This window comes from Coregonus lavaretus (genome assembly GCF_964263955.1).
Source record: "Coregonus lavaretus genome assembly, chromosome: 10".
Taxonomy (NCBI): domain Eukaryota; kingdom Metazoa; phylum Chordata; class Actinopteri; order Salmoniformes; family Salmonidae; genus Coregonus; species Coregonus lavaretus.
This window is the reverse complement of record NC_139997.1, coordinates 9573257-9643924: the sequence shown is the minus strand read 5'-3', so window position 1 is coordinate 9643924 and position 70668 is coordinate 9573257. Positions and strand designations below refer to the sequence as shown.

The 70668-nt window shown below is 42.7% G+C and overlaps 6 protein-coding genes across 13 annotated transcripts in view; 4 read left to right on the top strand and 2 right to left on the bottom strand.

Annotated features, from left to right (window-relative positions):
- LOC311136628 (ras-GEF domain-containing family member 1B-B-like) overlaps positions 1 to 3715 on the top strand; it is a 12703-nt gene extending 8988 nt beyond the window's left edge. For 4 of the 5 annotated variants that reach the window (XM_084170824.1, XM_084170822.1, XM_084170821.1 and 1 more), the window contains exons 5-11: positions 380 to 595; positions 804 to 878; positions 1196 to 1288; positions 1758 to 1860; positions 1998 to 2269; positions 2424 to 2620; positions 2744 to 3715. In XM_084170824.1, the coding sequence (XP_084026950.1) occupies positions 380 to 595; positions 804 to 878; positions 1196 to 1288; positions 1758 to 1860; positions 1998 to 2269; positions 2424 to 2620; positions 2744 to 2774 (987 nt within the window). In that variant the 3' untranslated portion in view covers positions 2775 to 3715. The remainder of the gene's footprint in view (positions 1 to 379; positions 596 to 803; positions 879 to 1195; positions 1289 to 1757; positions 1861 to 1997; positions 2270 to 2423; positions 2621 to 2743) is intronic. The other variant, XM_084170825.1, reaches the window with a different exon arrangement.
- Positions 3716 to 4112: 397 nt separating this feature from the next.
- On the bottom strand, positions 4113 to 6464 carry LOC311135816 (PR domain zinc finger protein 8-like; the record flags this gene model as incomplete). The annotated part of the gene is made up of 4 exons (XM_084169854.1): positions 4113 to 5227; positions 5460 to 5685; positions 5842 to 6066; positions 6420 to 6464. The coding sequence occupies 4 exons, from the start codon at positions 6462 to 6464 to the stop codon at positions 4113 to 4115; spliced, it is 1611 nt and encodes a 536-aa protein (XP_084025980.1).
- Positions 6465 to 7049: 585 nt separating this feature from the next.
- LOC311136449 (anthrax toxin receptor 2-like) lies at positions 7050 to 16145 on the top strand. The gene is made up of 17 exons (XM_084170577.1): positions 7050 to 7400; positions 7692 to 7763; positions 8671 to 8742; positions 8860 to 8941; positions 9032 to 9136; positions 9257 to 9325; positions 9802 to 9882; positions 9978 to 10038; positions 10156 to 10251; positions 10748 to 10817; positions 11714 to 11792; positions 12150 to 12245; positions 12366 to 12419; positions 12549 to 12644; positions 12844 to 13023; positions 13150 to 13230; positions 15979 to 16145. The coding sequence occupies exons 1-17, from the start codon at positions 7282 to 7284 to the stop codon at positions 16015 to 16017; spliced, it is 1452 nt and encodes a 483-aa protein (XP_084026703.1). The 5' UTR covers positions 7050 to 7281; the 3' UTR covers positions 16018 to 16145.
- A 4838-nt stretch (positions 16146 to 20983) lies between these two features.
- On the top strand, positions 20984 to 25667 carry LOC311136450 (progestin and adipoQ receptor family member 3-like). Of its 4 annotated transcripts, none has more exons than XM_084170578.1 (7): positions 20984 to 21155; positions 21785 to 22016; positions 22239 to 22401; positions 22550 to 22705; positions 22896 to 23093; positions 23243 to 23333; positions 24103 to 25667. In XM_084170578.1, the coding sequence occupies exons 2-7, from the start codon at positions 21826 to 21828 to the stop codon at positions 24246 to 24248; spliced, it is 945 nt and encodes a 314-aa protein (XP_084026704.1). In that variant the 5' UTR covers positions 20984 to 21155; positions 21785 to 21825; the 3' UTR covers positions 24249 to 25667. The 4 variants fall into 4 exon arrangements, with proteins under 4 accessions (XP_084026704.1, XP_084026706.1, XP_084026705.1 ...); XM_084170580.1 differs by having other exon boundaries at positions 23743 to 25667; XM_084170579.1 differs by having other exon boundaries at positions 20984 to 21443.
- A 16293-nt stretch (positions 25668 to 41960) lies between these two features.
- LOC311136635 (progestin and adipoQ receptor family member 3-like) lies at positions 41961 to 49985 on the top strand. Its single transcript, XM_084170831.1, has 7 exons — positions 41961 to 42135; positions 45826 to 46051; positions 46280 to 46442; positions 46635 to 46790; positions 46956 to 47153; positions 47297 to 47387; positions 47563 to 49985. Exons 2-7 carry the CDS (start codon positions 45867 to 45869, stop codon positions 47715 to 47717), a joined length of 948 nt encoding a protein of 315 aa, XP_084026957.1. The 5' UTR covers positions 41961 to 42135; positions 45826 to 45866; the 3' UTR covers positions 47718 to 49985.
- A 1112-nt stretch (positions 49986 to 51097) lies between these two features.
- On the bottom strand, positions 51098 to 60623 carry anxa3b (annexin A3b). The gene is made up of 14 exons (XM_084170702.1): positions 60546 to 60623; positions 59378 to 59411; positions 58701 to 58748; positions 58502 to 58589; positions 55943 to 56037; positions 55674 to 55787; positions 55479 to 55569; positions 54968 to 55047; positions 54759 to 54815; positions 54421 to 54514; positions 54215 to 54310; positions 54054 to 54112; positions 53536 to 53658; positions 51098 to 51573 (listed from the first exon to the last, which is right to left on the bottom strand). Exons 2-14 carry the CDS (start codon positions 59390 to 59392, stop codon positions 51514 to 51516), a joined length of 1020 nt encoding a protein of 339 aa, XP_084026828.1. The 5' UTR covers positions 59393 to 59411; positions 60546 to 60623; the 3' UTR covers positions 51098 to 51513.
- Between the last annotated feature and the right edge of the window lie 10045 nt (positions 60624 to 70668).

Genomic DNA, 70668 nt, shown 5'->3' with positions numbered 1-70668 from the left:
ATATCTCTTGATGTTGTGTTGTATCAGTACTCATATCTCTTGATGTTGTGTTGTATCAGTACTCATATCTCTCGATGTTGTGTTGTATCAGTACTCATATCTCTTGATGTTGTGTTGTATCAGTACTCATATCTCTCGATGTTGTTTTATATCAGTACTCATATCTCTTGATGTTGTTTTATATCAGTACTCATATCTCTTGATGTTGTTTTATATCAGTACTCATATCTCTTGATGTTGTGTTGTATCAGTACTCATATCTCTTGATGTTGTGTTGTATCAGTACTCATATCTCTTGATGTTGTGTTGTATCAGTACTCATATCTCTTGATGTTGTGTTGTATCAGTACTCATATCTCTCGATGTTGTTTTATATCAGTACTCGTGGCGGGCCATGCAGCAGATGACTCAGCGGTTGATCCGGAGGTTGGCGGCTCTGGGTCAGTATGAGGAGGCTATCGCCACGCTCAACGCCTCCGCAGCCGAAAGACCCACCGCTCTGAAGGCCAAGCAGCAGAACGGACAGAGGAATGATGTCCTCAGTGTCTGTGATGATTCCTTTATACTAGCCCAGCAACTCACACACATTGAACTGGTGAGGAGAGATTATATTGTATATGTGCCTTCTAGACATGTGGTGTTCAGAGAAGTTGAAACTGAATGGCATTTCTGTTTGAATTAGAAGTTATTGTTAACTAGAAGTTTATCCTATACATACACTTGATCCATCAAGTAACGTTTATGTAAGAATATTGAGTTTAGAAATATTTGCTTATTATACCTTATGATTTTTCCAATTCCAGGACAGACTGAGTTTTATCGGACCAGAGGAATTCATCCAAGCCTTTGGGGTGAAAGATTCCCTGGACAACCATAAGGTAGGCCTGGTCCACTACCGTGTACATAACATTGTCCACTACCTTCCACTGGATACATAAGAGACCATATGTCAGTCATTATGGTTAGGCTACTGAATGGGTTGTGGCTGACTATCATTGTGTTGGCCTGTTAACAATTATCAACAGAGTACATCACAATAAGTAGCCAAGAACTGAGTGAGAGAAACAACTCTAGACCACATTCATTTTACATGAAAATAAACCGAATTTACTGGATTGCTCCAACAGCAGTTCCATGTTGTAATTCAGCTAGATAATAAGTTGAATAGTAACCATGAACTTTTTTTCCCCCTCAGAGTTTCTTCCGAAAACGCAAGACTACTAACCTGGAGGCCTATGTAGCTTGGTTTAACAGACTCAGCTACCTAGTGGCTACTGAAATATGCATGGTGAATGCTCTCTTTCTTTCTTACTTACTTTCTGTCTCTCTCTCACTCTTCAGCTCTCTCTATCTCCTGAGTGGCGCAGTGGTCTAAGGCACTGCTTCGCAGTGCTAACTGTGCCACTAGAGATCCTGGTTCGAATCCAGGCTCTGTCGCAGCCGGCCGCGACCGGGAGACTCATGGGCGGCGCACAATTGGCCCAGGGTAGGGGAGGGAATGGCTGGCAGGGATGTAGCTCAGTTGATAGAGCATGGCGTTTGCAACGCCAGGGTTGTGGGTTCGATTCCCACGGGGGGCCAGTATAAAAAAAAAAAAAGTATTCACTAACTGTAAGTCGCTCTGGATAAGGGCGTCTGCTAAATGACTAAAATGTAAATGTAATGTAAAATGTCTCTCTCCCCACAATCATTCTCTTTCTGTCATCCTTTCTTTCTCACACTCTGTTGCAATGGTTTTGTGTTTTCCTTCCTTCCAGCCAGTAAAGAAGAAACATAGAGCCCGGGCCTTGGATTTCTTCATAGATGTGGCTAGAGAATGCTACAACATTGGCAACTTCAACTCACTCATGGCCATCATCAGTAAGTTACAATACAGGGCTCTAGAATGATTTCTATATTCTACAATAGAATGCTTAGAATTGGAATTTCAGTTTACTTCCTGAATTCACTGAATTGAAATGGAATTGATCCCCAACCCTGCTCTCCTCTCCCCACAGCCGGAATGAACATGAGTCCTGTGTCTCGACTGAAGAAGACCTGGAGCAAAGTCAACACAGACAAGTTTGACATACTGGAGCACCAAATGGACCCCTCCAGTAACTTCAGTAACTACCGTACTGCCCTGCGAGGAGCCACCCAGAGGTCTATTACAGCACACAGCAACCAGGAGAAGATAGTCATTCCATTCTTCAGCCTTCTCATCAAGGACATCTACTTCCTCAATGAGGGATGTGCCAGCCGACTACCCAACGGTCATGTCAACTTTGAGGTGAGTCTTACTGTAATGTACAGAAACGCATTATTGTTAGGATAACTGATTAGGACAATACTCTTCTTCTATTACGCGTTTAGTAGTGAGCAAAAAGGGCATTGTTGTCAATATTGTTCATTTCAATGAATGTTAATTTCCTGTTTCTCTATAGAAACTGTGGGACCTGGCGAAGCAGGTCAGTGAGTTCCTGGTGTGGCGTCAGGTGACGTGTCCCTTTGAGAGAGACAGGAAGATCCTCCAGTACCTGGTCACCACACCGGTCTTCACCGAGGATGAGCTGCACTTGGCCTCCTATGAGACCGAAGGTCCAGAGAACCACCTGGAGAAGGACAGTCGGAGGTCTCTCAGGTGTGTAACTTTACTTTTTTTCTCTTTGCTAACTTAATGTTAACTTTAATCAAGGGTTTGCACTCACACACTGCACAGTTTTTATTTAAATAATAACATTGTGTTATGTGTCTTGTGTTTCAGGTCATCCCTACTGCATAGAGAGCATCGGTGAGTGACGGTCATGAGTGGGACACTGGGCGATCCTCTTTCGCAACAAGAGGCTCACAGTCGACAGGGTCTGGAAGATTACGATTTTCACAAAGGATGGGGAAAATAACTGTTTCAAGCACTCAGATAAAGGATGCCTCCTTCTACATTTTACATTTTAGCAGACGCTCTTATCCAGAGCGACTTACAGTTAGTGAGTGCATACATTTTTTGTTTTTCATACTGGCCCCCCGTGGGAATCGAACCCACAACCCTGGTGTTGCAAGCGCCATGCTCTACCAACTGAGCTACACGGGGCCCTGGAAACTGAAAATCTTGCCTCTCGCACTGTACATTGACAGATGATTCATTTGTAACATGTCTACCCACACAGTATTACAGTTATTTTACAGATGATTCATTTGTATCATGTCTACCCACACATTATGACAGTTCTTTTTTATACCAATGGGTCGAAATGGTTACTGATGATTTTCAAAGCTTTTCTGAAGTAGTCTTTCTGAAGTGTCATGAGCTTGTTGCTGGTTGGCTTGCTCAGTGTTCTTAAAATGTCATCTATTATTATTTTATGTTTTTGTTCTTAGTAAATTGTGTTTTGTATATATGTCAGACATTACTGAAATATTTGTGCTGAACCTAAAAAAAATATAATCTCATCTTTGGTGAAAGGAATATGAATATGACTGAATAGCCTGTGAATAGTTAACTCTGTTTTTTACATTTTTTGCCTCATCATATGTGTTTGTTTACCTTACAGATATGACTTTTTATAAATGTTTTATGTTGACGTATTCTCATCTTTTTTTACTATTTGGTTTTGTATCATGTATGTTTTTATTGTTTGGCCACCCCAATGTGTTACTTATCAATGTACTCTACATGGCGTTCTTATGAAATAATAGGTATATACTTCTTTCAAAAGAAAATAAAAAACATTGAAGCTGAGTTTTTTTCTATCCCTGTAAATAGCTCTCTAGTACCATCTAGTGTTCACAACTAACCTTACAATCAAGTCATATCAACACCGAAATTATCGTCATTTGTGTGAAAAACAAGCATTTGATGTAAAAGAATAGAAAAATATATGGCATTCAAAAAATGTCACATTTTACAGAATTGTGAGAAATTGTTTAACTATTTCTAAGGAGAAAAAAGTATCCCTTATATGTAAGCAGACTCATACATGTTTAAAAAAAATGTAATTGCATTGTTAATGTACATTACAGTAATTAACATAATAGTTTTATTAGTTATCCAATTAGTATCTTCATCAATATGATGACACATCAAACATATTAAAATATCAAGATCTTACCAATGATAAGAACTCATTGAATTGAACTCATGTGTGAGAAGTCATGTGTCGCGCAAGGTGATGGCGTTGTCTGAAGACCTCGCTGCAGACGGAACACTTGAGCCTCTCCTCTATCGCCCTGCGCTGCTGTTGTTTCACCCCAGACCCTGACTCTGTAGTATCCAGCGCCCTCTTGTGGTAGGACCTCATATGCTGCACCAGATCCGAGATCAGGCGGAAGGAGATGTTGCATTTGGCACACAAGTTCTGAGCCATCAGGCTGAGGGGTGAGAGCCGTGAGACGGAGGGGGGCAGGGAAATCTGGACCTGGAGTGGGGATCTGCCTGGGGTCCTGGGCCAGAGAGCTGCTTGGCTGTAGAGAGGGTGCCTCTGTTTCAAAACACCCTGGACCAGCACCGGTCGGTGGAGATCAGTAGTGAGGGGAGTGATTGAGGTTTTAGCCCTCCCAAGCAGGGGGGTAGTCTGGGGAAGGGAAACAGAGCGTGGGGGCTGGGAGAAGGCACTCCTCCTGTTCTCTGAGACAGAGACCTGGATGAAGGCCGAGGTGACAGTAGGAGAGTCAGTGAAAGAAGACCAGATGAGAGATGGAGATGAAGACCGTAGGCTGGATGAAGATCTGAGATCTTCAGGCCCAGAGCCTTGCTGTATGTGTAGTTGGGTTGCTCTGTCTTTGGTGATGTTGTTCTTGTTGATGTTACTGGGCAGGTGACAGGAGACTGAGCTGGGTTGTATTTTCATGTTCAAAGTACAGCATCCTCTGTCCAGTGGTTCCTGCTTTATCACTAGAGGCTGTGGCTCACTCCACCTGTCCTCCTCCACCTTTGTGTGTTTCCTTTTGAGGGAACCAATAGTCTCAGTGTCCCTGGTGCTGGAAGACCCCGTCTTAATATTCTCCATATCCCTGGCTAAGTTATGGAAGTCTGTTGCAGGTTTGTTATCCTGTGGACTTGTTTCTGGACGGCTCCGTTTGAAGGCAGAAACAGGAAGGGAGTCAGGTTTCACATGGTCAGTGTTGCCTTGACCAGGTTTGGTGGTGTGGCTGTTTGGTTGTCTCTGTGTGCAGAGGAATCTCCGATGTGCCAGAAAGGGGAACTCAGTCTCAAAGCCCTGGTTACAGTTGGCACAAGTGTACAGACCAGCACCTGGTTATAGAGATGGATTAATATTACTTTATTCTGCCAATATTGCATAACATAAACCTTTGTCAATACTGTTTAAATTCTACAAATGTATTGAATAAATATAGTTGTAATGTTTTTATTTATGGATAATTGCAGTCAGTATTAAAATTGCTATGAACAATATATATATATATTGTAATATATCATATTTTATTAGTATGTAATAACACATTCATAGAGTGTGTAGACAAACCTTTGCTTTGTATCTGTAGTGGGTTTAGGAGAAGAAGCTTGGCCAGGTCTTTCCCGTACCACACCAACAGCTCCTCTTCCTTCAGGATCGTCCTGAGGGCTCTAAAGAATAGTTGTCCGTTCTTCACATAGGCCTCCAGGTTCTGTTCCTCAGCGCTCCGGGCTGACTGGACCAGCCGCAGCCACATCGGACCATCAGTGCGCATGTTGGGCGCTGAGGTGTCCACCTGTGTAGCCAAATAGAAACGGGTCGTTGTCATACAAAAACAAGAAAAATACACAATTTGACTACCTGAAAGGTTCAATGCATTTCAAACAATTATGTGGGCAATTAGTTTGGAACACATTATTTTAGGACGCACGGAATTGGTAAGTGTTCTCACCCTCAAAATGTATGGTGCCGTTCTTCTGTCCATAGACTTCAGAGCAATGAAGGCGACGCTGTCATAAACTGAGGTATGTTTCAGCTCATACGGTCCAAAAACGGCGTTCTCGGGAACGTCGCAGGTCGTGTGGACGCGCGTAAAAATGTCCGTTATCCATCGTTGCCGAGCTTCCGCCTCTGTGTTCCAAAAGAGTTTCGCCAGAATATCTGCCTCCAGGGTCTCCTGAGAAACATAGAATTTATATCATTCGGCTAACAATTGAGAATAAATCATTTGAAACTGAGTTTGGCAAACGCCAAAGAAACTATGCATAAAACCGCTCTAAATCCAAAACAATACTTACCATCGCAAACAGCTGAGTGGTGGACAAAAATTCTGCGATTAGGTTTGCGCTTCTCCTATTTGCTCTGTCCCTGCTTGTATTATACAGCGCGCGGTGTCTTGTAGATTGCCCACCAACTGGTCTACTTGAGGAGCTGGTTTTATAGTCTAGTTTAATCTGCACTTTGAGATTTGACCTTTCTCCGCTCCTCCTTTATCCTCTTGTTAGCTGGGTGACATTAATGATCTCTGACAACCAGAGAGTGTCGGTGCATGGATGGACGGTCTAAAGAGGTCATGGGTGTCAAGGGCCAGTGTAGAAGAAGCCAATTTCGATTAGATATTGAATTCATGACATTTGGTAAATATGGACAAAATAGAGTGTATTTAGGTGACTGCAGGCGATGTTCTGGTGTGCATGCCCCGAGGCCACGACGACAAACGCGGGTGTGAGTGTCATAAATACGATTTTCTGCGTCCTCAGGCGATAGAGAAACCCTGGTTTATTGACGGATCACGGCAATGTTGGAATTCACTCTACACAGTATCATAATGAGCGATTTCCACATTTCTACTTCCACAATGGCGTGGACATCAGAATCTGTCGAAATGAAGTTTTCAAACGAAACAATCTTTTTTATTTCAGTCTGTGAAATTAAAAGTAATATCCACGTTTTCCTGTGGTCTTGGCTATAATTCATTGCGTATCAAGCTCCAATTAAGTTTGTTTGTTGAACAGAAATAGTTCCATAAATTGTTAATTTAACAAAACATGTTGTCACCTGCTGTCTCCCGGACACTGGTGAGGGAGCGATAGGGTTTAAAGTGTCCGGATCTCTTGCGCATGCCCAGTTCAGGTGGGATTGGGACAGTATCAGCCGTGATGCGACGCCCCAAACCATTTTATTCTCTCTATTCAGAAAAGATGTAGTTACCAACAAGTGGCAAGGACGATCATCGGTATTTACGAAGACATATGGTAGTAACATGTTGCGTAACAGTCATGTTTGTTTTTTCAGTCAGTCTTGATTTATCTCGAGTCTTGTTTTACATAGAAGGAAGCGCATGTAAAGGTACACAGTGGTACAGTGCAATGTGCAAAATACCATCGAGGCAATGATCCTCAACGGACAATGGATTGTATTTCTTATTATCTTTCTAATAAACACATTATTTTGTCAAAGCGAAGAGGCATCTTGCCATGGAGCTTTTGATATTTATTTCGTTTTAGATAGGTAAGTATCCTAGCCTATACACTAAATGCAAGATGTAGTTGATATGAACGTGACTTGTTATGTTTTTATTTATGGTGATGTATCTTGAATCAACATGATTCAATAGCATGTATCAGGTGTCAGATTGCATTTATCAAGCATTTTATTATCAAGTTGTTGTGTGTGAAAAAAACACAAATGTGTAACAAGTAGTAAAAATTCTAATGTAAATAGAATTACAATTATATTTCAGTTTGTATAGTCCTTGTATGGGTTTGTTTGGTTTAGAGAGTTTCAATGTGTGCTCTACAGGTCTGGTAGTGTGTATGATAACTGGGGAGAGATCTATGAGTTTGTGGAGCAGCTCACCAACCGCTTTGTGAGGTAAACTGTCTATGCTCTCAGGTCAAGCTCTCTATGAAGTTAAACTTGCCTTGAAAATGTCACTATCCATCAGGGCAAAGCCCACATAACTCTCTCCCTCTCTCCCTGTTTCTCCTCTCTCCCTGTTTCTTCTCACTCACTCTCTCTGTCTCTCTCTCCCTTTGTTCTTCTCTCCCTTTCTCTCATAAAACTACATTTACATACTAGTGTTCAGTATATTGACTGAATGAGCCCCTTTTATCAAAGAACAATTTATCAAGGACATGTTTACACAGCAGGAATCAATAGATAAACTATAGCAAACACGGTCCTGTGAAAGTGGGGCATATCTTTATTGAGCAGAAGCCTAGGCATTTAACAAAATGTAGGTCCACCAAACACTAGGATACTGCATGCGTGGGATTATTTTTAAACTTAATAATGGTGTACTAAATTTAACTCCAGAAACATTTGGTACAGCTGGCTGTGGTGGCAACTGGTGTGTAATTGTAGGCTAATGTAGAAAAAAATGGTTAGCCGCAAAGGGTTTGGGGAATATATAGCCTCGCTATTGTTAATTTACTGCTGCTCTTTAATTATTTGTTACTTTTATTTCTTCTTATTTTTTTATTTAATGTTTTTGTGGTATTTTGTTTGTGGTATTCTTTCTTAAAATTGCATTGTTGGTTAAGGGCTTTGTTGTAAGTAAGCATTTCACTGTAAGGTCTACACCTGTTGTATCCAGCGCATGTGACAAATACAATTAGATTAGATTAGATTTTGATTTTGAATATGGCTAAGTAGATCTACTGTTAGTGTAGTCTTTTAAATATTAAATGACCAGTCATTGCTTGAGTTAATCTGCTTCTGTGTCTTCTTGGGTGTTTAATCCCGTTCATCCCCTGGTGTATCTCTGTGTTTGTTCTAGTCCAAAGATGAGAGTTTCCTACATAGTTTTCTCATCTAGAGCCGAGATGATTCTACCACTAACTGGAGACAGGTACTACTACAGGAAACATCTTTCACCTAGCACAGACAGCACACGCGCTCTCTCGCGGTACACATCATCTCTCAGATAATACAGGACCTAAAATGCATATTTCTTGTTCCTTTGTAGGTATGAAATAGAGGAAGGCTTGAAAAAGTTACGTAAAATCAGACCGGCTGGTGAAACATACATGCACGAAGGAATGAAAGTGGTATGAAGTTTTGATTCATAGCATTTATATATATATTTTTGTAGTTGTACTGTATGTGTTGTCCATTAAATCATGGCTTCCTCCATGTAGGCTTCAGAGCAGATGAAGGCCCAGGTCACACGGTCATCCAGCATCATCATCGCTCTGACTGATGGGAAACTGGAGGTCTATCCCTATGAACTGACAGTAGAGGAGGTAATGCCATTATAATAGACTGTGATGAGCAATAATATAGTACTTACTTTGCTTTGAGCTCTTACTGGTACACAGCTATTTTCCATAAATGAATCTATCGGTCCTCTCTTTTTGCTTCAGGCTAACGCTGCCAGGGAGTTTGGTGCTAGGGTATACTGTGTCGGTGTGAAGGACTTTGATGAGAGACAGGTAGGATTTTGGAGTCTCACTTGACCAATTGTAGGCTGGAGAAGCACTCACAAACTGCACACAGCCACACACAAACAGTATCCCTGCTGAAATATTTGTTCACATTGAAATCTGTTGGATAAGCATGCACAATGCTGTAACAGCTGATTGATATTGATAACATAGTGAATGGAAAATGAGAGTACCAGGTTAATGATTTGATCGTCTGTCCCTCTCAGCGAGTGTTAGCTGTCTGGACAGGAAGTGATCTGTACTGTAATCATCTAATAAGATCAAGATTGTGCCAGTCCTGCTTCCTGTTATAGTTTCATTACATTAGATGAAAGCCTTGGAAACCAGGCAGGAAAACATCAACAGAGAGACAGATTAATGTACAGACAATGAGGGAGAGTGCTATGTTGTACGTTAGATGTGGAAAGGCAATCTCTTAGATGTTGTGTAGTATCATACAGTATGCTTCCTTCTTATCCCTACAGCTTGTTGACATTGCAGACAGCAAAGACCAAGTATTCCCAGTTCTGGCTGGATTTCATGCACTCAAAACCATTGTGAATTCGGTGAGGTCAGAATAATTACATAGAGCAATATGTCAAAATAAACTTTAAGACACATACCATGTAATTTACATCATCTGTATTTATATTTTTCACAGATTTTGAAGAAATCCTGCACAGAAATATTCAGTATAGAGCCCACTAATGTTTGTGTGAATGGTATGTTGCAAAGATTTAGTTTGTTGTTATACTGATGAAATTTGATCAATATTGGTTAACAATATTATTAATTTGTGCCCAAAAATCCTAACATTGTGACCCTCCATAACATTCTAGAATCCTTTAACATTGTACTGAGAGGATATGACTTCACCCGTGGGAGGAGCCAGGAGGGAGTGATCTGTGTTCTCACAGTCAACCAGAAGACCTACAGTTAGTATACCGTACCCCAAGCTCCATAAAGCATCACATTCTGCATTCCAATATTTACACACCTACCTACTGTAAGAGTGCAAATTGACAACAACCCCCTAACTGCGTTACACCACATTCATTCATGTATATTACCAGATGCCACTGTCCTTTGTAGTTGTATACCAAACAATGCACTTCAATGCCATTCCTCAGGATTCAATCAATTTCATAATGGAAAGAGGTTGGTCACCCTGTTCATTCTATAGCCATAGTAATAAAGTAATGAGACCATGTGGGTGAATGTTGGGGCTCACTATTTTCCCAAACCAGAGAGAACAGAACAGTGTCTTATTTAGTAGCTAGAGAACAGATATGTCATTCTGCAGCTAGCTGAGTGCATGGAGCTGGTCTCATTGCTTAATATAGAACACAACACACAATGTCTCTTCACTGAGAGGGCGTAGAGCTCACACATCCCTCCCTCTTGCTCTCTCTTTCTCTCCCTCTCTCCCAGATGAGAGGCCTAATGTGGTGCAGGATGGCTATCTGTTGTGTCCAGCACCAGTGCTGCATGAAGCCGGACAGTAAGTGCTGCACTTGATTCTCTCCTCGTAGAACTTCCTGTAGCCATAAATGGCCAGTGAGCTACTGAGCGCGTTCAGTTGGCCAGATCAAAGGAATGGCATGTTGTCTGTTGGTTGCCGTTAGAGCTGAACCACGCAGAAACCCAAGCTCCACTGTCGGAGACTACACACACTTCCATTCAGGGTGGGCAGTGGGTTCGACGGGTAACGGATCCATCACTTTATAAAAGCAAAAAAATTAAATAATTAAAGAATAAAAATAGAATAAAAGTCTGGTGGAGATTGGAGAATGGCCGCTGTTCAGCCCTTTTCCATTACAGTACCCTGCCTGGTTTCTTTATAAAATGTGAACGAATAGGCTGAACCGATGTGTAGTGGTGAGACACATCAAAATGGTTTGGCATACTGTCATTAAAACAGTTTAGTACAGGAGGATATTTTTGTGAGACTTTGTGACACTGTTAGTGTTTACCCACTGGGCAAAAGCTGGTCGAGTCAACGTTGTTTCCACGTAATTTCAGCCCCAAAAATCTATGTGATAACTTTGAATCAACCTGGCAAACTGATTGGAAAGGGACAGAAATTCATATTTCTTTCACCCAACCTAAATCCAATGGCATTTGTTGTTGATTTCATATTAGTTGACAACTCAACCAAATGTTAATCAAAACTAGACGTTGAACTGACGTCTGTGCCCAGCGGTTACCCACTGTTGACCATGTGACAGTGTTTACCATGCCCACCAGCCTGTTTGCTATAGCACAGTGCTCTGGCATTTCAATGTATGGTCTGCCAGGCCGATACTTAAATTAAGTTTGACCTGACCTACTTTGTTAGTCTCGCTCTCTCTCAGCAATAACATAGAAATGGGCTGGATTTTCTTTCTCTCTCAATAGATCGATAGATGTTCTGATCAGCTTGAACAAGGGTCAGTCCTACATCTCAAGTCCATTCACTATCTACGCTACAAGATGTGTGAGTATCAGTATCACAGATAACACCAACACTCAAAACAAAACAGCCTCACTCCACTGACATTCAGTTTGGTCAGTCTTAGTCCACCAAAGTCTAGTCTGATAAAGTCCATGATATACAGTATTATATATGATATTTATGTTTGATATAAAGTCATCTGTTCAAGTCTGTGTTGTGTACCAGGCTGCTTTGTTTACCATTCAGATTCAGATCAACTTTATTATCCCACCAGGGGGAAATTCATTTGGTCATGTGCTTAAAAAGACAGTACATAAAACATAGAAACTACACAATATAATTAATTCAGAGTGCTATAGCTACACATTTAAAGTGAAAGTGCAATGTCTCCTGATGCAGTCTGATGGGACAGTGGTACTGGTGCTGGTCTTGGTTCTCCTCCTGCTACTGGCTCTGGTTCTGCTGTGGTGGTTCTGGCCGCTCTGCTGCACTATTGTGAGTGGTTCAACACAGCACTTCTCCCCTTGAAAAATAGAAACAGTATGAGTGAATCAGTTAAAAGGGTTGTTGGTTGATGTTAGTATATAGTACTGGAAGAAGGCTTCTATTTTACAGGTGATCAAGGATCCCCCTCCCCGTCGACCCCCTCCTCCCCCTCCTCCAGCACCTGTGAGTGGATTGTCGCTTAGATCCTTTGAACTGTTGTTTAAATCAACATGAAAGTGACATTTGAAAGTCCGTTCATTCAGCTCTTCACAGGGTTAATGCAGTGTGGTTTCACTGTGTCTCCTCCATTAGGAGCCTGAGGAGGACCCTCTGCCCAAGAGGAAATGGCCCATGGTGGATGCATCCTATTATGGGGGAAGAGGTATCGGAGGAATGAAACGCATGGAGGTATGTCGGAATGAGTATTACCCCATTCAACCCTATCTATTTGGGCTGCATTATATCTTGACAGTGAGTTGTGTCACTTTATTTTGAGTGATGTTAGTTACTCTAAGGGTCTGAATATATTATTTTAGCACAAAATAACCAAACAGTATAAAATGAAAGACGAACTGTATAAAATAACCTAATGTAAACTGTGTATTAGGTTCGTTGGGGAGAGAAGGGTTCCACGGAGGAAGGTGCGCGGCTAGAGAAAGCTAAGAACGCAGTGGTCACAATGGTGGAAGAGGAGGTGGAAGAACACATTATAAGAAAACCAATGCCTCAGAGCCCACCCCTTATCTATCACATCCCAGAACAGTCCAGATGGTACACACCAATCAAGGTTAGTTTGGATGCTTTCAAACCCAATTGACAATGGCAGTCAGCAACGGATTTGATATCTTGCATATTTTTAGCTGGTTTCATCATATCTTTGTTTAAACTGGTTTTCATTATTTCATCCTCAAAGGGGCGTTTTGATGCGCTAGTGGCATTACTCAGGCGACAGTATGATCGAGTTGCTGTCATGAGACCAACAGCACAGGACAGGGTAAGGCACCCCCTTGTATAAATGTTTTCAGTTTACTTCCTGAATTGCTTTCCTGAATTAACTGAATTTAAATGGAATTGACCCCAACCCTGATTGCAACAAACTCGTGAAAAAAAAAGAAAGAATGACGGGAAAGATGTAAACGAGGATGGGGGATGTCAGTGTTCGTGTAGAACGTGTTGAGACGCTGGTCATTCATACTACTGTCCTGTCATCATAGACCAGACACTCTAGGTCAGTGGAGGACGCTGGTCATTCATACTACTGTCCTGTCATCATAGACCAGACACTCTAGGTCAGTGGAGGACGCTGGTCATTCATACTACTGTCCTGTCATCATAGACCAGACACTCTAGGTCAGTGGAGGACGCTGGTCATTCATACTACTGTCCTGTCATCATAGACCAGACACTCTAGGTCAGTGGAGGACGCTGGTCATTCATACTACTGTCCTGTCATCATAGACCAGACACTCTAGGTCAGTGGAGGACGCTGGTCATTCATACTACTGTCCTGTCATCATAGACCAGACACTCTAGGTCAGTGGAGGACGCTGGTCATTCATACTACTGTCCTGTCATCATAGACCAGACACTCTAGGTCAGTGGAGGACGCTGGTCATTCATACTACTGTCCTGTCATCATAGACCAGACACTCTAGGTCAGTGGAGGACGCTGGTCATTCATACTACTGTCCTGTCATCATAGACCAGACACTCTAGGTCAGTGGAGGACGCTGGTCATTCATACTACTGTCCTGTCATCATAGACCAGACACTCTAGGTCAGTGGAGGACGCTGGTCATTCATACTACTGTCCTGTCATCATAGACCAGACACTCTAGGTCAGTGGAGGACGCTGGTCATTCATACTACTGTCCTGTCATCATAGACCAGACACTCTAGGTCAGTGGAGGACGCTGGTCATTCATACTACTGTCCTGTCATCATAGACCAGACACTCTAGGTCAGTGGAGGACGCTGGTCATTCATACTACTGTCCTGTCATCATAGACCAGACACTCTAGGTCAGTGGAGGACGCTGGTCATTCATACTACTGTCCTGTCATCATAGACCAGACACTCTAGGTCAGTGGAGGACGCTGGTCATTCATACTACTGTCCTGTCATCATAGACCAGACACTCTAGGTCAGTGGAGGACGCTGGTCATTCATACTACTGTCCTGTCATCATAGACCAGACACTCTAGGTCAGTGGAGGACGCTGGTCATTCATACTACTGTCCTGTCATCATAGACCAGACACTCTAGGTCAGTGGAGGACGCTGGTCATTCATACTACTGTCCTGTCATCATAGACCAGACACTCTAGGTCAGTGGAGGACGCTGGTCATTCATACTACTGTCCTGTCATCATAGACCAGACACTCTAGGTCAGTGGAGGACGCTGGTCATTCATACTACTGTCCTGTCATCATAGACCAGACACTCTAGGTCAGTGGAGGACGCTGGTCATTCATACTACTGTCCTGTCATCATAGACCAGACACTCTAGGTCAGTGGAGGACGCTGGTCATTCATACTACTGTCCTGTCATCATAGACCAGACACTCTAGGTCAGTGGAGGACGCTGGTCATTCATACTACTGTCCTGTCATCATAGACCAGACACTCTAGGTCAGTGGAGGATGCTGGTCATTGTCTTCCCATTAATAAGGGAGGTGGGGTCTGTCTGTGGTGCCCGTTCATGTGATAATACTGTACTGAATTTGTTCTGAATTACTACACTACATTTGTTATAACAACCTTTTGTTGTAAATTTTGTATTTCTTGGTTATGAAGTTATAGGTCAGTTGAGGTCAAATGAAACATATTATTATGTTGGCAGATTTTGGTTTCAACTTAAAATTGCAACCAAAATTTACTATTTCAAGCAAAACTCTGTAAAACATCTCGACTTCAATAAGTAATCGATAAATGTGAACAGTGAATAGCCATACTAGCTGTAAGCATGCGTTTAACCATGCACCAATTCCTCTTCCTGGTGTGTGCTTATAAGAGGGCTGGTACCTACCTGCTCTATACTCGCCTGGGATAATGATGGGGGCTCCCTTCTTGACAGAATGGGAGTGGCTGTCTGTCCAGCCAGTTATGCTCTCGCACTTGATTAGCTTGATTGGTTAATAGTGATGTTGTGACAATGACCGGCCCATTCGCCATCCCCTCCTTACCCATTACAGGCTTCCTCAATTGAGTTTAATTAGAATAAATTGTAAATGTCAACTCTGCATTGTCAAAAAAATTCCATGATACGTCACGTATATTGCGACTCCATTAGGAGCTCATTTTGTAACTGATGTACCTCATTTATCTGAGGTAAACAAGTCCATATCTGGTGGGGAGTAATGGGTAGCTACAGTAGCAGTAGAACGTTGAGGAGAGCTGCTTTGACGTGATTGGTTGTTGTAATATTTACACCAGTGGAGAGCAGGTCTGAGCAGTCTGCACTGTCAATGGAAGGGGAAAGCGGCCAGGTATGAACAATATCATGCCATGCACCATTGTTCATGAGAATTAAGCTGATATTGAGGTAGGGAGGTGTTACTACTGTAATGAAATATAGTGTATGTTAAGGAAGTACTGCTGTACATTTTCTGATAAGTGTACAATACAGTAGGTACATTTAAGCCTAACTGCTCACTATTGTAAAAAAGTATGTGTTCTCAAATTACCTGGTAAAGTAAAAGGTTGAAATGGAATAAATAATCTGCATTTTGTTTTGTTTCAGGGGCGCTGTATGAATTTCACCAGAGTTCCCAATCATTAGGTCAAACACACCATCATCTTTGGACTATGAGGCTATGGAGAGAACAGGAGCCCATAGCCGCAGGAAGTAGGGGTGCTGAGGATGCTGCAACACCCCATGAAAAATCTGAATACAATAAATATATATATATATATATATATATATATATATATATATATATATATATATATGGTGGGGATATATATATATATATATATATATATATATACACACACACACACACACATTACAAATGTATTAATACATGTTATTATTGATATATACAGTACCAGTCAAAAGCTTGGACACACCTACTGATTCCAGGGTTTTTCTTCACTATTATTCTACAATGCAAAAAATAGTAAAGACATCAAAACTATGAAATAACACATATGGAATCATGTAGTAACCAAAAAAGTGTTAAACAAATCAAAATATATTTTATATTTGAGATTCTTCAAAGTAGCCACCCTTTGCCTTGATGACAGCTTTGCACACTATTGGCATTCTCTCAACCAGATTCATGAGGTAGTCACCTGGAATGCATTTCAATTAACAGGTGTGCCTTGTTAAAAGTACAATTTGTGGAATTTCTTTCCTTAATGTGTTTGAGCCAATAAGTTGTGTTGTGACAAGGTAGGGGGAGATTTTTGGTTCCAACCGCTGTGTCTTTTTGAGACGCAGTGTAGGTGAACGGATGATCTCCGCATGTGTAGTTCCCACCATGAAGCATGGAGGAGGTATGATGGTGTGGGGGTGCTTTGCTGGTGACACTGTCTGTGATTTATTTAGAATTCAAGGCACACTTAACCAGCATGGCTACCACAGCATTCTGCAGCAATACGCCATCCCATCTGGTTTGCGCTTAGTGGGATATCATTTGTTTTTCAACAGGACAATGACCCAAAACACACCTCCAGGCTGTGTAAGGGCTATTTGACCAAGGAGAGTGATGGAGTGCTGCATCAGATGACCTTGCCTCCACAATCACCCGACCTCAACCCAATTGAGATGGTTTGGGATGAGTTGGACCGCAGAGTGAAGGAAAAGCAGCCAACAAGTGCTCAGCATATGTGGGAACTCGTTCAAGACTGTTGGAAAAGCATTCCAGATGAAGCTGGTTAAGAGAATGCCAAGAGTGTGCAAAGCTGTCATCAAGGCAAAGGGTGGCTACTTTGAAGAATCTCAAATATAAAATATATTTCTATTTGTTTAACACTTTTTTGGCTACTACATGATTCCAAATGTGTTATTTCATAGTTTTGATGTCTTCACTATTATTCTACAATGTAGAAAATAGTTAAAATAAAGAATAACCCTTGAATGAGTTGGTGTGTCCAAAGTTTTGACTGGTACTATATATATATATATATATATATATATATATATATATATATATATATATATATATATATATATATATATATATATATATATATACAGTGGGGGAAAAAAGTATTTAGTCAGCCACCAATTGTGCAAGTTCTCCCACTTAAAAAGATGAGAGAGGCCTGTCATTTTCATCATAGGTACACGTCCACTATGACAAACAAATTGAGAAAAAAAAATCCAGAAAATCACATTGTAGGATTTTTAATGAATTTATTTGCAAATTATGGTGGAAAATAAGTATTTGGTCACCTACAAACAAGCAAGATTTCTGGCTCTCACAGACCTGTAACTTCTTCTTTAAGAGGCTCCTCTGTCCTCCACTCGTTACCTGTATTAATGGCACCTGTTTGAACTTGTTATCAGTATAAAAGACACCTGTCCACAACCTCAAACAGTCACACTCCAAACTCCACTATGGTCAAGACCAAAGAGCTGTCAAAGGACACCAGAAACAAAATTGTAGACCTGCACCAGGCTGGGAAGACTGAATCTGCAATAGGTAAGCAGCTTGGTTTGAAGAAATCAACTGTGGGAGCAATTATTAGGAAATGGAAGACATACAAGACCACTGATAATCTCCCTCGATCTGGGGCTCCACGCAAGATCTCACCCCGTGGGGTCAAAATGATCACAAGAACGGTGAGCAAAAATCCCAGAACCACACGGGGGGACCTAGTGAATGACCTGCAGAGAGCTGGGACCAAAGTAACAAAGCCTACCATCAGTAACACACTACTCCGCCAGGGACTCAAATCCTGCATTGCCAGACGTGTCCCCCTGCTTAAGCCAGTACATATCCAGGCCCGTCTGAAGTTTGGGAGAATGTCATATGGTCAGATGAAACCAAAATATAACTTTTTGGTAAAAACTCAACTCATCGTGTTTGGAGGACAAAGAATGCTGAGTTGCATCCAAAGAACACCATACCTACTGTGAAGCATGGGGGTGGAAACTTCATGCTTTGGGGCTGTTTTTCTGCAAAGGGACCAGGACGACTGATCCGTGTAAAGGAAAGAATGAAGGGGCCATGTATCGTGAGATTTTGAGTGAAAACCTCCTTCCATCAGCAAGGGCATTGAAGATGAAACGTGGCTGGGTCTTTTAGCATGACAATGATCCCAAACACACCTCCCGGACAACGAAGGAGTGGCTTCGTAAGAAGCATTTCAAGGTCCTGGAGTGGCCTAGCCAGTCTCCAGATCTCAACCCCATAGAAAATCTTTGGAGGGAGTTGAAAGTCCGTGTTGCCCAGCGACAGCCCCAAAACATCACTGCTCTAGAGGAGATCTGCATGGAGGAATGGGCCAAAATACCAGCAACAGTGTGTGAAAACCTTGTGAAGACTTACAGAAAACGTTTGACCTGTGTCATTGCCAACAAAGGGTATATAACAAAGTATTGAGAAACTTTTGTTATTGACCAAATACTTATTTTCCACTATAATTTGCAAATAAACTCATAAAAAATCCTACAATGTGATTTTCTGGATTTTTTTTCCTCATTTTGTCTGTCATAGTTGACATGTACCTATGATGAAAATTACAGGCCTCTCTCATCTTTTTAAGTGGGAGAACTTGCACAATTGGTGGCTGACTAAATACTTTTTTCCCCCACTGTATGTGTATATATATATATATATATATATATATGTATATACACACATACATACAGTGAGGGAAAAAAGTATTTGATCCCCTGCTGATTTTGTACATTTGCCCACTGACAAAGAAATGATCAGTCTATAATTTTAATGGTAGGTTTATTTGAACAGTGAGAGACAGAATAACAACAACAACATCCAGAAAAACGCATGTCAAAAATGTTATAAATTGTAGACCTACACAAGGCTGGAATGGGCTACAAGACCATCGCTAAGCAGCTTGGTGAAAAGGTGACAACAGTTGATGCGATTATTCGCAAATGGAAGAAACACAAAAGAACTGTCAATCTCCCTCGGTTTGGGGCTCCATGCAAGATCTCACCTCGTGGGATTGCAATGATCATGAGAATGGTGAGGAATCAGCCCAGAACTACACGGGAGGATCTTGTCAATGATCTCAAGGCAGCTGGGACCTTAGTCACCAAGAAAACAATTGGTAACACACTACGCTGTGAAGGACTGAAATCCTGCAGCGCCCGCAAGGTCCCCCTGCTCAAGAAAGCACATATACAGGGCCGTCTGAAGTTTGCCAATGAACATCTGAATGATTCAGAGGAGAACTGGGTGAAAGTGTTGTGGTCAGATGGGACCAAAATTGAGCTCTTTTTCATCAACTCAACTCGCCGTGTTTGGATGAGGAGAAATGCTGTCTATGACCCCAAGAACACCATCCCCACCGTCAAACATGGAGGTGGAAACATTATGCTTTGGGGGTGTTTATCTGCTAAGGGGACAGGAGAACTTCACCGCATCAAAGGGACGATGGACGGGGCCATGTACCGTCAAAACTTGGGTGAGAACCTCCTTCCCTCAGCCAGGGCATTGAAAATGGGTCGTGGATGGGTATTCCAGCATGACAATGACCCAAAACACACGGCCAAGGCAACAAAGGAGTGGCTCAAGAAGAAGCACATTAAGGTCCTGGAGTGGCCTAGCCAGTCTCCAGACCTTAATCCCATAGAAAATCTGTGGAGGGAGCTGAAGGTTCGAATTCCCAAACGTCAGCCTCAAAACCTTAATGACTTGGAGAAGATCTGCAAAGAGGAGTGGGACAAAATCCCTCCTGAGGTGTGTGCAAACCTGGCGGCCAACTACAAGAAACGTCTGACCTCTGTGATTGCCAACAAGGGTTTTGCCACCAAGTACTAAGTAATGTTTTGCAGAGGGGTCAAATACTTATTTCCCTAATTAAAATGCAAATCAATTCATAAAATATTTGACATGCGTTTTTCTGGATGTTTTTGTTGTTATTCTGTCTGTCACTGCTCAAATAAACCTACCATTAAAATTATAGACTGATCATTTCTTTGTCAGTGGGCAAACGTACAAAATCAGCAGGGGATCAAATACTTTTTTCCCTCAGTGTAATTAAGTGAATAAAAGAGTACTAAAAATAAAGATCAGTGAATCAAAAATATGATACAAATGTAATGTTTTGTACACAGTGTATTTCTCTTATTTTTTATTCAAGCTCTGCCGTTTCAAATGTGGTTTTCTAAATAAATATATTTTTCAACATTCTGTGGAAAGATTGTAAGGGTTTTACTTTCAAGTAATACTACAATGGGTTCATATTTTTTCCAAACTGCAGGCCTAATCTCATTCATGTTGCTAAACGCCATAATACAATCATTGTTTATCTAATCCCTTTGACCTAATGCTTATTATACATAAAAACCCTGCTTTGGTTTCCTGTCCCCGAGGACAAACAGAACAAGAGAGAATAATGTCATATCAGCTTTTTATTTTCTAGAGGAGATGTTTTTCCTATCTGGGTCATTTCCATATCCAGATGGGCCACAAAAATATATTTCATTTCTGAGCAGATCTTTTTCAACTTCGGTTCATGAAATCGTATTTTATTCAGGCAATTTATAAAGTACAAAGGGGGGGGGGGGGCTTGGGCTATTGTGTAATTTCAGAACGCTGATTTTTGGTTTCGTTTATGGAATAGCTAGCATAAACTGCTGGGCTAGCCAGCTGTTTAGCATAGTGTAGTGTGTCATTGATCTAGCTACAGTCTATGAATTAAAAGCTTGCTAGATCACAAAGTAAGGTGTATGTAGATAGATGACACCACGTAGACATCGATAGCATGCAACAAAAGGTAATTTTATCTCTGCATTCTAGCATGAACGCAATAGCTAGCTAGCATGCCCGGCTAAATTTCAAGTTGAACTTCATGTTATGAGAGGAATGCATATATTTCGACGCTGATTTTTGGTTTCGTTTATGGAATAGCTAGCATAAACTGCTGGGCTAGCCAGCTGCTTAGCATAGTGTAGTGTGTCATTGATCTAGCTACAGTCTATGAATTAAAAGCTTGCTAGATCACAAAGTAAGGTGTATGTAGATAGATGACACCACGTAGACATCGATAGCATGCAACAAAAAGGTAATTTTATCTCTGCATTCTAGCATGAACGCTATAGCTAGCTAGCATGCCCGGCTAAATTTCAAGTTGAACTTCATGTTATGAGAGGAATGCATATATTTCGATCAATCGCTTAGCTCTGATTTATTCCTATAAACTAGCTATTGCCAAAAGCATGTTGACTTTCTGATTTTATTAGTCATATCTTCAGATCCTCTGTTAAGTCTTTGCTATCACTGCTATCAGCAGTAACTTGTTGTTGACCTACAAAAGCGCTCCATCTATGCCAATGTTAGATTGAAATGAAACCTTAGTGCCATGCCATAACATTACGCTGTTGTGTGCCCCTTTCATATTTTCAGCCTTAAAACGGTGCCAGAACTGGGAAATCTGATGGTCTAAAATGCCTCAAAAACTCAAGTTACACAAGAGTAGCCACTACATTGAGCTGGGGAGTTACCAGCATTGGCCAGTTCTGGTGCCAAGGGGAATCCGCCTGTACACATTTGAACAGATCCCGTTATTCTTGAAAGAAAACCCTTACATTACAGATGGATACAGAGCACACTTGACATCAAAACTCTGTTTAAAAAGGTATGTGAAATCAAGAGAATAAGCCTAGTTGTTGTAGCTTCAGTTTGAGAAATATATAGCTAGTTGTTGTGTAGCCTGGTCCCGGATCTGTACTGTCTTGCCAACTCATATGGTCCTCGTCACACCAAACAAAATGACCATAGCAGTTGGCAAGACAGCACAAACAGATCTGGAACCAGGCTAGTTGTTGACAGTGTTGTGTATTGTTTTCCACCCCTCTAGCATATTTGTGCTGTCCAATGAGACAGTCAACATATGGACTCATCTGTTGGGCTTCCTCCTGTTCTTCCTACTGGGGGTGAATGACATGTCTATTGTCCTGCCAGCTTCAGGTGCCAACAGAGAAGACTATGTCATCTACTGCATAGGACTATTCTGCTTTCAGGTGTGTGTGACAGAGGTCACAGCTATCTGTCTGATGTCCATGAAAATCTTTAGCTACTTTGCTTTTGTGCCTACACACCTGTAATGTTCTATTCTGCAGCTCTGCGTTTAGTACTGGTATATTATACGGTTACCTGTTGTGTTTCTAGGTGTGCATGCTGTGTTCAGTGGGGTATCACCTCTTTTCCTGCCACCGCTCAGAGAAGACGTGTCACCGCTGGTTGGCACTGGACTATGCTGGAATCTCTGTGGGAATCCTGGGCTGTTACATTCCAGGGGTCTTCTATGCCTTCTACTGCAACATTGTATGTTGGACAATATAATATACATTTCAGCCCATTGTTTTTATTTCACCCATGCTGGTATATACTTTTTTTTTTTTTTTGCCCATAGAAAGATCTAAAGATGTAGCCTTGTGAAACCAGACTGATCCATCTGGCTAATACCTACATAAACTGGCTCTGAAATGAAATCTCTCTCTCACTCTCTCTCTAGTTCTGGAGACAGGTGTACCTGGTGACTGTTCTAGCGTTGATATTGGCCATATTCTCGGCTCAGATCCATCCTCACTACCTCTCTAAGGAGTGGCACCACCTGCGGACCGCCATCTTCTGCTCCGTGGCTGGCTACGGGGTCATCCCAGCTGTCCACTGGGTCTGGCTCAATGGAGGCTTCAGCTCTGCTGTCGTCCAGGTGAAGCTGCAGAATTTTTATAAAAACATAAAAAGTTGATGTATTACAAAGATGACATACATACAAATATTTATAAATACAAATATTACAATGCCACAAAATATTATGCAAAGGAGTGACGTTTGTCTTACTGTATGTCCTCTCTGCAGTTGTTCCTCCCTCGTGTGATTGTGATGTATTTGATAGCTGGAGCTGCCTTCCTCTTTTACATCTCTAAAATCCCAGAACGCTGCTTCCCAGGTGAGCCTTCATGACTTCATGCTTTTGACTTCATGATTTTGACCCATTTATAAGACATTTATAACATAACATTATTTCCATTTGTTACTGTACACTGAGTGTACAAAATATTAGGAACACCTGTTCTTTCCATGACAAACTGACCAGGTGAATCCAGGTGAAAGCTTTGATCCCATATTGATGTCACCTGTTAAATCCACTTCAATCAGTGTAGATGAAGGGGGGGAGACAGGTTAAAGAATGATTTTTAAGCCTTGAGACATGGATTGTGTATGTGTGCCATTCAGAGGGTGAATGAGCAAGACAAAATATTTCAGTTCCTTTGAATGGGGTATGGTAGTAGGTGCCAGGCGCACCGGTTTGAGTGTATCAAGAACTGTAACACTGCTGAGTTTTTCACGCTCAACAGTTTCCCGTGTGGATCAAGAATGGTTCACCACCCAAAGGATATCCAGCTAACTTGACACAACTGTGGGAAGCATTGGAGTCAACATGGGCCAGCATCCCTGTGGATGGCTTTCATCACCTTGTAGACTCCATGCCCTGACAAATTGAAGTGTTCTGAAGGCTAAATGGGGTGAAACTCAATATTAGGGTGTTCCTAATGTTTTGTACACTCAGTGTATATGTCAGTCACCTTTTTTTGCCAACTTATGATTGGCCAAATAGCCTCTGTCTTCAATTTCTTTATTCCAATCTCAAAAAACCTTTGAACACAATATTTGAAGTGACCTTTTGATGACCCCGTGATGCCCTTTGACCTCCACAGGTCAGCTGAACTATCTGGGTGCCAGCCACCAGGTGTGGCATGTCCTGGTAGTGTTTATGTTCTACTGGTGGCACCAGACTGCAGTGTATATCATGAAATTCAGACACAGCCAGCCCTGCCCTCCTCTCTACACCAGCAGTGGCTAGCTGGAGCCACACAGACTAGCATCCAGCCCCCAAGCAGCCACAGCCTGTACTGTAGCCACTCAATGCAATCAAACCAGACTACAGACCTCCTATAAGCCTGTTCTACAGATGCCCCGTCAAGCACACAAGACCCATATCCAAGAACACCCACAACCGTACTGTTAAACCTTACAGGTGTCTGTAGAAAGCTTGAAATCATCTCTTTGATTTTAAGGATTGCGATTGGTGGTATGCAATCATATCTGCTTTCTGCTCACACTTCTGTAAGGATAGGTTATAAGAGAAGGAAAGACAGGTCAGTCATAGCCTGGTCGCAGGTCTGGGTAGCAAGACGGCACAAACAGATCTGGGACCAGTTTGGGTAAGTCATTAGGACACTGTACACAATACATATACCGCTACAACTGAACATTTGTCATTCTCCGATTATCTTTTTGTATTCAAGATTTATTTTTTACCAGATTTGTATCTATTATTTTGCATGTAAGCTACTGTTTGAATGTTACATGCTGTGAAATATTGAAATACTTCTCTGCTGCCTTGAGCAAATGGGACCTTACAAGGGTTATGTGCAATCTACCTACCTACTATCCTATGGAAACGGAACAAAAAAAAGATCCTCTGATCAGTTATTTTTGCATGAGTAGTTTTATCTGTATTCATCAATACTTGAATTGTTTGTGTGTTGTGTTATTGCCTCTGGCACAAACTTCATTGGGTTCTATGGTGGAGTTACTTTTATTATTAGTGGTCAACTGACCTCCTTCCTTTCACAATCCACTTGAATCTAAGGGCTGATTCAGGAACTGTTTAGAGAAATGTAACCAACTAAACATAAACCCAATGAAATAGATTAGGATAAAGAATTCCCCTCGCCTTAATCTTTTAGTGTCCCTGTTGTCACTCACGGGTGTGTGAACAACCACAGAAGAACAAAAATCTTGATGGCCAGTATTATCGACTGTATGGTTACACACCACAATAGTGTAGTAGACTCTCCATGCAACAATATACTGTACATCTCCTGCCAGTTTAATCCAGTTCCAGGTCATTTAATTAAAGGAAATGTATCCAGCTGACATACTTAGCCTCTAGTCAGATAATGATGCTCAGAACATATCATAGCCTGTAATGACTGGAAACGCAGCAAAGACTGTTTGGTTTGCCTTACTTGTAAATTCACTTTTGTTTTTAAATGATGACTTTCATTATTTTACTGTGTAATTACGGCATTATTTTACTTGGTTACTAATGTCTGTCATTTGTTACGTTGTTCAACATTTGTTTTTCATTTATGTTGGCATGGTTAATGGACCTTTACTTTTGAATGATGGCACTGACTAAAGGGGTACATTATTTGAATGCATCTGTAATATGACATGTCTCTCTTTGATCACTATCAATAAATAAAGAATGCCTAAAGAAATATAATGTAATGAGAATATTATATAATTTGCCATGACATGATCATTTACTTTTACTTGTAGCTACAGTTTTCAGAAAGTGCCCTCATCCTTAAAGTTGACTATAGCCTCTTGTCTTCTCCATGCAATCAAAATGTCTTCCAGAGGATAGGCTGGATTTGGCATATGAGGATTATATTTTCTCTAATCCCATTCTACAATAGGACCTCCCAGCGCAAATTAAGGGATTATAATCTACAGCCATTGTTCTTTTCTTTCAGACACTAATTAGAATTTTGTAAGGGTTTGAGTTGTCAGAAACCTAGATTACAAATCTCCAGATTAGTCTTGCCTGAGATGACAATGACAGAGATCATGACAGAGATCATCTCTTTCCATGACAGTCAGTTGGCGAAACATTGCAGAGCAAAGAGAAAGTCATACCGCCCCAAAGATGCTAACTTCCCGTTATTGTAATGGTGAGAGGCTAGCATGTCTTGGGGGTATGATGATATTTGTGTGTCTAACTTTCTCACTCATCATTATTCACGATTAATTCAGGACTATCCGTAATTATGGTAGTATCCACATTAATGTACAAGTGTTTAGAAACATATTCTATCCTTATTTACTGAACCAAAACATAAACGCAACATGTAAAGTGTCGGACCCATGTTTCATGAGCTGAAATGAAATATTCAAGAATTCTTCCATACGCACAAAAAGCTTATTTCTCTCTAATTTTGTGAACAAATTTGTTTAGTGTGCATTTAGTCTTTGCCAAGATAATCCATCCACCTGACAGGTGTGGCATATCAAGAAGCTGATTAAACAGCATGATCATTACACAGGTACACCTTGTGCTGGGGCAATAAAAGGCCACTCTAAAATGTGCAGTTGTCACAACACCACAGGTGTCTACCATTTTGAGGGAGCGTTCAATTGGCATGTTGAATGCAGTAATGTCCACCAGAGCTGTTGACAGAGAATGAATTAATTTCTCTACCATAAGCCGCCTCCAATGTCATTTTAGAGAGTTTGGCAGTACATCCAACAGGCCTCACAACCGCAGACCACGTGTATGGAGTCGTGTGGGCGAGTGGTTTGCTGATGTCAACGTTGTGAACAGAGTGCCTCATGGTGGCGTTGGGGTTATGGCATTAGCTATGGACAACGAACACAATTGCATTTTATTGATGGCAATTTGAATGCAGAGATACCGTGATGAGATCCTGAGGCCCATTGTCGTGCCATTCATCCGCCGCCATCACCTCATGTTTCAGCATGATAATGCACGGCCCCATGTCGCAATGATCTGTACACAATTCCTGGAAGCTGAAAATGTCCCAGTTCTTCCATGGCCTGCATACTCACCAGACATGTCACCCATTGAGCATATTTGGGATGCTCTCAAACTACGTATACGACAGTGTGTTCCAGTTCCCGGCAATATCCAGCAACTTCGCACAGCCATTGAAGAGGAGTGGGACAACATTCCACAGGCCACAATCAACAGCCTGATCAACTCTATGCGAAGGAGATGTGTCCCGCTGCATGAGGCAAATGGTGGTCACACCAGATACTGACTGGTTTTCTGATCCATGCCCCTACCTTTTTTTAAAGGTATCTGTGACCAACAGATGCATATCTGTATTCCCAGATCATGTGAAATCCATAGATTAGGGCATAATGAATTTATTTCAATTGACTGATTTCCTTAAATGAACTGTAACTCAGTCAAATCTTTGAAATTGTTGCATGTTGCGTTTAGATTTTTGTTTAGTATACAATAAAGGTTAACGGGGGTACTATATACAAACAGTGCTGTAATTTTGAAAAATGTCACCCGATATGGATGAATATACCCTCAAATTAAAGCTGACAGTGCACCATCATTTCAAATCCAAAGGTCTGGAAAAAATAAATAAAAATAGTAACTTCCCCAATACTTTTGGAGCTCACTGAATATATCTTTATATTCCGGTCTCTCACATTGATCGTTCTAATATTTATTCATTTCTTTATTTTCTTGCATTATGTGTGTATTGTTTTTTTTGGTGCTAGGTATTACTGCACTGTTTGAGCTAGAAACACAAGCATTTCGCTGCACCTGCGATAACATCTGCAAAGGGTGCTCTCGAGCGGCTAGATGTTCTTTACCATTCGGCCATCAGATTTGCCACCAATGCTCCTTATAGGACACATCACTGCACTCTATACTCCTCTGTAAACTGGTCATCTCTGTATACCGGCGCAAGACCCGCTGGTTGATGCTTATTTATATAACCCTATTAGGCCTCACTCCCCCCTACCTGAGATACCTACTGCAGCCCTCATCCTCCACATACAACACCCGTTCTGCCAGTCACATTCTGTTTAAATGTCCCCAAAGCACACACAACCCTGGGTCGCTCCTCTTTTCAGTTCGCTGCAGCTAGCGACTGGAATGAGCTGCAAAAAAACTCAAACTGGACAATTTTATCTCCATCTCTCTACAGTCAAAGACTCAATCATGGACACTCTGACAGTTGTGGCTGCTTCGCGTGATGTATTGTTGTCTCTACCTTCTTGCCTTTGTGCTGTTGTCTGCCCAATAATGTTTGTACCATGTTTTGTGCTGCTACCATGTTGTGCTGCTGCCATGTTGTGTTGTGACCATGTTGTTGTCATGTGGTGTTGCTACCTTGCTGTGTTGTCATGTGTTGCTGCCATGCTATGTTGTTGTTTTAGGTCTCTCTTTCTGTAGTGTTGTGGTGTCTCTCTTGTTGTGATGTGTATTTTGTCCTATTTTTTTTATTTTTATCCCAGCCCCTTAATTACTGACACTTGTGGCTGCGTGATGAGTTTTTGTTTTTACAATTTTGTCCTTTGTGCTGTTGTCTCTGCCTACAGTGTATTCTGAAAAGATTCAGACACTTTACTCAGTACTTTGTTGAAGCACCTTTGGCAGCGATCACAGCCTCAAGTGTTCTTGGGTATGATGCTACAAGTTTAGCATACCTGTATTTGGGGAGTTTCTCTCATTCTTCTCTGCAGATCAAACGCTCCCAAAAACACTTCAGCGAGCAGGCCTTCCTAATTGACCTGGCCCAGGTATCCTGGATGGATATAGATCTCATTCCGTCAGTAGAGGATGCCTGGTTGTTCTTTAAAAGTAATTTCCTCTCAATCTTAAATAAACATGCCCCATTCAAAAAATACAGAACTAAGAACAGATATAGCCCCTGGTTCTCCTCAGACTTGACTGCCCTTGACCAGCACAAAAACATCCTGTGGCGTACTGCATTAGCATCAAATAGCCCCCGCGATATGCAACTTTTCAGGGAAGTTAGGAACCAATATACACAAGCAGTTAGGAAAGCAAAGGCTAACTTTTTCAAACAGAAATTTGCATCCTGTAGCACTAACTCCAAAAAGTTTTGGGACACTGTAAAGTCCATGGAAAATAAGAGCACTTCCTCCCAGCTGCCCACTGCACTGAGGCTAGGAAACACTATCACCACCGATAAATCTACAATAATCGAGAATTTCAACAAGCATTTTGCTACGGCTGGCCATGCTTTCCACCTGGCTACCACTACCCCGGCCACCAGCTCTGCACCCTCCGCTGCAACTTGCCCATGCCCCCCCCGCTTCTCCTTCACACAAATCCAGACAGCTGATGTTCTGAAAGAGCTGCAAACTCTGGACCCCTACAAATCATCTGGGCTAGACAATCTGGACCCTTTCTTTCTAAAACTAGCCGCCGAAATTGTCGCAACCCCTATTACTAGCCTGTTCAACCTCTCTTTCGTAACGTCTGAGATCCCCAGAGATTGGAAAGCTGCCGCGGTCATCCCCCTCTTCAAAGGGGGTGACACTCTAGATCCAAACTGTTACAAACCCATATCCATCCTGCCCTGCCTTTCAAAAGTTTTTGAAAGCCAAGTCAACAAACAGATCACCGACCATTTCGAATCCCACCGTACCTTCTCCGCTATGCAATCCGGTTTCCGAGCTGGTCATGGGTGCACTTCAGCCACGCTCAAGGTCCTAAACGATATTATAACCGCGATCGATAATAGACAGTACTGTGCAGCCGTTTTCATTGACCTGGCCAAGGCTTTCGACTCTGTCAACCACCGCATTCTTATTGGCAGACTAAATAGCCTTGGTTTCTCAAATGACTGCCTCGCCTGGTTCACCAACTACTTCTCAGATAGAGTTCAATGTGTCAAATCGGAGGGCCTGTTGTCTGGACCGATGGCAGTCTCTATGGGGGTGCCACAGGGTTCAATTCTTGGGCCGACTCTTTTCTCTGTGTATATCAATGACGTCGCTCTTGCTGCTGGTGACTCTCAGATCCACCTCTACGCAGACGACACCATTTTGTATACATCTGGCCCTTCATTGGACACTGTGTTAACAAACCTCCAAACGAGCTTCAATGCCATACAACACTCCTTCAGTAGCCTCCAACTGCTCTTAAACACTAGTAAAACTAAATGCATGCTCTTCAACCGAACGCTGCTTGCACCCGCCCACCCGACTAGAATCACTACTCTTGACGGGTCTGACCTAGAGTATGTGGACAACTACAAATATCTAGGTGTCTGGTTAGACTGTAAACTCTCCTTCCAGACTCACATTAAGAATCTCCAATCCAAAGTTAAATCTAGAATCGGTTTCCTATTTCGCAACAAAGCCTCCTTCACTCATGCTGCCAAACATGCCCTCGTAAAACTGACTATCCTACCGATCCTTGACTTCGGCGATGTCATTTACAAAATAGCCTCCAACACTCTACTCAGCAAATTGGAAGTAGTCTATCACAGTGCCATCCGTTTTGTCTCCAAAGCCCCATATAATACCCACCACTGTGACCTGTACACTCTTGTTGGCTGGTCCTCACTACATATTCGTCGCCAAACCCACTGGCTCCAGGCCATCTATAAATCACTGCTAGGCAAATCCCCGCCTTATCTTAGCTCATTGGTCACAATAGCAACACCCACCCGTAGTCTGCGCTCCAGCAGGTATATCTCACTGGTCATCCCCAAAGCCAACACCTCCTTTGGCCGCAATTCCTTCCAGTTCTCTGCTGCCAATGACTGGAACAAATTGCAAAAATCTCTGAAGCTGGAGACACTTATCTCCCTCACTAACTTTAAGCATCAGTTGTCAGAGCACCTTACCGATCACTGCACCTGTACACAGCCCATCTGAAATTAGCCCGCCCAACTACCTCATCCCTATATTGTTATTTATTTTGCTCATTTGTACCCCAGTATCTCTATTTGCACATCATCTCTTGCACATCTATCATTCCAGTGTTAATACTAATTGTAATTATTTTGCACTATAGCCTATTTATTGCCTTACCTCCATAACTTGCTACATTTGCACACACTGTATATATATGTATTTCTGTTGTATTTTTTACTTTGTTTTGTTTTAACCCATATGTAACTCTGTGTTGTTGTTTTTAGTCGCACTGCTTTGCTTTATCTTGGCCAGGTCGCAGTTGTAAATGAGAACTTGTTCTCAACTGGTTTACCTGGTTAAATAAAGGTGAAATAAAAATAAAAATCCTCTCAAGCGCTGTCAGGTTGGATGGAGAGCGTCACTGCACAGCCATTTTCAGGTCTCTCCAGAGATGTTCGATCAGGTTCAAGTCCGGGCTCTGGACTTGAACATTCATAGACAAGGACATTCAGAGACCTGTCCTGAAGCCACTCCTGCGTTGTCTTGGCTGTGTACTTAGGGTCGTTGTCCTGTTGGAAGGTGAACATTCGCCCCAGTCGGAGGTCCTGAGCGCTCTGGAGCAGGTTTTCATCAAGGATCTCTGTACTTTGCTCCGTTCATCTTTCCCTCGATCCTGACTGGTCTCCAATCCCTGCCGCTGAAAAACATCCCCACAGCATGATGCTGCCACCACCATGCTTCACCGTAGGGATGGTGGTGCCAGGTTTCCTCCAGACATGCCGCTTGGCATTCAGGCCAAAGAGTTCAATCTTGGTTTCATCAGACCACAGAATCTTGTTTCTCATGGTCTGAGAGTCCTTTAGGTGCCTTTTGGCAAACTCCAAATAGTCTGTAATGTGCCTTTTACTGAGGAGTGGCTTCCATCTGGCCACTACCATAAAGGCCTGATTGGTGGAGTGCTGTAGAGATGGTTGTTCTTCTGGAAGGTTCTCCCATCTCCACAGAGGAACTCTGGAGCTCTGTCAGAGTGACTATCGGGTTCTTGGTCACCTACCTGACCAAGGCCGTTCCCCCCGATTGCTCAGTTTGGCCGGGCGGCCAGCTCTAGGAAGAGTCTTGGTGGTTCCAAACTTCTTCCATTTAAGAATGATGGAGGCCACTGTGTTCTTGGGGACCTTCAATGCTGAAGACATTTTTTGGTACCCTTTCCCAGATCTGTGCCTCGACACAATCCTGTCTCTGAGCTCTACGGACAATTCCTTCGACCTCATGGCTTGGTTTTTGCACTGACATGCACTGTCAGCTGTTGGACCTTATATAGACAGGTGTGTGCCTTTCCAAATCATGTCCAATCAATTGAATTTACCACAGGTCAGTGGACGCGAAGAATATTCTACAGACACCCGACAAGTCCCAAATCCCCGTCATTCGCATGAGAAAGAGACGGAGATATCGTGGACGTAGGTCGGGGTGCCTTGTAAGGATCCGACGGCGAGCGAGTAAACCGCCTCTTCCATCAATCCTATTAGCCAACGTACAATCATTTGAAAACAAAATGGACGACCTAAGATCAAGGTTATCCTACCAACGGGACATTAAAAACTGTAATATCTTATGTTTCACCGAGTCGTGTCTGAACAACGACATGGATAACATACAGCTGGCGGGATATACGCTACATCAGCAGGATAGAACGGCTGACTCCGGTAAGACAAGGGATGGCTGTCTGTGTATATTTGTGAACAGCTGGTGCATAAAATCTAATACTAAGGAAGGGGTTGTGGGTTCGATTCCCGCGGGGGGCCAGTATGAAAAAAATAAAAATAAATTATGCACTAACTGTAAGTCGCTCTGGATAAGAGCGTCTGCTAAATGACTAAAATGTAAATGTCTCAAGGTTTTGCTCGCCTGAGGTAGAGTATCTCATGATAAGCTGTAGAACACACTATTTACCAAGAGAGTTTTCTATATTTTTCGTAGCTGTCTATTTACCACCACAAACTGATGCTGGCACTAAGATTGCACTCAATGAGCTGTATAAGGCAATAAGCAAACAGGAAAACGCTCATCCAGAGGCAGCGCTCCTAGTGGCCGGGGACTTTAATGCAGGGAAACTTAAATCCGTTCTACCTAATTTCTACCAGCATGTTACATGTGCAACCAGAGAAAAATAAATAAAAACTACTCTAGACCAACTTCACTCCACACACAGACGCGTACAAAGCCCTCCCTCACCCTGCATTTGGCAAATCTGACCATAATTCTATCCTCCTGATTCCTGCTTATAAGCTAAAACTAAAGCAGGAAGTACCAGTGACTCAGTTAATAAGGAAGTGGTCAGATGACGCAGATGCTAAGCTACAGGACTGTTTTGCTAGCACAGACGGGAATATGTTCCGGGATTCTTCCGAAGGCATTGAGGAATACACCACATCAGTCACTGGCTTCATCAGTCTATAAGTGCATCGATGACGTCCCCCCCACAGTGACCGTACATACATACCCCAACCAGAAGCCATGATTACAGGCAACATCCACACTGAGCTAAAGTGTAGAGCTGCCGCATTCAAGGAGCAGGACTCTAACCCAGACGCTTATAAGAAATCCCGCTATGCCCTCCGACAAACCATCATACTGGCAAAGAGTCAATACAGGACTAAGATTGAATCGTACTACACTGGCAGGGCTTGCAAACTATTACCGACTACAAAGGGAAGCACAGCCGCGAGCTGCCCAGTGACATGAGGCTACCAGACGAGATAAATCATTACTCTGCACTTCTAAGCAACACTGAAGCATGCATGAGAGCATCAGCTTTCCCGATGACTATGTGATCACGCTCTCCGTAGCCGATGTGAGTAAGACTTTTAAGCAGGTCAACATTCACAAGGCCGCAAGGCCAGATGGATTAACCGGGACGTGTACTCCGAGCATGCGCTGACCAACTGGCAAGTGTTTTAACTGACATTTTCAACATGTCCCTAACTGAGTCTGTAATACCAACATGTATTCAAGCAGACCACCATAGTCCCTGTGCCCAAGAACACTAAGATAACCTGCCTAAATGACTACCGACCCGTAGCACTCACGTCTGTAGCCATGAAGTGCTTTGAAAGGCTGGTCATGGCTCACATCAACACCATTATCCCAGAAACCCTAGACCCACTCCAATTTGCATACCGCCCCAACAGATCCACAGATCCACAGATGATGCAATCTTTATTGCACTCCACACTGCCCTTTCCCACCTGGACAAGAGGAACACCTACGTGAGAATGCTATTCATTGACTACAGCTCAGCGTTCAACACCATAGTGCCCTCAAAGCTCATCACTAAGCTAAGGATCCTGGGACTAAACACCTCCCTCTGCAACTGGATCCTGGACTTCCTGACGGGCCACCCCCAGGTGGTAAGGGTAGGTAACAACACATCTGCCACACTGATCCTCAACATGGGGGCCCCTCAGGGGTGCGTGCTCAGTCCCCTCCTGTATTCCCTGTTCACCCATGACTGCATGGCCAGGCACAACTCCAACACCATCATTAAGTTTGCAGACGACACAACAATGGTAGACCTGATCACCAACAAGACAGCCTATAGGGAGGAGGTCAGACACCTGGCCGTGTTGTGCCAGGATAACAACCTCTCTCTCAACGTGATCAAGACAAAGGAGATGATTGTGGACTACAGGAAAAAAAAGAGGACTGAGCATGCCCCCATTCTCATCGACGGGGCTGTAGTGGAACAGGTTGAGAGCGTCAAGTTCCTTGGTGTCCACATCACCAACAAACTATCATGGACCAAACACACCAAGACAGTCGTGAAGAGGGCACGACAAAGCTTATTCCCCCTCAGGAGACTGAAAAGATTTGGCATGGGTCCTCAGATCCTCAAAAAGTTATACAGCTGCACCATCAAGAGCATCCTGACTGGTTGCATGACCGCCTGGTATGGCAACTGCTCGGCCTCTGACCGCAAGGCACTACAGAGGGAAGTGTGTACGGCCCAGTACATCACTGGGGCCAAGCTTCCTGCCATCCAGGACCTCTATACCAGGCGGTGTCAGAGGAAGGCCCTAAAAATTGTCAAAGACTACAGCCACCCTAGTCATAGACTGTTCTCTCTGCTACCGCAAAGCAAGAGGTACCGGAGCGCCAAGTCTAGGTCCAAAAGGCTTCTTAACAGCTTCTACCCCCAAGCCATAAGACTCCTGAACAGCTAATCATGGCTACCCAGACTATTGGCATAGTCCTCCCCCCCCTCTTTTGCACTGCTGCTACTCTGTTTTTTATCTGTGCATAGTCACTTTAACTCTACCCACATGTACATATTACCTCAATTACCTCGACTAACCGGTGACCCCGCACATTGACTCTGTACCGGTACCCCCTGTATATAGCCTCACCACTGTTATTTTATTTTACTGCTGCCCTTCACCTCTTCAGGATCGGACCCTTTTTTTAAATCTTCACCTAAAATGACATACCCAAATTTAACTGCTTGTAGCTCAGGACATGAAGCAAGGATATGCATATTCTTGATACCATTTGAAAGGAAAACACTGAAGTTTGTGGAAATGTGAAATTAATGTAGGAGAATATAACACATTAGATATGGTAAAAGATTTTTTTTTTTTTTTAAATATATATATATATATATATATAATGCTTATTTTTTTGTTCCATTATCTTTGAAATGCAAGAGAAAGGCCACAATATAAAATTGCAGTTTAGGCGCAGTTTAGATTCTGGCCACTAGATGGCAGCAGCGTGTGTGTAAAGTTTCAGATTGATCCAGTGAAGCATTGCAATACTGGCCTATTTTCTTTCAAGTCTGCCCAAATGTGCCGAATTGGTCAATTGACACATTTTCAAGTACATAACTATAGAGAACATACAAAAATGACATGGTAATACAAAATGTAAGTTTACACACTCCCAGGAATGTCATACATGATGGATCATTAGCTTATACACTAACTTTCACACATCTAGATGGCCGGGCGGGGTGGGTGTGGAGCCAGAGACAGCAGGGGTTCAAACTGTAGAACCCAGTTCCTACATTTGAATATAAAAATTGATTTTATCAAACAAAACTATGCTATATTTTATCTCTGGAACCCTTAGGATGACAAATCAGAGCAAGATTACTGAATGTAAGTACATTATTTACCTTCAGAGGTGAATGTATAAGCGTCTGCTAAATGATGTAAATGTAAATGTATCAAACCAGTTGCCGTGATACGTTTTTTGTTGTTGTGCACTCTCCTCAAACAATAGCATGGTATTTTTTCATTGTAATAGCTACTGTAAATTGGACAGTGTAGTTAGATTAACAAGAATGTAAGCTTTCTGCCCATATAAGAAATGTCTATGTCCTGGAAAGTTTGCTGTTACTTACAACAGTCATGCTAATCATATTAGCGCACGTTAGCTCAACCGTCCCGGGACACCGATCCCGTAGAGGTTAAGTTTTTATTTATTTTTTACTTGACACTTTTTTTCTTAAAACTGCATTGTTGGTTAAGGGCTTGTAAGTAAGTGTTTCACTGTAAGGTCTAAACCTGTTGTATTCGGCGCATGTGGCAAATAAAATTTGATGTGTGTTTTGTCCTACATTATATTTTAAATCCCAGCCCCCGCCCCACAGGAGGCCTTTTGCCTCTTGCTATGCAGTCATTGTAAATAAGAATTAGTTCTTAATTGACTTGCCTGGTTAAATAAAAAGGTGCCTTATTTTTCTAAAAATGTTTACATACATAAAGTGAAGCATCACAATACCTCAGATCTCTTACCTCACTTTAAAACCTCCTTTATAAAAGTTACACATGCATACTGTTCAGAGTCATATTGTAATTCATGTTTATCCATAGATCAGAACTTCTGTGTTAGGAGGATAACTGTTCTTGAGAGCCTTTTTGTGTATTTTCTTATCAAAAGAGTCTAACATCTTTCTCTTTTTTTATTCAATCTCTGTTTAATTTATCTGTATGTGGAAAGCTTGTACTAATAAAGGGTTTCACTTTAAACTCAAAACTACAAATGGGTTAATATTGTTCCCCAGACTGTAGGCCTATAACCTCATTCATGTTACTAAATGCCATAATATAATCTCATTGTTTAAGTACGTGACCTAATGCTTATTGTGCATAGAAACCCTGCTTCTGTTTCCTGTCCCTGAGGACAAACAAGAGAGAATAATGTCAGATCCTCCTTTCATTTTCTAGAATGGAGATCATCATTTTAGGCGGAAAATACTAAAAGACGGCTGTAAAATGCATTGGGCTTGATACCTTTTTTTACATTTGCATATAAAGCCTTTGTCAAAGATCCTGTAAAACTACAGCACCACCTACGATCCCACTCCGGTCAGATGGAGGCTGAAGTTGTCCATTGCCCAGAGAATGAGAGGACGACAGAGAAAAAGACTGGAAGATGTCTGGAGAAGCAGTAAAGGGAGGCCTCACTGCTGATGAACGTGGTCTTCAGACAGTTGAAAAGTGGGCAGAGGAAGAGAGGCTGTTGTGGTGCCATCGTCATCATCTGCATCTCCTGCTACACCATCTTTGTTAACCTGCAAAGGCTAAACAAGAGAGGAAGAGCGTGGAGGCCAGCCTAATCATTGGTTGACAAATAGTTCCCCCCACTAGCCAGGTGACGGCTGCATGGTGCAGCTGGTGAGAAGCAACTGCAGCGACTTGAAGGCGACTTCATGAAAAAGCTGTATGACCTTTGATCACATGGTTTTGTAAAGTTCATGCAGTCGGCATGTAGGCGCAAGTTAGACGATATTTATTCCCGTGCAACATACTTTGAAAGGCGTGACCAACGATAGACAAATCCGCTCGAACGCGTGGCGGCAATGACTATATATACACTGTATGAATGGACAAAGCCATCGATCACGCAACACCATTCATTCCTATGTGAAGACTCAATAGCGCATCAAAGACAAATGAAGTCGGTTAAGATCAATAGCGTGTGATTGCGGCCCACAATTCGGGGTGTTCCTACATGTGGGCATGTCTGAAGGAATGCCCCCCCCCCCCACCCATCAAGCTTCCCATTGGTTCCTGCATGAACTCCCACCACCAAGCACACCATCTTCATGCTTGTGTGACACTTTTGATATTCTGGATCTCCCCTGCTTGTCTAAAATTAAAATGTGGGTCAAAAATGAGAAAAAGTATTATCAGATATTACATTTACATTTACATTTTAGTCATTTAGCAGACGCTCTTATCCAGAGCGACTTACAGGAGCAATTAGGGTTAAGTGCCTTGCTCAAGGGCACATTTACGTCATTTAGCAGACGCTCTTATCCAGAGCGACTCACAAATTGGTGCGTTCACCCTATAGCCAGTGGGATAACCACTTTACAATTTTGGGGGGGGGGGGGGGGGTAGAAGGATTACTTTATCCTGTCCCAGGTATTCCTTAAAGAGGTGGGGTTTCAAATGTCTCCGGAAGGTGGTGAGTGACTCCGCTGTCCTGGCGTCGTGAGGGAGCTTGTTCCACCATTGGGGTGCCAGAGCAGCGAACAGTTTTGACTGGGCTGAGCGGGAACTATGCTTCCGCAGAGGAAGGGGAGCCAGCAGGCCAGAGGTGGATGAACGCAATGCCCTCGTTTGGGTGTAGGGACTGATCAGAGCCCGAAGGTACAGAGGTGCCGTTCCCCTCACTGCTCCATAGGCAAGCACCATGGTCTTGTAGCGGATGCGAGCTTCAACTGGAAGCCAGTGGAGTGTGCGGAGGAGGGGGGTGACGTGAGAGAACTTGGGAAGGTTGAACACCAGACGGGCTGCAGCATTCTGGATGAGTTGTAGGGGTTTAATGGCACAGGCAGGGAGGCCAGCCAACAGCGAGTTGCAGTAGTCCAGACGGGAGATGACAAGTGCCTGGATTAGGACCTGTGCCGCTTCCTGTGTAAGGCAGGGTCGTACTCTCCGGATGTTGTAGAGCATGAACCTGCAGGAGCGGGTCACCGCCTTGATGTTGGCGGAGAACGACAGGGTGTTGTCCAGGGTCACGCCTAGGCTCTTCGCACTCTGGGAGGAGGACACAGCGGAGTTGTCAACCGTGATGGCGAGATCATGGAACGGGCAGTCCTTCCCCGGGAGGAAGAGCAGCTCCGTCTTGCCAGGGTTCAGCTTGAGGTGGTGATCCGTCATCCATACTGATATGTCTGCCAGACATGCAGAGATGCGATTCGCCACCTGGTTATCAGAAGGGGGAAAGGAGAAGATTAGTTGTGTATCGTCAGCGTAGCAATGATAGGAGAGGCCATGTGAGGATATGACAGAGCCAAGTGACTTGGTGTATAGGGAGAAAAGGAGAGGGCCTAGAACTGAGCCCTGGGGGACACCAGTGGTGAGAGCACGTGGTGCGGAGACAGCTTCTCGCCACGCCACTTGGTAGGAGCGACCGGTCAGGTAGGACGCAATCCAGGAGTGAGCCGCGCCGGAGATGCCCAGCTCGGAGAGGGTGGAGAGGAGGATCTGATGGTTCACAGTATCAAAGGCAGCAGACAGGTCTAGAAGGACAAGAGCAGAGGAGAGAGAGTTAGCTTTAGCAGTGCGGAGAGCCTCCGTGACACAGAGAAGAGCAGTCTCAGTTGAATGACCAGTCCTGAAACCTGACTGGTTTGGATCAAGAAGGTCATTCTGAGAGAGATAGCAAGAGAGTTGGCTAAAGACGGCACGCTCAATAGTTTTGGAAAGAAAAGAAAGAAGGGATACTGGTCTGTAGTTGTTGACATCAGTGGGATCGAGTGTTGGTTTTTTGAGAAGGGGAGCAACTCTCGCTCTCTTGAAGACGGAAGGGACATGGCCAGCGGTCAAGGATGAGTTGATCAGCGAGGTGAGGTAGGGGAGAAGGTCACCGGAGATGGTCTGGAGAAGAGAGGAGGGGATGGGGTCAAGCGGGCAGGTTGTTGGGCGGCCTGCAGTCACAAGTCGCAGGATTTTATCTGGAGAGAGAGGGGAGAAAGAAGTCAAAGCATAGGGTAGGGCAGTGTGAGTAGGACCAGCAGTGTCATTAGACTTAACAAACGAGGATCGAATGTCGTCAACCTTCTTTTCAAAGTGGTTGACGAAGTCATCCACAGAGAGAGAGGAGGGGGGGGGGGGGGGGGGGGGGGAGATTCAGCAGAGAGGAAAATGTGGCAAAGAGCTTCCTAGGGTTAGAGGCAGATGCTTGGAATTTAGAGTGGTAGAAAGTGGCCTTAGCAGCAGAAACAGATGAAGAAAATGTAGAGAGGAGGGAGTGAAAAGATGCCAGGTCGGCAGGGAGTTTAGTTTTCTTCCATTTCCGCTCCGCGGATATCACGTAAACAAGATTAGGGAAATAGTTATTCTTGCACAGCATGTAGGCTAAACGTTTAAAATCGAACTATTATATTAATCTGACTATTCACAATAATCATATTATTTTGTGCATACTCAGTGCCAGGCATGTTCCTATTGATCAGTCAACGGGATCGGCTCGTTACACCAGCCACACTACACGGTAAAGACAAAAAAAATAAGACACTGCTAGAACTTTGTCGGCGCCTACGACCACATGTAGTGGTACTTAAAATCAGCAGACATAGACCCTGTCACGATGAATAAGCCAAGACGTCCGACAATCATTTACGACCTAAGAATTTTCCCACGATGTGGACATTTAGTCTGGGAAGTCAAAATCGTGGCATAAGACGGCTAAAATTGTACAGTCTGCAAAGGCCTTAACAGAACTGCGTGAAAACAGTGTCCGATAGGTGGGGGAGACAGACACTGTCTACCACCTGCTGTGTATTGGCATCCTAGTTAGCTCGCTAACGCCTGCCGAACACCTGCCCTCGTAGTCGTTAACAGAACTGTGGGAAAACAGTGCCCGACAGGTGGGGGTTAAGTACACTATTGGTGTACTTATCTCTGGGAGTAGCTCAAACTGCGCATGTTATGTCTCCATGAGACGGCATCGTTCCTGCACGTGGGCATCTGCAGGATACCTATTCCGCCGGAATCCTAGCTAGCACACAGTATCCTTCGCTCCCGCCTGCCGAAAACACCTACCCTCGCCGTCGTTAACAGAACTGCGGGAATGCATTGCCCAACAGGCGGGGGCGACACCATCTACCGTTGTCCTAGATAGCTAGCTACCATTGTCGCCTCCACCTCGTCTCCTGTGGGGTTTAATCAGCAGTTGGCATCCAAGGTTATGGTGCATTACCGCCACTTACTGTACTGGAGCGTCCCCATACGGGAGTCCTAGCTTAAAAAGGTACCAATGGAAGGGAAGTATAAAGAGGGGTTCCTGCAGATGCCCACATGCAGGAAAGATGCCGTCTCATGGAGACATAACATGCGCAGTTTGAGCTACTCCAGAGATAAGAAAAAGGAGGAGATAGGAATCCCATTGGTCAATGAATGGAGGAATGTATAACACCCCACCCAGCAGACTGTCGACCAATCGCGTTCAGGTTCACGTGTCATGCTGCGTCACGCGGTTGCTAAGCTAACGTGCCTATTTTCCTCTAAAGTACGTAATGTCACGATTCCAAAGCCATACAATATTACATAGCAAATTACCTCTTACATCACAGTTGAGTCCTCTATCTATCTATATGTTTTCCCCTGGTCTGCTGCATAATTTTTTTTGGGACAGCTGGGACACCTTTTTCGGCAATCATCAAAGCCAACAGAGGAACACGGCCAAACTGATCTCAGTACTTGAGCACCATGCTATTGGAAATCCAAATAATCGATTTACATGATGTATTTGGATAAAGAGTATAAAGACCACACATTTTTTACAAATAATATTCCATATTCTTCAAGAAATTGTTCATATTTTTCCATCTCTCCAGAGTAGCTTCACACTGTTTATTAATTAATTTTTGCTAAATGAAATCATTGCGGTTGCCAAATCAGATACATTTGGCTCTCCCAGTCGTTTCCATCATATCCAGATGGGCCACAAAAAAAAAAGCTTTTATTTATGATCAGATATTTGGACCCACCCAGACTTATTCAACTGCTGTTCATGAAATCGTATCACAGTTACTGTCTTTGATCGTATTGTATTCAGGCAGTTTATTAAGTCCAGAGCTGGGGTCCTCGGGCACGACTTGCGCAGCCATGTACATTGTGTAATTTCAGAACGCTGTTTTTTGTTTTGTGCTTATGGACTCGCTAGCATGAGCTGCTGGGCTAGCCAGCTGCTTAGAATAGTGTATTAATAGCTTTCTATATCACAAAGTAAGGTGTATTGTAGCTAGATGACACCGCGTAGCCATCGATAGCATGCAACAAAAGGTAATTTTATCTTTGCGATATCAATTCCGCATGCTAGCATGCCCGGCTAAATTTCAAGTTGGAATGCAAGAGGAATGCCTATATTTTGATAAATCGCTTAGCTCTGATTTATTCCAATAAACTAGCTATTACCAAAAGCATGTTGACTTGCTGATTTTATTAGTCATAGCTTTAGATCCTCTATTAGTCTTTCCTAGAAAATGTATCTACCGTTATGCTTGCCAGAATATACTGACCCCTACCGTTATGCTTGTTTACACTGAGCTGCACTGGGGTCGGAAGCAATCATGGTTACATTTACATTTTTGTCATTTAGCAGATGCTCTTATCCAGAGCGACTTTCAGTTTAGTGAGTGCATACATTTTTCATACATTAAAAGCCAATTTATGCTTGATCTATCAATGCCATCAGGCGGCCTAATTTAGCTCCATATGGCAATGCCGAGGGCTAGACAGCTCCACAAATTTCCATATAGCCAGTGCTTGATTTGGGCAGGAGCTCGCCTGAGCTGAGTACCGGCACCTCAAATTGTCTACTGTATGAGCTCCTGTTCCTCTTATAGAATATTAGCTCAAAAGTATTGTAGAGCTGCTGCACCTAAATATAAACCGTACCGGCACCCAAAATGAGTACCGTCACCTATTTCAGTCCAAGTCAAGCACTGCATATACACTACCAGTCAAACGTTTGGACACCTAATTATTCAAGGGTTTTTCTTTTTTACATTGTAGAATAATAGTGAAGACATCAAAACTATGAAATAACATACGGAATCATGTAGTAACCAAAAAAGTGTTAAACAAATCAAAATATATTTTATATTTGCGAGTCTTCAAATAGCCACCCTTTGCCTTGATGACAGCTTTGCACACTTGGCATTCTCTCAACCAGCTTCATGAGGTAGTCACCTGGAATGCATTTCAATTAACAGGTGTGCCTTCTGAAAAGTTACTTGTGGAATTTCTTTCCTTCTTAATGCGTTTGAGCCAATCAGTTGTGTTGTGACAAGGTAGGGGGGGTATACAAAATATATCCCTATTTGGTAAAAGACCAAGTCCATATTATGGCAAGGACAGCTCAAATAAGCAAAGAGAAACGACAGTCCATCATTACTTTATGACATGAAGGTTAGTCAATACGGAACATTTCAAGAACTTTTAAAGTTTATTCAAGTGCAGTCGCAAAAACCATCAAGCGCTATGATGAAACTGGCTCTCATGAGGACCGCCACAGGAATGGAAGACCCAGAGTTACCTCTGCTGCAGAGAATAAGTTCATTAGAGTTACCAGCTTCAGAAATTGCAGCCCAAATAAATGCTTCACAGAGTTCAAGTCACAGACACATCAACATCAACTGTTCAGAGGGGACTGTGTGAATCAGGCCTTCATGGTCAAATTACTGCAAAGAAACCACCACTAAAGGACACCAATAAGAAGAAGAGACCTGCTTGGGCCAAGAAACACAAGGAGTCCAAATTTGAGATTTTTGGTTCCAACCACTGTGTCTTTGTGAGACGCAGTGTGGGTGAACAGATGATCTCTGCATATGTAGTTCCCACCGTAAAGCATGGAGGACGAGGTGTTATGGTGTGGGGGTGCTTTGTTGGTGACACGGTCTGTGATTTATTTAGAATTCAAGGCACACTTAACAAGCATGGCTACCACAGCATTCTGCGTTGATATGCCATCCCATCTGGTTTGGCCTTAGTGGGACTATCATTTGTTTTTCCAACAGGACAATGATCCAACACACCTCCAGGCTGTGTAAGGGCTATTTTACCAAGAAGGAGAATGATGGAGTGCTGCATCAGATGACCTGGCCTCCACAATCCCCCGACCTCAACCCAATTTAGATGGTTTGGGATGAGTCGGACCGCAGAGTGAAGGAAAAGCAGCCAACAAGTGCTCAGCATATGGGAACTCCTTCAAGACTGTTGGAAAAGCATTCCAGGTGAAGTTGGTTGAGAGAATGCCAAGAGTGTGCAAAGCTGTCATCAAGGCAAAGGGTGGCTATTTGAAGAATATCAAATATATAGATTAGTTTAACACTTTTTTGGTTACTACATGATTCCATGTGTTATTTCATAGTTTTGATGTCTCTACTACAAAATAGTAAAAATAAAGAGAAACCCTTGAATGAGTAGGTGTGTCCAAACTTTTGACTGGTACTGTAGCTCCACATTGACGTGATTGGTTGATGGTAGGTGGGGGGACAGTACATCTTGTATAAACACAAACTCGCTTCCGTCACAAAAAACATGGAGAACTTTGACGAAAGGCTATCAGAACAAGTTCACAAATAAAATACATCTTTATGTAGGGATTTCAAAGACACAAAAATGTGTTTGAACTCCTGGAAAGAGATCGGTGAGGTAATGGGGATAGATGCGGTAAAGAGGTCAATGGAATAAAGAGGTCAACGGAATAAAGAGGTAAATGGAATGTAGACTGTGGGGGATAGGAGGACACTGGATTGGCGCACATTCAACAAATCTGATCTAACAAAGTGGATATTTGTCAAATCCGTCATGAGTGATGTACTGTAACAGGCCCACAATGTGGTTACTAAAATCCGATTTGGATATATTTGGCTGTTTTCGCTGCATAACATTTAGAAGTTGTCCCTTTTCAGGTTTAGAAAAAATGACTGCTAAACGCTAACTCCCATTTGCATAAGCTGGTTAGCATAGCTAGCATACAGAAATTGGTGGTGGTAGTCAAAGTCATTTTTAACTGTAATGCAGTTGATTGATGACATGAACATGTATTGGGGTTGACATCCATACAAACATATAGTGAGAAATACACATAGAAACAATAACCTAAAGGTAGGCTGATTTTGCTGAGGGGCAATGGGGAGGTGCAGGTGGGAAAACCGTACAGCCTTTTTACTCCATGCTATTTTGGCTGAGCTCCTATGTCAAGCATCGGGAAATGGACTCCAACATCTCAGAAGAGGTAAGGTATTTTCTTTTTGTTTAGCCAGTTGCTCGTAATTAGCTGGATGGCTATAGAGATTAACCTTGAATCACTACGAGTGGTGCGGTGCAGACCAATCTATTGGATGCGTATGACAGCTGCCCGAAGCGCAAGAAGTATGAATAATCTGACTTATGCGGAGGCCGCATCGCTGTAAATGCTGTACAGCCACTGCAGACTCGGATTGACCATAAAAATCTGCTTTTAAAACACAGTGGAGCTGTCGCGAGATATGGGTTGGAAAACGTACCTCAATTAAGGGACGGGATATGCCACTAAATCTTACCTTTATCCACAGTGATATATCGAGAAGATTGAAATACTGCTAATTTTCCCAGAAAACTGCAGTTTTTGTCCTCATACTAGCTAGCAGTAGCCACTGCAGCCATTTTGGAATGGAGTGTCAGCCAATCAGCTCCTTTGTTGTTCAACGCCACGTGCCATTCCATAATGGCTGCTGTGGCTACTGTTAGCTAGCATGATGAAAAGGGCAGTGCCCATCCCTGCATTGAGGTACGTTTTGCGACCCGTATCTCACGCCGGCTCCACTGTGTCTTAATGGAACCATGATTGCGTTCAGACCCCAGTGCAGCTCAGAGTAAACAACCATAATGGTAGGGTCAGTATCTTCTGGCAAACCTTAGATTGTAGTGACACCTTAGTGCCATGCCATAACTTTACCCTGTGGTGTGCCCCTTTCATCTTTTCAGCCTTTAACCTGTGCCAGAACCGTGAAATCTGATGGTCCAAAATGCCTCATAAACTCCTCAAGTTACTCCTGGGAAGTTACCAGTGGCTGGCCAGTTACTGGCCCATCCTTATGCCAAGGGGAATCCGCCTATACACATTTGAACAGATCCCGTTATTCATGAAAGAAAACCCATACATTACAGATGGATACAGAGCCCGTTTAAAATCCAAACTCTGTTTAAAAAGGTATGTCAAGAGAATAGTATAGCTAAACTCAATGTAACGTAGTACGTTGTTATACAGTGTTGTTGCTAGTTGTTGTGTAGCCTGGTCCCAGGTCTGTACTGTCTTGCCAACTCATATGGTCCTCGTCACACCAAACAAAATGACCATAGCAGTTGGCAAGACAGCACAAACAGATCTGGAACCAGGCTAGTTGTTGACAGTGTTGTGTATTGTTTTCCACCCCTCTAGCATATTTGTGCTGTCCAATGAGACAGTCAACATATGGACTCATCTGTTGGGCTTCCTCCTGTTCTTCCTGCTGGGGGTGAATGACATGTCTATTGTCCTGCCAGCTTCAGGTGCCAACAGAGAAGACTATGTCATCTACTGCATAGCACTCTTCTGCTTTCAGGTGTGTGTGTATGTGTGTGCGTGTGTGTATGTGTGGGTGGGTGAGGGAGAGAGACGGATGGACAGAAAGAACGAGACCGAAAGAAAGAGAGCGAGAGGTCACAGCTATCTATCTGTCAGTCTTATTTTGTTATAGTTTCCTGTGTTCAGGAGAAGTAATGCTGGTGTGTTTTACCTGTTGTTGTGTTTCTAGGTGTGTATGCTGTGTTCTGCAGGGTATCACATGTTCTCCTGCCACCTCTCAGAGAAGACGTGTCACCGCTGGTTGGCGCTGGACTTCGTTGGAATCTCTGTGGGAATCCTGGGCTGTTACATTCCAGGGGTCTTCTATGCCTTCTACTGCATCACTGTATGTTGGACAATAATACATTCCATCATTTGTTTTAATTTTCACTCATACTGTTTGTTTCTGTAAAGATATACTTGCGCAAACTGGCTCTGAAATCCCATCTCTTCTCCCCACATATCGTTCCCCGTTTCCTGTCTTCTACCCCCACCCTCTCTCTCTCTCTAGTTCTGGAGACAGGTGTACCTGGTGACTGCTCTAGCGTTGATATTGGCTGTGTTCTTAGCTCAGATCCACCCTCACTACCACTCTAAGGAGTGGCGACACCAGCGTACTGCCATCTTCTGCTCTGTGGCTGGCTACGGGATCATCCCCGCCGGCCACTGGGTCTGGCTCAATGAAGGCCTCGGCTCAGCTGTCGTCCAGGTGAGGCAGTAGATTCCTGAATTACAATATTAGGTAACACTTTATTTGAAAGTGTGTTGACTTCATAACACCTTCATAAACAGTACAATTATGCATCAGAGTCAAGTATTGTTACCCTTACCATCTGTTCTCTCTGTCTGCAGTTGTTCCTCCCTCGTGTGATTGTGATGTATTTGATAGCTGGAGCTGCCTTCCTCTTTTACATCTCTAAAATCCCAGAACGCTGCTTCCCAGGTGAGCCTTCATGCTTGACACATCGATTTCACAATACTACAAATCACCTTGCATAGAAAAGAACCTGTGTCATGTGAATAAGATGAGTAATTCTGCACCTTGTCTTGCTCAAATTGATTCCTTGAAATGCGCTGGACATTTGAAGTGACCTTGTGATGCCCTTTGACCTCCACAGGTCAGCTGAACTATCTGGGTGCCAGCCACCAGGTGTGGCATGTCCTTGTAGTGTTCTTACTCTACTGGTGGCACCAGACTGCAGTGTATATCATGAAATTCAGACACAGCCAGCCCTGCCCTCCTCTCTACACCCAGCCTGGTCTGATAGACTAGACGTAACATAGTAAATCTGGGACACTCAAATTAGTATATGTTATGTTTGGTATGTGTGATTGGTCGAGGTGGATGGGTGGGCGTATAACGTGAATGTCTAGCAATCCAAAAGGTTGCGTGTTCAAATCTCATCACGGACAACTTCAGCATTTTAGCAACTTTTCAACTACTTACAACTTTTTAGCTACTTAGCATGTTAGCTAACCCTTCCCCTAACCTTAACCCTTTAACCTAACTCCGAACCCTAACCTAGCTAACGTTAGCCACAACAAATTGGAATTCGTAAAATATAGTACGTTTTGCAAATTCGTAACATATCATAACGAATTGTAATTCGTAACATATACGAAATGGATGATGGACATCCACAAATTAATACATACAATACGTAACATATCATACTAAATGGAGTGTCTCGGAATTATGTACAGAATAATACGAAATGCTCAGAGACTACACCAGCAGTGACTAGAGCCTCAAACTGGCCCAGCCACCGACTGAGCAACAACAGCCTGTTCTGTAGCCACTCGATGCAATCAAACCAGACTACAGACCTCTAGAATTCTATCATACAGATGCCCAGTCAAACAGACAAGAGCATAGCCCCCCTACCAGAACAACATCACCGTTAGACCTTGCATGTGAAACCATCTCTCTGGTTTTAAGGATTGCGATTGGTGGTATGCAATCATATCTGCTTTCTGCTGACACTTCTGTAAGGATAGGTTATAAGAGAAGGAAAGACAGGTCAGTCATAGCCCGGTCACAGGTCTGGGAAGCAAGACGGCACAAACAGATCTGGGACCAGGTTGGGTAAGTCATTAGGACACTGTACACAATACATATACTGCTACAACTGAACATGTTCTGTGATTCTCCGTTTAGCTTTTCGTATTCAAGATCTTTTTTAAACCTGATTTGTATCTATTATTTTGCATGTAAGCTACTGATTGAATGTTACATGCTGTGAAATAGTACTTCTCGTAATGCTGCCTTGAGGACATGGGACCTTACAAGGGTTATGTGCAATCTAGAATATATATCCTATGGAAACTGAGCATAGAGCCTATGATCAATTATTTTAGCCTGAGTAGTTTTATCTTACTGTATTCATTAATGGTGGGGTTACTTTTAGTAGTCAACTGACCTCCTTCCTCTCATAATCCAATTGAATCTAAGGGCTGATTCAGGAACTGTTTAGAGAAATGTAACTAAAAATAAACCCAATAAAATAGATTGGGAGGAAATTACCCTTGCCTTAATTTGTTAGTCTATTAACAATTTATGAATCTGTCCTTCTATTCACTTACTATATAACCTAACGTAGCAGGCATAAAATAAAGGCCTGAGTAGGATGCCCCACATTCTGGACCTGACGAGAAAAAAATTAAACTGTTGGGGGAGGTTCTCTTCTGCACTGTTTAACCAATCCAGTAAATGTGGAGGAGTTAAGATGGAGTGTTGCCTTTTTAACATCCAAAAGCTGAAGTCGCGTCACAGGCTCTCTTCCATTTCCCCTGAAAACCGGATGCATCCGGTTTTAGACACCCCGCTGATGGTGCTTACTATATAGTACATGGGTATGTGAACTGCATAAGAACAAATACTTTAGAGGCCAGTATTATCTATTGTATGATTAATATTGTACTGTACGGTTTTACACCACAATCACATTACTGACAGGTCTACCTATGCACAATATGGTGTACTGTAGATCACAGGTGGCTGGTGGCACCGTCATTGGGGACGACGGGCTTATAGTAATGGCTGGAATGGAATTAATGGAATGATAAACACGTGACTTGTGTTTTAATACCATTCCATTGATTCCATTCCAGCCATTGTTATCAGCAGTCCTCCCCTCACCAGCCTCCTGTACTGTAGATCTCCTACTGTGTAGCTAATACCCAGAGGTCATTCGACCTTGTCAGATAATGATGCTCAGAACATATCACAGCCGTTAAAGGCCCACTCTGTGATATTCACAGCCTGTAATGACTGGAAACATAATAGCAAAGACTGTTTGCCTTGTTTGTAAATTAGCTTTTGTTTCAAGTATGCCTTTAATTTAATTATTTAACTGTATTTTATCTGGTTGCTATAATGTCGGTCTTTGGTTTGTTGTTCAACATTTGTTTTTCCATTCATTTTGCCAATATTGATGGACCTTTACTTTTGAATGCTGGAATGCACTGACTAAAAGGGTCACATTATTTTATCTGTAAATGACGTCTTGAGTATTATAAATGAATAAAGAATGCCTAAAGGAATATCGTTGTTGAATTCAAATGTCAAAAAAGAAAAAAAGCCATTACTCTCATTATTTACTTTAACTTGTGGCTTTCTACGGTTATTTAAAAAATGCCATCCTCCTCAAAGTTAACGACAGCATCGTCTTGTCCTTGCCACCACGTTTTATACAAAGGCGTAGTTGTCATGACAATATTTTCAATTAATCCCATTCTACAATCTGTTGTAATCTCTGACCTGCCAGCGCAAATTGAGGGATTATAATCTACAGCCATTGTTCTTTTCTTACAGCCACTAATTTGAATTTTGAAAGAAAGGGTTTGAGTTAGATACTCCCAAGAGACAACAAATGTCCAGATTAGACAGTCTTGCCTGAGATAATGACAAAGCACATTTTTCGTCACGGCAGTCTGTTGGCAAAACATTGCAGAGGATTTATCACGCTTTGTCTAACTTGACACATTGTCATTATTCTCAGGTGCAGACAGAGATTAAATCAAATTAAAATTTATTTGCCACATGCGCCGAATACAACAGGTGTAGACATTACCGTGAAATGCTTACTTACAGCCCTTAACCAACAATGTGTTTATTTTTTTATAAAAAAGTAAAATAAAAAACAAAAAAATGTGTTCCGAAAAAAAGAGTAGAAGTAAAATAAAATAACAGTAGGGAGGCTATATACAGGGGGAACATTAATGCCATGTAAAATACCAATCATAAATTATATCAGAGAATTGGGCTAAACAGCTTTCACTGCTTAATCACCGCATTACGTGTCAACTCCTCAGAGGGAGTCTGTCTTGGGGATTATATGGGGAGATCTGGGCTTTGTATTAAAAGAAAGAGACTCAATTTCACATCTGATTCAGAAGCATTGTCAGTTATTGTTAGCAAATCCAATTCAAATATTTTTGTAAAACCTCTTGACAAGAAAACTGAACATAAAATTGCTAAACTGAATCACTGATCCTTGACCTACACATGGTATTATGAAAAATGTATGCACTCACTAACTAAGTCGCTCTGGATAAGAGCGTCTGCTAAATGACTAAAATGGAAATGTTAAATGTATTATCCAGATATGCTTCATCGCCACCCACTGGACAAAAGACCACATGACAATCAACTGTTAGTAAACTGTTTTAATACTACTTCTCATACAAGAACAGATAGAATACCTTCCTTCCTGATATCTATAATAATTTGGATAATACTTATGCAAGTATACCAATAAAGGTTTGTCCTAATAAAATGCATTCAGGAATGTAAAAGTTGGAAATACATCTAACAGAAATAGGTGACTCTGGCTAAGGAATCCTGGAATGTGTCTGGGCTGGGTTGTCTGAAGACGTTACGTGTTCCAGGTTACACATCCCAATGTCAAACTTTGTGAACATTGAAACAAACATATATCCATGTTTCTCAGGATAACACAGAGAGTGTGTCTATAACAAATCTAACCTGTGCAGTACACTGCAGCCTTCACATTGTTATGATCCTTCGGTGGGAGGCTCCTCAATGCCGAGTAGACAGGACTTTAATATCAGTCGTCTTCACCACACAGCTTCAGCAGAGCTTGTCCATAACTTCCAGCAGTATCAGACTACAATTGAACACAGGGATGGAGAGTACTGTTACATGGCTATGATACAGAGTATGATCAATTTCACAGATCCTATTAACAGGACTTATTGATCCGGACCTTAGACTTGTGAAATGGTCCATTGAAGCAGCAAGGGAAAGTGGTACTGATTGCAGTGAGTGAAGCTGCGCTCTAAATAACAGAATAGCAGTCTCATATTTCACTCAGAGGTTTGTCATTCGGAGGCAGAAACAGGGTTGGGGCAGCAGCAGGTGAAACATGGGACGGAGGTAAGCAGAGTAGCGATGCTTATCAGAGAGCATCCTGCGGGTAACTCCTCCCACTGGAAGCGGGTTTAGCAACTCAGGCAGGGGGCGGAGTCGATCGCTATTTCCTCCACAGAGAATCTTCAGCACGTTACTGGACACTTACGACTGACCACGCAAGAAATAAAATGCCACATAAAATTCCCCAAATCACAATTAAAGGTCTGATTCGCAATCGCATGCAGATCAGATTGGTTGACCAAATGACCAATCACAGGATAGAGGTACGGTTGGAAATAAATCAATTCCAATCATGTTGAATTCCGCAGTCATTAAAATAAATCAGCAGTTATAGTGTATTTGGAAAGTATTGCCTTTTTCCACATGACAGCCTTATAAAATTGATTAAATTAATTGTTTTCCTCATCAATCTACACACAATACCCCATAATGACAAAGCGAACAGGTTTAGAAATTTTAGCACATTTATTACAAATAAAAAGCTGAAATACCTTTACATAAGTATTCAGACCCTTTGCTATGATACTCGAAATTAAGCTCAGGTGCATCCTGTTTCCATTGATCATCCTTGAGATGTTTCTACAACTTGCTTGGAGTCCACCTGTGGTATATTCAATTGATTGGACATGATTTGGAAAGGCACACACCTGTCTATATAAGGTCCTACAGTTGACAGTGCATGTCAGACCAAAAACCAAGCCATGAGGTCGACGGAATTGTCCGTAGAGCTTTGAGACAGGATTGTGTCGAGGCACAGATCTGGGAAAGCGTACCAAAAAATGTCTTCAGCATTGAAGGTCCCCAAGAACACAGTGGCCTCCATCATTCTTAAATGGAAGAAGTTTGGAACCACCAAGACTCTTCCTAGAGCTGGCCGCCCAGCCAAACTGAGCAATCGGGGGAGAAGGGCCTTGGTCAGGGAGGTGACCTAGAACCCGATGGTCACTGACAGAGCGCTAGAGTTCCTCTGTGGAGATGGGAGAACCTTCTGGAAGGACAACCATCTCTGCAGCACTCCACCAATCAGGCCTTTATGGTAGAGTGGCCAGATGGAAGACACTCCTCAGTAAAAGGCACATGACAGCCCGCTTGGAGTTTGCCAAAAGGCAAGATTATCTGGTCTGATGAAACCAATATTGAACTCTTTGGCCTGAATGCCAAGTGCCACATCTGGAGGAAAACTGGCACTATCCCTACAGTGAAGCATGGTGGTGGCAGCAGCAGCATCATCATCATGCTGTGGGGGGGGGGGGGGGCTTCGGGACAAGTCTCTGAATGTCATTGAGTGGCCCAGCCAGAGCCCGGACTTGAAGCCGATCAAACATCTCTGGAGAGACCAGAAAATAGCTGTGCAGCGACGCGCCCCATCCAACCTGACAGAGCTTGAGAGGATCTGCAGAGAATAATGGGAGAAACTCCCCAAATACAGGTGTGACAAGCTTGTAGTGTGACACCCAAGAAGACTAGAGGCTGTAATCGCTGCCAAAGGTGCTTCAACAAAGTACTTAGTAAAGGGTATTGTGGAAAAACAATTTCATCCATTTTAGAATAAGGCTGTAACGTAACAAAATGTGGAAAAAGTGCACTGTAACTAATTGGTCAAAACAATCATCCTGTAAAAGATAGCTACATTTCTTGGGGTCAATTTTCTACGGGACAAGTATGTTACCAGTCAGCCAGATTTACCGGCACATACCTTAATGGTAGAGTAGAGAGAACAGCCAAACAGCTTTTTGAACTCTGCCCTGATGTCCAGCATGTCCATCTCCGAGCGGCCAACCATTATCCTGGTCATAGTGGACTCTGTGGTCCCCACACCCTGGACACAAAACCACTGGATTAATCCCAAAACCCCACAGATTAACATTCTACACCACTGGAACCCACTGGATTAGAAGAAATGCCATGTCTGCATGATGCCATGAAAAGAAAAAACATGTAAGCACATTTGAAGAAATGCAAAAAAAGGACAACAGTCCCAGATCTGTTCGGGCCGTCTTGTAAAATCAGATGGCCATTAATGTGCAGTTTGGCATGAAAATGACCATAGGAGTTGCCAAGGCAGCACAAACAGATCTGACATCAGGCTAGGCACCATGCACTATGACCTTGTAATCTGTTGGGCTCGGTGGGTGGAGAATAGTGCATGAGCAGCATGATGCCTCAAAAACAAAACAATTTTTTAAATGCATAAACAAGAAGAATTGTGCTCACCTTCATGCTTTTGAAAAGTCTCTCAGCCAGGTAGGCAGGAACACTCTTCACACATTTCACTGGAAAGTGAAAGGGTTTGTTAGCGATAACAGAACAGTGCATGACATCTTTGAGAGTGATAGGCAACCAGACGAACAAGTACTGTGATTAGTCCTTCGTACCAATAGCCACCAGTAGATCCTCTAGATTCCCTGACATCTCCCTCTCAATGCTCTCCTGTAGAGTTTTGTTGCTCAAGGCCTTATACTCCACTAGTGCTGTAAGGGGAGGGAGAGAAACGGATCCCGTTAGACTAAATCATCATCATCCAGAAGACTAGATTACAGTATTGTGTCCGTCAGTGCTTTGCTAGACCAAGGTTACTAACTCTGTCTCAGCTGAGGAACACTCCGGTGACACAGGATGTCAATGAACTTGCTTTCATCAGTCCCCCACTTCTTCTCTCCTGCCTCGTACAGGGCCTAGAGAGGGGAGGGACAGGGACACAGACAGCACAGTACTTGTTAGGCACTATCATGCATTGGCATGAGAGAGAGAGAATATGGAAGAGGAACAAACCAATATATTTAATTACATTAAGGTACACACTTCACGATGACAAGTGTTTGGCAGGACGTCTGAGTGAGTCACTCCCCAGGAAGTTTAAAACCAAGACCAGTGAAATACTGAGCATGGTTGACAAATTCATCATATCTCTCACTGTACCTTAGCATCCACTTTAGCTTTAGCTGGGTCCACATTCGTACTCTCATCTCGTTTTCCCTTAAAATGACAGACACCGAACAGAAAGGTTGAAAAAGTAATCTAAGAGTTACAGCTCACAAGCAGCTGAAAAACCTATTAAACAGAAATACCCCTGTGACTTGTATGTCCAAGACAATTTCCCCCTGGGGACAATAAAGTTCTCATTTTACCTCAGCCAAGATGAGAAGTGTTGTAGCATAGTCCCCAGATATCTCAGACTTGAGGTCATGAGTCATCGCTCTCCCAGTTTCTGTGGTCAAATACAATACCTTATTAGTATTCAACTAATAGATGATTGACAACCAATTAAAGTGGCAATATGTAACTTTTTGGGCAACCAACCAAATTCACATTGATCTATAACCTATCATTCTACTTTAAAGCAAGTGTAAGAAGTTGTAGATCTGTTCTACGTGAGCTATTTCTATGCTTCCCATTCTTAAGTTTTTGTTTTTGCTTACTTTCAGTTTTGTACACCAGCTTCAAACAGCTGATACAACAATATTTGTTATGGAAAATATATTTCACAGTGGTTTAGATGGCACAATGATTATATACACTATACTAGCTTATTTTGTCACAAACTGAAATGACGCTAACTATTTGAGCTTTAGCAAACATTTATGCATAGTGCAACTTTAAAACTAAGATAGTTTAGATAATTAATTAGACTCTACTAACCTGTTAAGTATGCATCAGATAGAGCCTTGATTTGCTTGTTGGATCTTGAGGCAAATATCTCTGTTAAAGTCTCCTCAGTTGTCCCAGCACCCTGTGTGTGTAACAGGCAGGTATTCACAAAGTACATGATAAATGGTAATTACACAGTAATGTTTGGTATCAGATAGTTACCTGATACAGATAGATGTCCCTTACCTTGGTGGCTCTGATGACCTCATGACAGTCAAACAGAGCAGGAGGGGTGACCAGAGCCACCAGCAGGTCCTCAAAGTCCCCATGGGTGTCCCCCTTCAGGTCATCCACTAACGTCTGAGGGGGAGGGGTCAAAGGTCATCAACAGGGCAACATCAGGGTTGGATATTGACTCATGCAATATTCAGAGATATCTGGACAAGATGTTCTCTATAAATTCTATAAAAACTATTATGCTGCTAATATTTAGGGTAGTAGAGGGATAGTTTTACCCTGTTGGTAGCTTCCTGGTAGGCTTTACAGATGAGCTGACGCTGGGCGTTGCTCCTCCCAGTTAGAACTTCAACCAGGGTCTTCTCAGTGGTACCTGGGAACATGAACACACACACACAGGAGCGACTTACAGTAGTGAGGGCATACATTTTCATACTGGTCCCCAGTGGGAATCGAACCCACAACCCTGGCGTTGCAAGCGCCATGCTGTACCAACTGAGCTACATGGATCATTAAAATTCCTATCAAAGTGAAAATTCCTATCATGCGGCATCAAATAAGTTATTTCTAGGTTGATATGTGGTAGAGTACAGTGAAGAGCTTAGAGCAGGGGTGTCAAACGTCCGGCCCGCGGGCCGGATCAGGCCCGCAAACGGGTTTAATCCGGCCCGCGAGATGATAAAAAAAAAATAATAATAATTTTGTAAAGTACAAAAATGCGCTGCAATTTTTCAATAAAATATACTGCTGTTCCAATTGCGTCCACTGGATGGCGCAATAGCAATTGTGTTAAGCAAGCAAACTGTTTATACCGGGGCAGAGCAAGTAGGTCAAGCACGTGCAGCCAATGAGCTACTTTGTTTTGCCCGCGATATTTATTACGGCTTCTACTTTTAACATTATGTGCTTTGGCACCCTCATTGCCCCAATATGTCTCTGTCAAAAAAGAGAAAAGTGGACGCAGAGTGCAGAGTGTTCCAAGAAAAATGGTCATCCTATTTATTCACGGAATTTAATGGGAAAGCTGTATGTTTGGTGTGTTCAGAGCATGTTGCAGTGCTGAAAGAATATAACCTTCGTCGCCACTATGTGAGTCTTCATGCCGACAAATATGACAACTTTCAAGGACAGCGGAGATGAGAGAAGGTGAATGAACTGTTGGCGGGTCTGAAGAAACAGCAGTCTGTGTTTACTCACAGCCGAGACATCAGTGGCACTGCAGTGAAAGCTAGCTACCTCATTGCTAATGAAATCGCAGTGGCTTCAAAACCATTTAGTGAGGGTGAATTTGTAAAAACATGCATGAGGAAGGCAGCGGAGATTGTGTGCCCTGAAAAGCGGCAGGCTTTTGCAAATATCAGCCTGACAAGAAACACAGTTGCAGACAGGATTTCCGATCTTTCAGTGGATTTGGACAGCCAGTTGAAGCAAAAAGTAGTCATTTATTGCGTTTTCGGTTGCAATTGATGAAAGCACGGACATTACAGATGTTGCACAACTGGCCATTTCCATCCGCGGAGTTGATGACACATTGACCGTCACCGAGGAGTTCGTGGAGTTGGTGCCGATGACAGATACAACGACAGCAGCTGATATTTTTACCGCACTCGTCGGCGCGCTGGACAGGGTCGGAGTGGACTGGTCCCGCGCTGTCAGCCTGGCTACAGATGTTGCGCCCTCAATGATCGGGAAAAAAGCAGGCGTTGTGACAAAGTTCAGAGAGAAAGTGCAATCTGCAAATGGAGGACGTGATTTTTTGACTTTTCACTGTATTTTGCACCAGGAGGCTTTGTGTTGCAAGTCATTAAAGATGGATAACGTCATGAAGGTGGTCATCCAAACTGTTAATTTCATCCGATCCAGAAGCCTGAATCACCGTCAGTTTGACAGCCTTCTCAGAGAGAAAGACCACATCTATGGCCTGCCATACCACACTGAGGTAAGATGGTTAAGCCGAGGTGCTGTGCTGAGGCGTTTCTTTGATTTACGAGAAGAAATTGAACAGTTCATGGAAGAAAAGGGCAAACCAGTGTTAGAATTTCATTCCGCAGAATGGATGCAGGACCTTGCATTTATGGTGGATGGTACAGAGCACCTGAATAACTTGAACAAACAGCTGCAAGGGCGCAACAAAGTTGTCACGCAGTATTATGACAGCATACGTTCTTTCAAGTTGAAGCTGTCATTGTGGGAGACGCAACTTGCCGGTGGTGATGCAGCTCACTTCCCCTGTCTGAAAAATTTGTGCGCGACCCAACATGTGGCAGACATGAAGCGGTTCAAAGATAAAATAACGGGACTGTTACAGGAGTTTGAGCAACGCTTTCAGATTTAAGTTTATATGTTTTTATGTTGATGTGCTATTGTTTTTAATTGATTTTATTTTATTTGTATATTTAACCTATTCTTGACTCTGTGGTTCTTGCACTTGTTTGGGGAACAGGATTTCATTATTTGTATCTACATTTTTGCCTGAGAAATGACACCCTGATATAGTTCTGTGATCTGTGAAACAGTTCTGTTAATCACTGAGGCAGTGTGTGTTTGTGTGTTCTTTTTCTTTAGAATTTTCAAATAAACTTGACGTGTTTTATGATTAATAGTGATGTTGTGCTTGTACTATTTTGGACACTGTCCTCAGGCTCCAGCTTTATGTTGTATGTTGATCGTATTAAAACAAAGAAAACAATCTGAAGTTGTTGTTTTTAAGTTATATATACCATGATTTTTCCGGTCCGGCCCACTTGGGAATAGATTTTCCTCCATGTGGCCCCTGAGCTAAAATGAGTTTGACACCCCTGGCTTAGAGTGTATGGTGGACTGATTGATATTCCTACCGATTCCCTCTATGGCCTTCCGTAGAGCAACTACATCTTCTGCTGCTTTGAATCCCGCTTTCTCTTTAATGGTTCCTCGGGCGGTGGACTGAGAAACAGAAAAACATGTCAAGAAACAGCAGAAACTCGTTTTTTATTACATTAAGGTACTTAGTTAGCCCATGGTTGAAATAAAAGTATAACAACTTAGTAGGCCTACCGTTACTGTCAAAGAGGAAGGTGAATCCAAAAGGAGATCCAAGTCACCCTGAAAAGGAAATGTACAGTTTACCATCAGAGTATCATTATTGACAAAAAAAAAAGACAAGCAGTCATCCTCCACGGAGTTGAGAGCAGACTAGTTTTTTTTTTTTTATGAACCTCCGACTCACTATGCGTCGACAATTCAAAAATGTACATTCTTAAACCCTTACCGTGTACCTATGTTTTAACCTCTGTTGTTGCATGCCTTCCTTTGTTTGCTGAAATCCATACTTTATCAAATACAACCACCGACTGTTTCCTTGTTAAGATTAAATTGGCACATGCGCATTCACACCGAGTTGCCATTTTAGAGCAACGTGGTTGTATATTTGATTAACAAGTATGGATTTCCGCAAACAAAGAATGGCACGCAAGATAGGACAAATATAGGTACATGTTAAGGGTTGAACAATTGACTTTTTTTAAGTATCGACGCATAGCGACTCGAAGGAGTCTTGAGGTTCATTTAAAAAAAGTCCGTGGAGGAGTCGAGGTACTTGGAAACCAGCTAACAAACACAGGCCAGGGAGAGAAGTGGCACAGATGTGAATACATAAGCAACAATTATCATCTAAAACAATTAGTAAAATTGTATTTCCTTTACAGAAAGTAGAGTGATATCTGGTAACTTACCCAAACATTGGCCATTGCAGCGGATATTCTACAACTGAGGAGGAGTAGGGTAACAATTCATAGATTTAAATGTATTTGTGATTATGCTCTGCATAGGCCTAATTTGTACAGCAATTCCAAATCCATCTTCATTGACAGTACAACGTTGCACATTCCACAGTACGGGTAGTTTAGCCCATTCATAGACACTAACTCTAGTGCCAGTTGGTGACTGTATCTTCTTCCCGGGGGACTTTTGTAAAGAGCCCCGACACTTGTTATAGAAGTTAAAATGCATCGCTTGCAGTATGGTTTTGGAAACGTAAGGAACACATCTTTCATATCAGCAAGAAATCATTAAAAAATTGTTAATTTACTACACACCTTTATAGGGTAAGGGTTAGTGTTCCCACACGGCCATATCTCTATGTTAAAGCACTTGTTTTTGGAAGACAGAGGTGACCACCTGTACCTATTAGCTAGCTAATATGCGCCGAACACCTGTGTGGAAGTGTAGTTCCTCAACTGGAGGCAAACAGTTTATAAACCTGTGCAAATCTGCTACAGTATGTGTATCTTATTTATTTTGAAAGATTATATCTCGCTGATATCAAAGATAAGGGCCATATGTTTCGAAAACACTTTCGCAAGCAATGATTATTGATATTTCAAAACAAGGTTGCTGGTTCTAATCCCCGAGCCGACTAGGTGAAAAATCTGTCGATGTGCCCTTGAGCAAGGCACTTAACCCTAATTGCTCCCGTAAATCGCTCTGGATAAGAGCGTCTGCTAAATGACCAATTTATTATTAATTAATTTATATTTCTAAATGTTAAAACACAGCTTCGGAATTGTAGTTCACATGGAGTCAGCCGTGGGCGAAGTTAACCAGTGAAAACCCTAAGGAGATGGGTTTTCGAGAACTACGGTAAGTGTGTTACTTTAGGCATTTAATCAGAATATAATCTAAATCAATTGCGTACGTTTTAACGGTTTTAAATACAACCAATATTTTCGGAAATTGTATCCCATCTGGCGAGAGCTGAAACGAAACTAATTCTTGCTGATTAAGTCGATAAAAAAATAGTCACAGTATGCTAAATGACGCACTTCACTAAACTTGAACAACAGCGTGACATTTTTATGTTTTCTAATTTGTAAAATATCAGAAAAAGCTGTTTCGCCTTACCTGAGCTAGAGTTGTCAAGAGTTTTCAGTTGGCCACACCTTTTACTAGAGTGCAGAAGCCAACGCCCATTTGCACTACGGGAAATGAAGTCACTACTTGGAATATTCCCAAATCCCTCCTCGTTTTCAAACGGATAGAACAGTCCAATACATCTGTGGTACAGTCATACTAATGGGATCAATTATGGTGGTCTTGGTGCATGTTGATTAGCTGTCATGATGATACTGGAGTTGCAAATACATTGTCAGACAACATTATTACATTGTTGCACAGCATAACCATCACTCAGTGATACATTGTATCAACTGATCACAACCTGACGAGGATGATTAGTCACTATTATGTTTCTCTGAGTTCTCTTTGACAAAATATGCCACTGTTGAAGATGGATGAAATATTATGAGCTTTAACAACAGTTGTGTCCTGGTGAAAATATCCCAAAATCTTGTAGCCACTGTGTATCCAATATAACGAATGCATTTGAATGGACCTGACTTGAAAACATAAGCATGCAGTATTGTAGAGACACTCCCTCAACACTACCTCTCAGGGAATCTGACATAATACACATGCAGGAATAATGAGTCCAAAGTTGTATTTGCACTGTGAGGGAACAGTCACAGCTCTGCCTACCCAAGACTAAAGAGTACTGAGTTACTAATTAATCCGTGAATTAAAAATAAATGCCTGCAAAACAATGGTCAATGCGAAACCTTTTAGATACCAAAACAAGGTGTGAGAAATACTTTTTATTTATTAGATACATTTCTTTCTGCTATGTTTACAATTTCAAATTGTTTACATAGACAGCCACACCCAACTTATAAAGTCCACTTACAATTTGGAATGTACAACTTCAGACCAACACCCCTAAACCTTATTTCTGTATTTGCAGATAAATAAAAGCTGTGAGGATGACACCACAGACACCACACATAGTAATTACACATAACAGTCCCTTGATTACGATTCTGAGTTGAGCCATAAAACAATTATGTGTATGGTGTGAGGAGGACAGGGCAAGCTATATTTTTATTTATTTATTATTTATTTCACCAGGTAAGCCAGTTGAGAACAAGTTCTCATTTACAACTGCGACCTGGCCAAGATAAAGCAAAGCAGTGCGATAAAAACAACAACACAGAGTTACATATGGGGTAAACAAAACATAGTCAAAAATACAACAGAAAATATATATACAGTGTGTGCAAATGTAGTAAGTTATGGAGGTAAGGCAATAAATAGGCCATAGTGCAAAATAGTTACAATTTCGTATTAACACTGGAATGATAGATGTGCAAAAGATGATGTGCAAATAGAGATACTGGGGTGCAAATTATCAAAATAAATAACAATATAGGGATGAGGTAGTTGGGTGGGCTAATTTCAGAATGGCTGTGTACAGGTCAGTGATCGGTAAGCTGCTCTGACAACTGACGCTTAAAGTTAGTGAGGGAGATAAGAGTCTCCAGCTTCAGAGATTTTTGCAGTTCGTTCCAGTCATGGCAGCAGAGAACTGGAAGAAATGGCGGCTAAAGGAGGTGTTGGCTTTGGGGATGACCAGTGAGATATACCTGCTGGAGCGCAGACTACGGGTGGGTGTTGCTATGGTGACCAGTGAGCTAAGATAAGACAGGGATTTGCCTAGCAGTGATTTATAGATGACCTGGAGCCAGTGGGTTTGGCGACGAATATGTAGTGAGGACCAGCCAACAAGAGCGTACAGGTCACAGTGGTGGGTAGTATATGGGGCTTTGGAGACAAAACGGATGGCACTGTGATAGACTACATCCAATTTGCTGAGTAGAGTGTTGGAGGCTATTTTGTAAATGACATCGCCGAAGTCAAGGATCGGTAGGATAGTCAGTTTTACGAGGGCATGTTTGGCAGCATGAGTGAAGGAGGCTTTGTTGCGAAATAGGAAACCGATTCTAGATTTAACTTTGGATTGGAGATTCTTAATGTGAGTCTGGAAGGAGAGTTTACAGTCTAACCAGACACCTAGGTATTTGTAGTTGTCCACATACACTAGGTCAGACCCGTCGAGAGTAGTGATTCTAGTCGGGTGGGCGGGTGCAAGCAGCGTTCGGTTGAAGAGCATGCATTTAGTTTTACTAGTGTAGGCTACTGAAGGAGTGGCTACTGAAGGCTACTGAAGGAGTGTTGTATGGCATTGAAGCTCATTTGGAGGTTTGTTAATACAGTGTCCAATGAAGGGCCAGATGTATACAAAATGGTGTCGTCTGCGTAGAGGTGGATCTGAGAGTCACCAGCAGCAAGAGCGACATCATTGATATACACAGAGAAAAGAGTCGGCCCAAGAATTGAACCCTGTGGCACCCCCATAGAGACTGCCATAGGTCCAGACAACAGGCCCTCCAATTTGACACATTGAACTCTATCTGAGAAGTAGTTGGTGAACCAGGCGAGGCAGTCATTTGAGAAACCAAGGCTATTTAGTCTGCCAATAAGAATGCGGTGGTTGACAGAGTCGAAAGCCTTGGCCAGGTCAATGAAAACGGCTGCACAGTACTGTCTATTATCGATCACGGTTATAATATCGTTTAGGACCTTGAGCGTGGCTGAAGTGCACCCATGACCAGCTCGGAAACCGGATTGCATAGCGGAGAAGGTACGGTGGGATTCGAAATGGTCGGTGATCTGTTTGTTAACTTGGCTTTCAAAAACTTTTGCAGGGCAGGATGGATATGGGTCTGTAACAGTTTGGATCTAGAGTGTCACCCCCTTTGAAGAGGGGGATGACCGCGGCAGCTTTCCAATCTCTGGGGATCTCAGACGTTACGAAAGAGAGGTTGAACAGGCTAGTAATAGGGGTTGCGACAATTTCGGCGGCTAGTTTTAGAAAGAAAGGGTCCAGATTGTCTAGCCCAGATGATTTGTAGGGATCCAGATTTTGCAGCTCTTTCAGAACATCAGCTGTCTGGATTTGTGTGAAGGAGAAGCGGGGGGGGGCATGGGCAAGTTGCAGCGGAGGGTGCAGAGCTGGTGGCCGGGGTAGTGGTAGCCAGGTGGAAAGCATGGCCAGCCGTAGCAAAATGCTTGTTGAAGTTCTCGATTATTGTAGATTTATCGGTGGTGATAGTGTTTCCTAGCCTCAGTGCAGTGGGCAGCTGGGAGGAAGTGCTCTTATTCTCCATGGACTTTACAGTGTCCCAACACTTTTTGGAGTTAGTGCTACAGGATGCAAATTTCTGTTTGAAAAAGTTAGCCTTTGCTTTCCTAACTGCTTGTGTATATTGGTATATATGGTCTCAATGAAGAGACATGAGAGAGCAGTTTGCTGTTAGCTACTTTTCGTCACTCTAAACTCTGACAAAACGCAAGGAACATTATTATTTTCTGTGAAATAATCTCTCCTGTCTTATATTTGACGAGGTTGAAGCACTTTTGTCACCATGTTATGATCTTAGTCAGTAATGACTGTACTGTGCAGCTGAGCACGAGCAAATGGCTCAGCTTCAAAATGTTAGTGATCAATTTAGCTGAGTCCTGCCCGTACCCTAGTTAACCTGATGTGTATAATGTCGGGTCGAGTAGCAGAGCTCTAATAAGAGGGAGGATGCTGACACATGCGCAGATCAAATACACACTGGAACGCCCATGAAGCTGTTTACACACCCTAATCATTTGAAAGATTGATCAGAAAACCAGGTGTTTTAATCAGGGTATGCTTACTTCGATTTTGACCTAATGCCGATTAAGATAAGCAGAGTAAAGTGTTTACATGACTATTGCCATACTCAGCCCACTACCATAATCAGTTTAATATTGAATTATTAGTGTTCATGTAAACGTGACTATGCACCTATGGCAGCAGTCTCTAAGGTGCAGGGCAGGGTACTGGCCAGAGGCGGACTAGTGATGGCTGTTTAACAGTCTGATGGCCTGGAGATGGAAGCTGTTTTTCAGTCTCTGTTCCAGCTTTGATGCACCTGTACTGTCTCTGCCTGCTAGATGGTAGCAGGGTGAACAGGCAGTGGCTCGGGTGGCTGAGGTTCTTGATGATCTTCTTGGCCTTCCTGTGACACCGGGTGCTGTAGATGTCCTGGAGGGCAGGCAATGTGATGCGTTGGGATGACCGCACCACCTCTGCGGTTGCAGGCGCTGCAGTTGCCGTACCAGGCGGTGATACAGCCTGACAGAATGCTCTCGATTGTGCATCTATAGAAGTTTGCGAGGATCTTAGGGGCCAAGCCGAATTTCTTCAGCCTCCTGAGGTTGAAGTGGCGCCGTTGCGCCTCTTTCACCACGGTGTCGGTGTCTGTGTGGAGGGACCATTTCAGTTCCTCAGTGATGTGCATGCAGAGGAACTTGAAGCTTTTGACCCTCTCCACTGCGGCCCCATCGATGTGGATGGGGGCGTGCTCTCTCTGCTGTTTCCTGTATTTCACGATCAGCTCCTTTGTTTTGTTGACGTTAAGGGAGAGGTTTTTTGCCTGGCACCACTCCGCCAGGGCTCTCACCTCCTCCCTGTAGGCTGTGTCGTTGTTGTTGGTAGTCAGGCCTACCACTTTTGTATCGTCTGCAAACTTGATGATTGAGTTGGAGACGTGCGTAGCCACGTAGTCATGGGGGGAACAGGGGGTACAGGAGGGGCTCCGCACGCACCCCTGTGGGTCCCCTGTGTCGAGGATCAGCATGACAGAGGTGCTGTTATTCAAAATGTCAGTGGGTAACAGTAATATACCGTTGAAATAAAATATTCTAAACTACCCCTCACATTTTTCATATTTATGTACAAATATATATTATACTGAACAAAAATATATGTAAAGCGTTGGTCCCATGTTTTCATGAGCTGAAATAAAAGATCCCAGAAATGTTCCATACGCACAAAATGCTTATTTCTCTCAAATTTGTAGCACAAATTTGTTTACATCCCTGTTAGTGAGCATTTCTCCTTTGCCAAGATAATCCATCCACCTGACAGGTGTGGCATATCAAGAAGCTGGTTAAACAGCATGATCATTACACAGGTGCAGCTTGTGCTGGGGACAATAAAAGGCCATTTTAAAATGTGCAGTTTTGTCACACAACACAATGCCACAGATGTCTCAAATTTTGAGGGAGCGTGCAATTGGCATGCTGACTGCAGGAATGTCCACCAGAGCTGTTGCCAGAGAATTTAATGTTAATTTCTCTACCATAAGCTGCCTCCAATTTGGCAGTACGTCCAACCGGCCTCACAACCGCAGACCAGGTGTAAACACGCCAGCCCAGGACCTCCACATCCAGCTTCTTCACCTGCAGGATCATCTGAGACCAGCCACCCGGACAGCTGATGAAACTGAGGAGTATTTCTGTCTGTAATAAAGCACTTTTGTGGAGGAAAACTCATTCTGACTGGCTGGGCCTGGCTCCCCAGCGGGTATTCTTCCCCTTTTCTGTCATGTTCTCACAGGATGTCCGTGATCTCAGCAGGATGTAACCTCTGAACTCTCCATGTCAGTTTCCTCTCCCTGGTTCTTCCAGCACAGGGAGCATAGCAGTACCACACAGCCACCACCAGCCACACCACCACCCCAAACAGCATGAAGGACAACAGGTGACCGTCCATGGTCCCTCTAGACCCTCCTGACCTTACAAATGGACAGACGGAAAGGAGGGCGGTAGAATAAGTCTCTCTGTGTGTGTTCGTGTTCGTGCATTAACGTATCTCTGTTTACATGGGAGACTTAAGTATTCTGTAAAGAGGACATAGTTGGCTGCCTAGAAACAGGTGAGTGTTTAAATGATGCCATTATCTCAGCGCAAACAGAAAGCACATTATTCTGTGCTGTCAGAACGGCATCACACCGTTTGGTTCATATTCATGTGTACATACACTGAGTATACAAAACATTAAGAACATGCCATAGACCGACCAGGTGAATCCAGGTGAAAGCTATGATCCCTTATTGATGTCACTTGTTAAATCCACTTCAATCAGTGTAGATGAAGGGGAGGAGACCGGTTAAAGAAGATTTTTAAGGTGCGTGCAACTCAATATTAGGAAGGTGTTCCTAATGTTTAGTATACTCAGTGTAAATCCCCCCTGCTTATCTGTTCAACCCAGATTAAATATAGAAACACTATGGACAACCTGTCACCCATGTCACATGGAATATTATTGCAGCAAAGGTAGGCAACAGATGACTGTCTATTTCTATGTGAGACTATCAGTATCTGTCTCCCTCTGTTGGCTAAATGAGGCGGTGAAGCTTATGTTGGGCAAAACGAAAAGACAATTAAAACAATGAATAGCTGAACACAGCAGCTCAATCAGGTGTGAGAACACGGACTACCCAGTAGCATCCCACTTTGTTGAAGCTAACCATCCTATCTCCTCCCTCAAATACACAGGTATGGATCATGTTACCCTACCAAGGAGAGGAGGTAACATTGAGACATTAATACTACAGAAGGAGGACCACTGGATCTCCTACCTAATGGTTTGAATATTGACTTTGATCTCAGACCCTTTCTATGAACATTTCAACCCAATGAAAATGCTTTGCCCACAGTGTATTAGCTGATACTGCATATCATGTTTCCCATGTCGATGATGCTCAATATGCATTATGTTTGAACCACAAGAAGATGTTAAATGAAATAATGAAACAAAGAGGAAAGTAAATTAAATGTAAAAATAATGATTGTTGATATTAACATTATGGTAGCCTAGCGGGTAAGAGCGTTGGGCCAATAGCCGAAAGGGCGCTGTCGTGTCTGTTGTTGGTGGCTGTTGCTGTCAACAAGGAGTCCGCTTAGGCTGCACTGTGATTAGAGGCTTTTATTAATATCACACGTTTACAGCATAAGTGACAGATGTCATGACATCCGGAGAGCGACGCCTCAGATTGCAATGGCCGCTCTGACTTCTTCTTCGTTTAGCCCCTACTTATAAACAATGCAAAAAGAGGGGTGCTCCCTCTTCTGGCCAATCACCAGTCTCCCCTGTCTACAACACACTTCCTGTCTGTTGTATGTGGCATTACACTAAAACATTCCCTCTTGATACTAAAATTAACGTCCTCTCTGGTTCCACTTAAAACATTAACAACGTCATAATCTTCATACACGACAGCGCTTATTCGAATCCCCGAGCCGACTAGGTGAAATAATATGCCGATGTGCCCTTGAGCAAGGCACTTCACCCTAATTGCTCCTGAAGTCGTTCTGGATAAGAGCGTCTGCTAAATGACGAAAATGTAAATGTATTATATCTAATCATGTTGACATAAGATTATGTAAATAATTGCCCCAACATCTTGACACATGCTGTAAAATAAGTTTTTTTAACAGTGCCACTTTTTCATCCTTCATTACCTTAATTACTATGACACACCCCTCACTGTGTTCATTGGCTGCACTACCTGCACTGTTTTTCTACATAACCTAGTTCAAGCATTTACCAAGTAACCCTGAAGAAGGCATTGTGTGCTGAAACGTTGGTTGCCATGCCGATTAATATTTGGGAGCATAATTAGAATGTGTGACTTTCTTTCTTTCTTTGTATAGTTTGCGCTCCGTTAGTCAGCACCTCTACAAAAAGTTTTGGGGTGAGCTTCAGCTTATGCCTTTTACTAGGCTAAATTAAGAATAACACCATTGTTTCTAGTCCTCCCTGACTCTTATCACAAACTCAATATCTTAACTTCAGATTGGTCATTTGAGAACCCAACGGATGATATGAGTCCTATTACATTATAGATAGGTCATCTCTGGGGTAAGGAGGGCTGAGGGGTATAACCAAAGAAGAGGATATTGAGAATGAGTTGTCTTCTCAAAATCCTTCTCAGAAGTTTTCACCACTTCTACACTGTCTTCTAGCTCCAACACTCGTTTAGTAGAATTGATTCACTCAAGATGGAATTTTCCTCTCATGAAGTGCTCTGCGTTTTCTGTTGCTTGCCTTTTTTAAGGGCACCATTTGTCTATATTCTAAATTTGACTGTAGCAGCAGAGATTGGGTCTCAAAGAGATTGGGTCTTGAGATAATGAGGTTGAGGGAGGGGTTGTCTGCCTGTGAGTCAGAACAGAACAAAGAGTTTCATCACTGATGATTCTAGAACACTGTGGTTTAGGAGAGTGTTCCATTAAAGAGAGAGAGAGAAACCTCTCAGTACAACTGAAGGAGCACGGCGCTGAGCTCCCCGAGTAGCATAAAGACTCTATAGTCCATTGGGCCTAATCAGTCACAGACAAGTAGATAACACTAATTCCTTAACTTAAATAACAATAGCATAGTTATATCAGCAGATATATACAGTGAGGGAAAAAGTATTTGATCCCCTGCTGATTTTGTACATTTGCCCACTGAAAAAGACATGATCAGTCTATAATTTTAATGGTAGGTTTATTTGAACAGTGAGAGACAGAATAACAACAAAAAAATCCAGAAAAACGCATCTCAAAAATTTTATTAATTTATTTGCATTTTAATGAGGGAAATAAGTATTTGACCCCTCTGCAAAACATGACTTAGTACTTGGTGGCAAAACCCTTGTTGGCAATCACAGAGGTCAGACGTTTCTTGTAGTTGGACACCAGGTTTGCAAACATCTCAGGAGGGATTTTGTCCCACTCCTCTTTGCAGATCTTCTCCAAGTCATTAAGGTTTCAAGGCTGACGTTTGGCAACTCGAACCTTCAGCTCCCTCTACAGATTTTCTATGGGATTAAGGTCTGGAGACTGGCTAGGCCACTCCAGGACCTTAATGTGCTTCTTCTTGAGCCACTCCTTTGTTGCCTTGGCCGTGTGTTTTGGGTCATTGTCATGCTGGAATACCCATCCACAACCTATTTTCAATGCCCTGGCTGAGGGGATGGAGGTTCTTACTCAAGATTTGACGGTACATGGCCCCGTCCATCGTCCCTTTGATGCGCTGAAGTTGTCCTGTCCCCTTAGCAGAAAAACACCCCCAAAGCATAATGTTTCCACCTCCATGTTTGACGGTGGGGATGGTGTTCTTGGGGTCATAGGCAGCATTCCTCCTCCTCCAAACACGGCGAGTTGAGTTGATGCAAAAGAGCTCAATTTTGGTCTCATCTGACCACAACACTTTCACCCAATTCTCCTCTGAATCATTCAGATGTTAATTGGCAAACTTCAGACGGGCATGTACAGTGGGGAAAAAAAGTATTTAGTCAGCCACCAATTGTGCAAGTTCTCCCACTTAAAAAGATGAGAGGCCTGTAATTCTCATCATAGGTACACGTCAACTATGACAGAAAAATTGAGGAAAAAAAATCAAGAAAATCACATTGTAGGATTTTTAATGAATTTATTTGCAAATTATGGTGGAAAATAAGTATTTGGTCACCTACAAACAAGCAAGATTTCTGGCTCTCACAGACCTGTAACTTCTTCTTTAAGAGGCTCCTCTGTCCTCCACTCGTTACCTGTATTAATGGCACCTGTTTGAACTTGTTATCAGTATAAAAGACACCTGTCCACAACCTCAAACAGTCACACTCCAAACTCCACTATGGCCAAGACCAAAGAGCTGTCAAAGGACACCAGAAACAAAATTGTAGACCTGCACCAGGCTGGGAAGACTGAATCTGCAATAGGTAAGCAGCTTGGTTTGAAGAAATCAACTGTGGGAGCAATTATTAGGAAATGGAAGACATACAAGACCACTGATAATCTCCCTCGATCTGGGGCTCCACACAAGATCTCACCCCGTGGGGTCAAAATGATCACAAGAACGGTGAGCAAAAATCCCAGAACCACACGGGGGGACCTAGTGAATGACCTGCAGAGAGCTGGGACCAAAATAACAAAGTCTACCATCAGTAACACACTACGCCGCCAGGGACTCAAATCCTGCAGTGCCAGACGTGTCCCCCTGCTTAAGCCAGTACATGTCCAGGCCCGTCTGAAGTTTGCTAGAGTGCATTTGGATGATCCAGAAGAGGATTGGGAGAATGTCATATGGTCAGATGTTTTTGGTAAAAACTCAACTCGTCGTGTTTGGAGGACAAAGAATGCTGAGTTGCATCCAAAGAACACCATACCTACTGTGAAGCATGGGGTGGAAACATCATGCTTTGGGGCTGTTTTTCTGCAAAGGGACCAGGACGACTGATCCGTGTAAAGGAAAGAATGAATGGGGCCA

What these genes read in the sequence shown, in the direction of transcription:
- anxa3b (XM_084170702.1), bottom strand. An exon ending in GAAGGCCATAGAGGGAATCG is followed by an intron (nt 56,038 to 58,501) that starts GTAGGAATATCA and finishes TCATGTTCCCAG; the next exon opens with GTACCACTGAGAAGACCCTG. An exon ending in CTCTCTACTCTACCATTAAG is followed by an intron (nt 51,574 to 53,535) that starts GTATGTGCCGGT and finishes GTTCAATTGTAG; the next exon opens with TCTGATACTGCTGGAAGTTA.
- LOC311136450 (XM_084170578.1), top strand. Translation starts at nt 21,826, where the DNA reads ATGCCTCAAAAACTCAAGTTACACAAGAGTAGCCACTACATTGAGCTG. An exon ending in TCAGCTCTGCTGTCGTCCAG is followed by an intron (nt 23,094 to 23,242) that starts GTGAAGCTGCAG and finishes TCCTCTCTGCAG; the next exon opens with TTGTTCCTCCCTCGTGTGAT. An exon ending in CCCAGAACGCTGCTTCCCAG is followed by an intron (nt 23,334 to 24,102) that starts GTGAGCCTTCAT and finishes TGACCTCCACAG; the next exon opens with GTCAGCTGAACTATCTGGGT.
- LOC311136449 (XM_084170577.1), top strand. Translation starts at nt 7,282, where the DNA reads ATGATCCTCAACGGACAATGGATTGTATTTCTTATTATCTTTCTAATA. An exon ending in CTACCACTAACTGGAGACAG is followed by an intron (nt 8,743 to 8,859) that starts GTACTACTACAG and finishes GTTCCTTTGTAG; the next exon opens with GTATGAAATAGAGGAAGGCT. An exon ending in TCAAAACCATTGTGAATTCG is followed by an intron (nt 9,883 to 9,977) that starts GTGAGGTCAGAA and finishes TATTTTTCACAG; the next exon opens with ATTTTGAAGAAATCCTGCAC.
- LOC311136635 (XM_084170831.1), top strand. Translation starts at nt 45,867, where the DNA reads ATGCCTCATAAACTCCTCAAGTTACTCCTGGGAAGTTACCAGTGGCTG. An exon ending in TAGCACTCTTCTGCTTTCAG is followed by an intron (nt 46,443 to 46,634) that starts GTGTGTGTGTAT and finishes TTGTGTTTCTAG; the next exon opens with GTGTGTATGCTGTGTTCTGC. An exon ending in ATGCCTTCTACTGCATCACT is followed by an intron (nt 46,791 to 46,955) that starts GTATGTTGGACA and finishes CTCTCTCTCTAG; the next exon opens with TTCTGGAGACAGGTGTACCT.